The sequence below is a fragment of the Filicampus tigris genome, chromosome 21, assembly GCF_054856515.1.
Source record: "Filicampus tigris isolate MCC_2025a chromosome 21, RoL_Ftig_1.0, whole genome shotgun sequence".
Taxonomy (NCBI): Eukaryota; Metazoa; Chordata; class Actinopteri; order Syngnathiformes; family Syngnathidae; genus Filicampus; species Filicampus tigris.
Genome location: NC_141237.1, coordinates 2,132,154 through 2,204,242, shown reverse-complemented (window position 1 = coordinate 2,204,242; position 72,089 = coordinate 2,132,154). Strand labels below are relative to the sequence as shown.

At 42.1% G+C, this 72,089-nt stretch overlaps 1 protein-coding gene across 1 annotated transcript; it reads right to left on the bottom strand.

Annotated features, from left to right (window-relative positions):
• Positions 1 to 31,547: 31,547 nt before the first annotated feature.
• LOC147127118 (cadherin-10-like) lies at positions 31,548 to 54,993 on the bottom strand. The gene is made up of 12 exons (XM_086021017.1): positions 54,841 to 54,993; positions 48,713 to 49,057; positions 40,807 to 41,101; positions 39,143 to 39,262; positions 38,697 to 38,864; positions 38,145 to 38,326; positions 36,828 to 37,081; positions 36,173 to 36,309; positions 35,966 to 36,087; positions 35,396 to 35,504; positions 34,975 to 35,226; positions 31,548 to 32,723 (listed from the first exon to the last, which is right to left on the bottom strand). The coding sequence occupies exons 2-12, from the start codon at positions 48,914 to 48,916 to the stop codon at positions 32,233 to 32,235; spliced, it is 2,334 nt and encodes a 777-aa protein (XP_085877143.1). The 5' UTR covers positions 48,917 to 49,057; positions 54,841 to 54,993; the 3' UTR covers positions 31,548 to 32,232.
• Between the last annotated feature and the right edge of the window lie 17,096 nt (positions 54,994 to 72,089).

Genomic DNA, 72,089 nt, shown 5'->3' with positions numbered 1-72,089 from the left:
TTATACGTAGTATGGTGACGTTGGAGTATATCTTTGAATGCAAGTGTGCTTACTTGAAAGGTAGAAGTTACTTTCCAGTTTCCATGCATGGTAGCATAGAAGGTCACTGCATATTATTCAGAGCTGTTCCCAATATTTTGACCGTGTAGCTAAAATCATGCACACAGTATATGAGAGGCAGCTCTCATTACGACGCGTTGCAACACCAGCGCAAAAATAAACATGCACAAAAAGAGAAGAACAAAGCTTGACTCTTCCCAATTTATTTCCACAGCAGAGCAGGAAAAGCAAACACATGCAAATAAGAGCGGCCCTTTGTCGGAACATTTTCAATTTGAGTTGACTCGAAATGAATGGCGAGTAGGACCTGTGGCGTTAACTTTGCAGCATCCTTAAGGGACGTATTAAAGTCTAAGAACACTTCAATGCCGTCACTTTAAAATAATGCGAATGCCAACATGGAGATGGCAAAAATGCCGAAGAGCACCTTCCTTTGGATGGCAGCCACTTTCCGATAAGAATAAACAAGGCTTATTAGCAGGCATCTAATTAGAGCTCTACCACAACTCCGTAATTATTTGGGGATAAAAAAAAAAGCTTTCTCACATCTCTCGAGTAACATCAAACGGGTTTTGCGATTAAAATTCAGCGTTAATGCGTCACCTTTGTTTGGAACGCGTTTGACAGCTGCCTTCTTCCGAGTCGGATGACAGACTTGCAAATCACACAATTGTAAATATTCAAATTAGCTTGGTGACACGTCTGTTAACTCTCTCAGGAACTTGAACGGTTTGACAGGTTTGGTCAAATCGGCTTGTTTATCACTCAGTGTGGTCTTTGCAGCATTATGTCTCCTCAAAATTGGATGCTCTTTGTTAGAAAGATAGTTTAGAAGAAGCCTGTTTTGTTAAAAATGGATCGCTGTAATGTTTCGGTACAGAAGGAACACATCGGCCGTGACGTTACGTTTTTTTTTTTTTTTGTGCAGATTCATTTTTGCCTATTTGACCGCCCACTCAACTTTTTTATTTTATTTCTTGTCGCACGCATGGAACTAAGACCATTGAGGAAAAAGTTTTCATTTTATATTTGTTTATATTTCAACTACATACAGCACTGACCAATCTTTTTATTTAGATGGCACGCCACTGCTGATAGTTAATACTGTTAGTGTGCCCTTCATTTATGCATTGATATTTGTGTAGTTCTTGGTACATGCAATGCTGCTGACTATTCTTGCTGCTGTTCATATTCACTTCTCTATCTATGTATTCATATGCTTCAGCACATTATGTTATCGCCACTTAAACTACTGTGGTCCATCGTGCTCAAACCCTTCGACTCATGTTTTGTTTGGGTCTGTACAACTGATAAACCACCAACTGTGGGGGAAGCCGGATGTGCGTTAAACCTTTATTATTTTTCCTGAAAAATCATGTACGTTTCAATAATATATAAGCTTATAATTCAGACACATTTATTTATTTATTCTTTTTAAATCCATCCATCAAATCCATCAGCGCCATCAGAAATGTGCTCCAAAACGTGATGATGTTAAACCCAGCATGCTTACAAAGCGTCACTGGAGTGTAGGAAAGACTTTAATCCATCTTCGCAGAAAGGAATGGCGACGCAAGCATGAGGCAAATAAGCAATGAATAAATAAATAAAACTGTTTTCCCACTCCCTTTTCCGCTTTGTGCCACTGCTGGTTTTGATCTTTGATTGTCATGTGAGACAAAAAAGGAAAAAAAAAAAGGGTGAGCGAGACTCTCTATTAATGGAGAATTATTCTGTCACTCAAGTTGGGCTCAGATCAGACATGTCATGGCCGTCAGATGCTGCTTGGGAGTTGTGGGACGCCCACAAAGAGATTTGTTGCCAAAGGCTATTTAAATATGTAGTGTAAGGCAATATTTCATAAGAGTGGAGGCTGCTATCACTTCTTTGACGAGTGGTCACTTAATCCCCCCTGCTGTCGCCGTGGACTTTTTAGCCATGACGGATTTCATGGACGCACTTGGCCTTGTCCCCACCGACGGCTCCTCTTGACCTCGGCACCGCGAGCCATTCCCCTTACGTGGCCAATATGTGGTGATTGGTCAGCCGCTTCTTGTCAGCTGCCAGCGAGGGGGTTCACCGGCGGGGCATCGCATGTTGGAGGCACAGTACCCCCAGGCGACGCCCCACCCGACCACATGACCGCCTTGGAACATGTGCGCATTCTTGTATTTTTAGATGTTTTTTTTTTTTTTTTTTTTTCTAAGCAGATATCTTGTGTTGTGTCTCACTGGACTACAGGAATGTCCAGTTAAACGTTGGTTATGTTCATATTTTGTTTTACTGAGTGAAGTTCATATGCCGGGCACCACGGTGGACTAGCAGTTAGCACGATGGCCTCACACTCAGGGGATCTGGGGTTGAACCGTGAGTTAGGATACGTTCGAGTCACAGCAGTTCAATCCATTTTCATTAGCACGACCACCAGGCCACTTAAGACTGCGCACTTCTTAATCAAACGTATGTAAAAAATGCCATTTTTAATATGGACAAAATATCTGCATAAGTATGGTGTTTTTTGTTTTTTTTAATTATTATTGAATCAATATACATCAAGTATCTTAATATATTTCATGCTCAAATTAATGTATAAAATATATATTATTCAACAACAAAGGATTGAAAGCAAATCACATTTTTATTCCACTAGATAAAAAGTACCATTCAAAGATGGCACAGCAAATCAACATTAAGGGCAATAACTAATTTTGTGCTTTTGTGCAAAAATCAAGTCACGCAAACATTTCAATTATGCTTGTCCAGCATGTCATTCAATATTCCCAAATGAATATTGCTTCACCAATACATCTGATTATGTGTAGGAGCTAGTTCTGGGTAGGTTCTGTTGCATACAATACAACCTTTGGGGCTTGTAATGACTGTTGGTGTCAACTGTGGACACAGGTGGTCATTTAATAAGAGAGAGCAGGCTAAAAAAAACCTACAACACAACCAAATACAGGTTACTCACAGTTTTTTTTTTTCTAATAAAACGCAAAGCACAGGAATTCACTTTTGAGTCACTTTCTACTGTTTTGGAGCAGAAACCTAAAGACAGCACATTACAACCAAACTTAAAGGCAAGCTACAGTGCTGAGTTGTTGTTTTGACTTTTAAATTCAGTGGCTTGCCCAAATGTTCCATAAAACAAAATAAAACAAAACAAAATCTAAAATGTCGCATCAAGCTTTTGCTTGCTGTGGAAAGGACACCACGGAAAAGTTTCTAGTCTTAAGTCATTTGATGATCTTTTTAAATGTGGAAAGTGTCACTAGTGTTGGTAGTTCTCCTAATTGATTTTGCATTTTAGAGCCGCTCCTGTACGACCGTTGCCCCTTCCTCCGGAGACGATGGGTGAATTAAACGTATTTGGCCAAGACGACGCGGACCTCTGGTGATATTACTTTTCACTTGAAGTCTTTGGGATAATGGGCTTAGGTTTCGGAGCGCCGAGCTTAGTGGCGGGCGGGTCGGGCACTAGCGGAGGAAACAAGAGGACCTCCCGAGATACGACTTCTTAACTCCTCAGCCCTTTTATGTCATAAGTTTTCTCGCACTTGGAAGTGCGCACAAGGATGGAACAGTCAACGTTTTAAATGGAACATAAGCAATTTATCACACTTCCCTGTCGAGCGCCTTGCACTTTTAAATAGAAAGTGACAGCCGGTCTCAAAGGGACCTCATTGCAATACTTATTTTAGGATCCGACTCGACAATATGTGTGAAAACTTTCTCCATCCACAGAAGTCTACAAATGTAATAGCTATTTCACTTTAAATGCATTCATTTAAATTCTAATGTTGGCAGGTGCAAACTAAACTTGGTGGAATGATGGTAACGATGACAATTTAGTCAGATGCATTGCTGCGGCTCTTCAGGCTCCTCCTTGTGGAATAATAAGTCACCCCAGTCCACAGAAAAAGCAAAGTACAGGCTATATTGACTAAATTGTTAAAGTGGATCAGTTCAATGGAAAAAACAGAGGAACCAGAGTCTAAAAAATGAACCGGTACTTTGAAACCATAAATCTGTCTCAACACCCTAAACCTGTTTATTTTAAAATCCTAACCCTAGCGTGGGATTGTACTTCCTAAGCTTAGGCTACAAACCCTACACCTTTTTTGAAACCTTAGCCTAGTATTCTTGAACCAACCTGGTTTTGAAGTCTAATTTGAAGCCCAAACTCGAGGACCAGACTTGGGCAGCCCTGTTTATACCGTAATACAGACTTGCAATCCTACTCTGTATACTTAAACCAGGTTAGAAACCTAATACTGACTTGAAACCCAACTTTGTAGCCCTAACCCACGTTCTAAAGCCTTATTTGCATTCCTACCCAGTGGACAACTGCCTTGTCTCATCTATAACCTACTTTACACAAACACACTGTATGGTAATTTTCTTAAAATTATGCAGTCTCGCTCTTGTTTGAGTTGATTTTATTTGACTGCATCAAGACACATTGCAAGGACCTTGCTGCACGTTTCTTTTTGCGGCTGGCTTTTCATCATTTTTATTGCAAGACAAACCCATTTAAAACGCTTCGTCGTCTTACTCGTCAGTGTGTGAGCGTCACGCGAAAATGGGTCATAACTGTCTCAATGACGGAGCTCCGGTAGGAGTAAATATTTGCTATTTTCTAGTAGCTGCCTGCGCGGTAATGATGCCTTCATTAACATGCACACATTGTTCGTCTTGGTGCCTTCATTGGGACGGACTGCAGCACATTTCCATTTTTGGGAAGCCGGCAAATTTGTGGAAAGTGGAAGGAGAGTGCTGCCTCCAAATTAGAGGTCAATTGCTGGGTATCATCTATTGAAACCCAACCATCAATTTAGAAGACAATTACACAACAAATGACGTGACAAAAGGGTCCAAACACTATACTGAAAATGCACCACGCATTTTGATGCAATAGGCAATGTAGGCTACTGAAAATAAATGCATGAACAAGTTGAGACAATAGTAACGTTTTGACGTGGTTTTTAAATCATGTAGGGTGAGGGAGCATTTATCATTCACCCAAAAATGTTCACCATATATATTTCGTAATTGAGAAATACCACTGCTTTACTCTTTTTAGGAAATGCTTTCCTTGCCGCGACCAGCCACATACTGTAGACGCTCGAGGGAAATACCCCACTGAAAGTCTTTTACTGAGTATTTATGGCGGCAAAATGGTCTCCACCTCCCTCGGGCCTGGTGGGAGAAACAAAACAATTTGATTTGCGAGTGAATCAGAGGATGATGAAAGCTGCTATGATGAGTCGTAAAGTTTGTGAGGGCATCTGTCTCATTTCATAAACAGATGTTTCCTCTAATCCATCTCTCATCTGCTTTGCTGAACTCCTTCCCCCCTGGTGCTTTTTTTTCTCTCAGCCTTGCGCATTTGTGTGGACGACTCAGCAACTTGCACAGAAACCAAGCAAAAGTGTTGTTTAGCTTTTATACTTCTTTTCCCATAAATGTGTAGTGCCGGAATTTATTGATTTATATTTATTGTGCGTGTGGGAAGTGAGTGTATTAGTCTTCAAACCTGAGTTGCTAGGTTCCCATTATACACATTATACAGAGTACAAATCCAGTCTGTCTTTACAGCTGGTTTAAAAAAATTAAATAAAAACAAGTGGCCTAGAAATGTCACAGACCAAAAGGCCAACAAGTGGTCCCATTGCTGGTAAGATGAAACCTCAAACACGAGTACACACTCGCACAAATCCTGTCTGTGGGTATGTGGTACACAAAGACAATTCCAAAATAATTATCAAGTCTGCAGTTCAGCGACAAAGACAGTGGTAGAGCATAAAGGAGCGCTGTAGTGACTCACATTAAATCACAGCCAACCAGCTCTAAAGGCAAAAGAGTCGTTTTTAAAACCCTGTGGTGATAACGAGTGCAGCTGGTGGCGTTCCTGGGATCCATTTGGTGATCAGACTTCTTTCCTTGGCACTGAATCAGGCAGGAGCAGTTGGGGATTGTCAGCAAACCACTAGCACACACAGATTAAACACACAAACACAATAGTGATGCAGTTTGACAGCCAGAAAATACTACCGGCTGTAACAAGAGGACATTTGCAAGCTCTCTACATTAAGATGTTGGGAGTCACGCTGCATCACAATAGCAGTGAACTTCAGAATAGGAAAGAGCAGACAATATTTCTTGGAACATTTTCATAATTCAGCACTCCCTTGTACATGCACAGAAAAAGCAGCAACATGGTGTGAATTGTAATATTTTCACAGTCCAACATTCAAAACTCATTATTTACATTTGTAGTTTGGGGTATGTTGCTTATTGTAAACATGACAAAAGAAAGTGACCTTTCACAGGAGCCTTGAGAACAACAAATGTAACGTAGGTACAGTATGGGAGTTATTGGAAGAGTGTTTTTCCAGTCCAAAGCATACAAATCTCCCTTTGGGAAACAGAGCGATAAAAGCACACAGATTTCCATTTTGTTCATTCAGTGCATCACCATCATCTTCCTTAAAAAATAAAAATGAAAATACGGTGCAGAAACAGCTTCAACAAGAACCCTACCTATGTTAATGAAGGAATTTTAAAATGTGATGTTTTTGCTACAGAGACCACCAATGAGATGCAGATTGAGACAGCGGGTTGTGTGTTTGAAATGTTAATTAAATATACGAGTACGGTTGCATGTCGGTCACATGGCAATTGCAAGACTTAAAAAAAAGAAAATCAATCACAGGAGAGCAGCAGAAACCACACCCTCTTCATCGAGCTCATGAATAATGCAACAGGAAGGTCACATCCGCGTCAGATAAGATGTCATTTCTGCAATAGCAGGCCCCAATTTGAAATTTTATTTAAGTAGTTATGGAGAGGCCACAGAAATGATGATGAAAAACATTTTTTTTCATTTATGAGAAACCTTGATTAAACATGTTATTAAAACCAAATGACACGAGTTGACTTAAGTCATACAAATCGTGTGAGCTCTGTGCTGCTTGAGCACAAAGTGTGTTTACGAAAGTAGAATACATGTCAGACTTAGTCACCCATCAAATCTGAAATGCTGCATTCCAAGCCACTGAACTTTTTCTTATGAACACCACTAATAAGACTTGACTGTCATTGTTTCCTTGTATATGTACTGTATGACATCCTAGACAAGGGGTGTTCAACTTCGGAAGAATACAGCATGTATATCTTGGCTTTGAGTTACAGGCAAAACAAGTAGTCCGGAGAATTTATTCTGAGTTATTTTTATCCCCCAAAAAACAACTTGCCTCCCAGACTGATCTTTGGAAACCCCTGGTCTAGATGCTACATCTTGCTAACAGATGAGATAATCCAGTTGGAAGGTTTGCAGCAGCCCAGCGTAGTACATGGACTGTCAAACCAGCAGCAACCCTCCTTCTTAAGCCTTTGAGAAACTGCAGCCTCATGACAATAACAAGACCTGAAACAGATCAACCGTCTCGGGTTCCCCTATGAGGCAAACATAACAAATTCCCCCACTGAAAACATGGTAGCGCTGTTTAAGGTGAACCGCAAGCTTGTTTCGGGCGGAATAATGAATGTAGTTCGGCCATATGGATTGAGCACGCACTCCAGATCACTTCACGGGAGAAGTCTATTTACTACACGGCCACAGCGGCCTTGGCTCAGTAACACGCACAATTGTTTGCCAGCAAGCTTTTCATTTCAGTGCATTCAATGCAGCTGAGCGGCAGAGGTCAAGCAATCTGTGTGCTGCCATCAGCGCCTCCCCAGTAAGACATGAATTAGCCTCCTAATTGGTCTGTAGAGATGTTCTCTCCTCCGTGAACGCACGAGGCGAGGGCGTAGCTACAGTAAGTCTTGGGAATTTCCTAGTTTGAAGAACACAGTCGAGCGGGGTCATCGAGAGGTTTAATGATGCCTGAGGTGTCACCGTATAAAGAAAAAAAAAAGGTCCTCCAAGTGCAGCTCTGTCAAGCAGAACATCATTTACCGTTTCCGGGGCTAGGCTTTTCTATTGATTCCGCTCGCCTTTGACAGTGCGTTCGCACAACATGGCGCATCGTGTCAATGCAGACGCGATGGCAGGTTATGATGACTGACACGGGCACCTTGTCAAATAATCCTGCCATCTCCTCTGCAGCGGATGAGTCTACATTGGGAAAAAAGCTCTCAATGGCCATTAATACGCTTTCATCAACATGATGATGTTAATACTGAATCAATGGATGCTTACATGTGAAAGGGCTTGGTGCTGCGGATGAACCCAATGATAATTATCATCAAATCTGCAGTCAGCCTCATCCATGCTCATGCCTTATCCGTCTTATGTATATTTTTGTCACAAAACGCTGTGGTCTTTAACTGCGGCAGGAAGTTCTTTTCGGCAGGAAAAGCACATGTGCGCTACCTTCCCAGATGGCATAAAGACTTGGAACATAAATGCGGCATTTAGCAGCAAAGGCAGATATTTACCGGGTCCTTAGAAGCCAAGGTTGCTGTAGCTAAAACAACCAGTGAATGTGGGCTGCTCTTGTAAAAAAGCATAAAATGACCTTGAAAGTTTGTTTGCAAAGATCTGGAAAGTCACTGATGTGTACTGCACGACTGTCAAACTCATTTTTATTGCGGTTCACATCGTAGTTATGGTTTTCCACAATGGGTTAAAGTTCATAGTGTCCGAGTTCAGTAATGTCACACATCAATGGGACGGTTAACTTGAAGTGGGTTATGTGACAATAAACGTCTAACTCTGTAAACTCCTGAACACCTCCTGATATCCGAGCACAAACTCTCAAACTGCACATTAAATTAGCAGGAAATGACTTTTTCGTTTTGGGAATAAACACAGTGGAGTCCTCCAGAAGTGCTTTTTTGTCTTCCCCGGAGATGGCGGGATTGGCTGCAGCTCATGACAGCATCATCCCATCGCGGTTGTAGTAACGAGATGAAGCAGGCACCTGTCTGTGTAATTGCACGTCTCACTTCAGCCTAATCGCAGGCGACAAGGTGGCCCTGCGGACGAGTGAGTTGCTCGAGTGGAAGGACGCAGTGGGTCATTTATTCTTCCTTGATTCTTTGGCATCAGGAGCCTGGGTAACGTGGGAGAAAACTGCTATCAATCATCTTATGCTTGATATAACAACAGGAAGTTTTTAAAGCACTCATTCTATGAATTTCGAATTCTGAAAGCACTGTGGACAAGTGGATCTGAGGAATGGGGTTCAAATTTTCACCTCCGGTCTTCTTGAATTATGTTTCACAGGAATAAATGTGTCCAATGCAGTAGTTTCCACTTCAAAGTTGAACATGTTCACATTTCATGTTTTTCTAGCTGTGGTTAGCATGTCAACCTCAGAGTCAGGCAATCTGGGTTTGAATATCTGATGGCCCACATGCGCTTGGGTTTTTGCCAGGCACTCCGGATTCCTCCGATTTTCCAAAAGCATGTAAGTTAGTATCATTGAAGACTTTAAATTGTCCACAGTTGTGCATATGAGTTTGAATGCTTGTTTATCTGCATGTCAGTCAGCTAATTCTGGCTCCAGCTCACCTGTGACCCAAATGAGGATAAGCAATGATGAAAATCGATGGCTGGACTTAATAGTGGAATATACACGACTGGAATATTTGTGGAAATAATGGTTAAGCACATTAATTACGCTTAAGCATCCTTTCATGGATTTGCATTCGCTTTAGTTTCTAACGAAGCTCCAGTCCTTTCCTTTGCAGAGATAAAAATTTCCATAGTATCCCCAAAGTCTGTAAGCAATAGTTTTTCATTCAATTATGCTTGAAATGATTTTCCCCTCAAATAAAATCAATCTCTCGCCACCACCTGGCCGAGGCGTCATTAAAAAACAGAAAGAAAAGCGCTCCTCAATCGATGGTTTCTGACATCTCTGTCTTATTGAGTGCCGCTCGATGCATTAATGGAGTTTGTTTGCCTCGCGGCGCTTTTCATTCCGCGGCAGTGATTGTCGCACGCAGGCGTGATGTGCTGATAGGACAGATGAGAGCGCGATATCTCCTCAGAGGTGGACCAATCCCCCCAACACACTCAACCCCCAGGAGCCATCTTTGCAACATAATCCTTACGGGGGCCAGCATGTGTACGCACACATATTGCAACAATGTTAACAATAACGAAACATGTTTAGGTTGACCCAATAACTCCTTTTCTTGTTTACGCTGAGGTTGTTAATTAGTCGGGCAAGCCAAGGTCACACTAAGCTGCTGCTCAGTGGCGATTACATGAGATTTCCGTTAATTATGTAGACAACTGAACACGGATGGAATTGGCACATCTAACCCTCGATGAAGTTGTTGGAATAGTTGACGAAAAAAATACGGCCGAGCATTCTGATAGTTTGAGGAACTTTTCCGCCTACACGTTGTCAAGCGTTTTTATTATGTGCAGATGACTGACTCATATATAATCAGAGCATTATTGTCTTGAATGTGAATAGCGAATCATTCTCATTTCAACAGGACACTTATTACTTGCTTGGATGGCAATTTTCTCGAATGACAGCACACAGGTGAATCAAGAAGTCCTGTTGTGAGAACAATTTAGACATCAAATCTTCTGAGAACACAAGGTGTGAACAATTACTGTATGGAAAAACTGTTTCATTACATTACATTCTTTTTACAGGAGGCTCGCCAAACTGCTCCTACAATGTTGGAATTGTCCAAAACCCCAGATAGCGTCATTCATTACCGAAAGGCTGTGTCCCAATGATTACTGTCCTGCTAGATCATTGAGGCGAAGACATTTGCATCCTTGCAAGTGTCTGTATGGTGCTGGTGACTACACAGTGTATCCGATTTGATTACAGGCCTTATGTCATGGAGTGGAAATGGCAGCAGGGACACCAGGGCACGATGTCGCCAGGCCAACTTGTCACACTGCTCTTAACCGGCGAAGCAGAGGGCAACCTGGGTGATATGTGCCACTTTCTGTTCTGGGAGTAGAGCGTCAGCTGCTACATTTTTTTATTTATTTATTTATTTTTTTCTCACTAGGTCGTTTTTGGGTCCAGTTTGCAAATAAAGTAAACGCGAGCTCAGACTGATAAGCAGCAGGAACACAGGACTTTGCAAACAGATGTTGAGTTTCATAACCCATTTAAACTGTATCGGTATTCTTGCAGCCACTGGTTCAAATTGTGACACGTTTCAAGTTTCGAAGTTGATTTTGAGGCCTATTCAAACATACATTCAGGCTAATTTATGTATTGGTTACTCATTTTCAGTTGGCCTGCTCATCTACGACTGTTGGAATTTTTTTTACTGCCTAACAATCAAATGGTTAGATCACCATGGAGTTATACAAAGAGTTAAGTCTCAACTTCTGTGACAAAAGTGAAAAGAGATGTTTGACTTTCCTAAGTGCAGATAAGTGTACCTCTTGTGAGCCCCACTGCCATAATTATATGTTTAAGCCAACTGTGAAATGATTTTGCTTGGTTATTGTAAAATAATGACATGGCTCAGAGACATTCAGGACATTCCGCCACCATTTCAGAGGTTAGGAAAAAGACAGCATAGTATTTTCAATGAAAAGCAATAATAAAGCAAAGAGTCCAACTCAGATCTTTATGTAAGGACCTGTGTGGCAGCTCGTGTCCGTCAAAGAGATAAAAGCACTTGGCTGATTGTGATTGCTTGTGCAACAATTTGCCGAGTGGCCTTGCATGAAATGAGATCCCACTCAAGCCCTAACATGCCATTATTACATTTTACGCGTGCCACCGATCCGTGATTGCAGCCAGATGTGAGCGGGATGTAAGCGATAGCAGCAAATTAACAAATGCAATAATCAGATCGTGTTTAAATGTGAGCATGGGGCGGTGGCGGTGCGGACGCCGCCTTCGCTGTGACTCTTCCGTTCTCATGCCTTCGCTTGTTAGCGGTGCATCAGTATGCCGCGTCACGCACCTCCGGCCCTCTTCACCATCTGCCGTAACGTTATCATCTCGTACTGGATGAGCAGAGAAGTCCTATTTGTCCTTGCAATTGGTCACTTTTTTGTCGAGAGGCAGGCGGGCTAAGTGTTGCGAGGCAGGCCGTGTTAATGAGCGTAGATTGATGTGTGATGGCTGTCTGTATTATGTTAATAAGCGCCGCAGCCCCTTTTGTATGTTCCTCGGAATGAGTTGTGGTTGCGGCTAATGGCTAAATTTGACAAAGGCAAACCGGAACATCCAAATGGGTCATCTCGCAGTGGCGACTGAGCCATGTCAGGCCAATTACGATCTGTATTACAGTCCGAGTGTGACAATTCCTCCATTTGGAAATCTGTTGTGTTCGCTGCGAGCAAATGATGTTTCAGAATGTTTGCCGCTGATCGCCGTGACAAATTCCTTTTGCTGAGACCTTTGTAAAAAGGGTGCGAGCATTAAATCACCAAATGGCCTTCAGCAAAACACTGACGTTGGCATTTTTTCAGTTCTGCGGTGTCATTAGTGGATTCATTAGCTGCGGGGCCGTCAGTCAGCTCATTATTGCTCCTGCAAACAACAGACTACGTTGGATTTGGCTTTGGCCTCCCCAGTGCCTGTAGCCAATTCCTGTCAGCGCTCCACCGCTGGAAGTTTTCAACCATGGCAAAGAGCACAACAGATTTCGAAGCATCTCTAAATCAGATGATTAAATCAAATGTCAAAAAAGTAGCTTCATTACACACTTTGTTCACCCTTTTTAACTAATTGACTTCAGATTTCCTTTTATTTGTCACTAAGAACCTTTTTTCTTGTATCCAGTGGAAAATGAATGGGGTGCTTTTGTTCAAATGAATACAACTTTATTTTCATCAGCCTAGCTTTCACAGTTTCCAAGCATTAATGACAGTTTTAGTGATCATTATACGTTTGGAAGAACCCCACTGTCTTCGAATAATATCCTATGGTAGACACTTGTGGTCGATGGAGAAAAAGGGGTGGGATTGCATATCAGTGCTCTTCCTGTTTTCTCTAATCTAATACCAAACATGCCCCTTCTTTACACAATAATTTGATTGTCATGAAAAAAAACATCACACAGTGTGGAGCCCTATGCCTGACAGCACAATCCCAACTGTCGATACACAAAACCCAATCGTAGCCCTAACCCTTAATCCTAATTCCAATCTAGCACAACATCATATTTCAGAGCGGCCTTTTATTGTGGGCAGCCTAAGGCACACCTGTGTAATAATCATGCTGTCTAATGAGCATTTTGATATGCCAAACCTGTCTGGCGAATACATGATTTTGGAGAAATGCTCACCGATTCAAATTTAAAAAGATTTTTGAACAATATTTGACAGAAACAGGCATTTCGTTCACATAAGCAAGGTCTTAGCTCGTTGAGTTTGGCTCATGAAAAATGGGAGCAAAAACAAATGTATTGCCATTATAGTTTTAGTTCAGTGTATGCATGTGATCTTATTTTCTTTTGAACATTTTATATCATTAATTTATCGATTTCTTTATCATGTTTTATAAACAACAAAAGAACCCAGCCGGAACCTGCTGACGGGCGAGTGACTCCTACACAGATCATTGAATTTAATCAATTCTAATTTCCTTCTGAGCTATTGATTCCACATTTTTCTTTATATATATATATATATATATATATATATATATATATATATATATATATATATATATATATATATATATTATATATATATATATATTTTTTTTTTATTAAATTACATTTGATTTTAGCATGGGCATGACAACGCAAACGTGATTACTAATCAAGCCTTTAACTGTGTGCATTTTTAGTATTGGTGGACTTTATATAATGATTTGTCTAATAACACTAATTTTGTTTGGAACACTTGTTTGTAAAGCACTTATTTTACTAAGAATAAATGTGTCTCTCTGTTTAATGTTCAAGAATTTAATTGAATTTATATAGCTCTTATAATTTTAAATAAAGTGGAGACAAACATAGACAAAGTCTACAGAACCCTGTTTCCTAACTGCCACTGCTCACCTCATTCCACTGACTTTTTATCATTTTTTTTTACCAAAATGTTTTTTATTGTTAAATCACCTTTGCCAGTTCAATCCCTTTTTAAAGACAAAAATAGGAATTCTTCTGATTATTCAATTTACTACCACACGTTTTCTCCTAACCTAACTCTAACCGCTATGCCCTAAACCCAGTCCTAATTATAGCTGCTGGATCCTTACAATCCCGATCAAAACCCCTAATTTAAAGATTCGGGTATAAACCTAACCCAAGGGGCCTTAAACCCACGTTCAACCCTAATTGCTGTATCCGCAACCTAGACTTTTCCTATAATTCTAACCAACAGTTGTCATCCATCCTAATTAGTGAAAACTTGCACCATCCATGATGTGAATCATAATCTCAACATCTTCGCACTTCACACCCCGTGCATTTGATTCTCAGCTGCCCTCTCGCCCGGGGAACTTCCAATGACTCCATGGCAACAGATTCTGGCCCGTATACAAGTGCGCGGCATATTTGCCTTCCTGTGATTGAAGTCATGAGGGCGCGGGCCGACAGCTTTAAAGCCCGTAGGGTTCATCAATCTTTCCGTTATCGTGGGACTCTTTTCCGTGCTGCTTGGCTTGTTTGGCTGCGAGGAACATGCTATCACTCCAGTCTCGCCCCTCCATCTCCTCGTATATCTCAGCGTTATTAATATATGCATGAAGCCTGGATGTGAGAGTTTAGTGAATGAAGCAAATAACGCCGCGCCGGAGGGCTTTTTCACGCTTGCGCTTGTATGCGTGATTGTGTACTCAGATGCATGTCTGATAAGCAAACTTCTTCAAGGTTGATCTTCATTTTCTTTGCCTGTGTTTAAAAAGGCGCATTTGCTGCTTCCTGACAACAAAAGTCAAGACATTTAATTCTGGCATCTTGTAATTCCCCGAGAGACGCTTACATCTGCTGCCTTGCACTACTTTTATATTGCAGCCAGCATCTTTGCCGGATGCTCCTCCCGTCAGAGCTCGATGTCTTTCCAGTTGACATTCAGCACCGCGTTGGCGTCCAACGTTCTACTCGGAATGTTAAGCAGATATGACACGGCGCTTTGATTGTAAATAATTTGCCTCAAGGTTTGGAGGGTCACCCAAGCGAGGAGCTTGTACTTTCTCCTCAGACTGAGGCCGTCTGTTCCCGCAGCTGCCAGTCGGCGAGCCGCTCAGACAGGTGTCATGCTAGCAACGCGGAAAAAACACCACAGCGCTTGATGCAATTACGCCCCTCGGCTCGGGTAACTTAACCTACAACACGGCCGGGAGCCTTCCAGCCTCTTCCAGGAATGTCGACTGCCCTCATCGGAACACTTTGACATGAGTGATCATCTCCGTGAGATGAGTTGACCCTCCGCCACGCCGAAAGGTGTAGCGCTGACGGGATAAATCGATGGATTTCTCGCTTCTCTTTACAGGAGTGGTTTGCAGTCGGGAGAGAGGAGCAACGCACTAAGGAGATTATCTTTCCCATTCACGTTTTGCAACTAAATTTTTCATAGGATTTTTTTTTTTTTTAATTGACTTAAAGTCCTGGCAATGAGAAATCTAACATTGTTGTAGATATAACAGCTAGAGGCTAAGTTTTAAAAAGACAATCCCTACTCGCAAATGTATTCATCCGTCATGTATCAAAATATAAAAAAGCTGTTTCCACCTGATAAAAGTTCATACTTATTTCCATTTTTGTAGGTGTATGCTGTGCTTGGTTTAGGAAAAAAATGTAACTAAATGAAGTAGGTGAGTCAGTTCAGGGCATGAAGTAGAGAGGTAAAAGTCTGTCCAATTAATGTTTAAGACGCAATGCTTCCGAACTATTGACTGAATTTTGGGTCATTCGTGTTTTCAAAGAGAAACAAATGGACCCTCAAAACAATCAATACTGTGCTGAAAAATGTCTCTCACTGACATTTTCTCAGCTTTGATTATTTGGTGAAAATTGCAAAAATGGAGAAAGCAACTCATGAAGCCATAGAGTAAAGTTTTGTGTTACAAAACCTTCCAAAAATATCACTGGTAGTCTCACAAAAGCAAATACTATGATGATGAATGCCAAGCACTGCAGCTCGGTCCGATCGTCACTCCTGTGCCGTAGGACAGGCGCAAGAACGTGTTTTTTTTTTTTTTTTTTGCTGTTTAATTAAAAGCTGCTCCGGCTACATGTTGCATGATGAATTACATCGTGGCTTGCAGTTGTCCGCAAACATTGACGGTACGGCGCTTTTATGTCACAGACGCGACCAGCGCCATTCATCACCTCAGCGTAAGGTCAAGCTCGCAGCTACATTGCCGGTCTGTAATTACACGTCCCCACATCGTTCCACCGTGTCCCCTTCTTGCCTGAGATTTTGAAAAATACATTTGTGTCCATTGTTTCCTGTTTGGAGGTTGATTTGTGTTCCCATAAAGAATTAGAGCAATGTTAGCACCCACTTTGCATGTAGGAGTCAGTTGAACCAAATCCTGATGCTGGTAGTGCCACAAAAACTGAAGACGCCAGGAGACAAATCCGTCTTTCAAGGTTAAAAGAAAATATTAGGATTCCGCAGTGAGGTTGATATTCCAGAGATAACTGGGGCATCCTTTTTTCTCACTCGGCACTGTGGGAATGGCACAAAAGAGCTCTTAGGTTAGGGAGAATGCCACCAAGCAAGAGTGCATCTCCTGACACCTTGACTTAATGATCAGCCAGCCACATTGTATTTGCAGCCAGCAGCCAAGCATGACAATAACCTTTAACATTATCATTTGCGCACATATTACACGGCGGGACAGATTGTCTATAGGCCCGCTTCGCTGCCATCACTCACCGATATCCCTCCTCTCGTTTTTTTCCTCAGTATTCAACGCTGAGCTGGTTTGCCGGCCCAAATCGTCCATCTTGTGAAATTTCATTTTCCTCCGCTTGATGACGCCTCTCTCAAGGTGAAATATGGTGCTCGCACCGCAGGCATAATGTTCCCAGATTAAAACGAAAGAGGGAAGGGGGAGGTGGTGAATCAGGAGAATGAAATAAAGTGAATCTTATCGCGCAGCTTGTCAAACATCATTAGCTAATGCAGAGGTTTGAATTACTGCTCGGATGTGGTTTTAAGGCCGTGTCTTTTCCACTCCTGCTGCCAATGTGAGGATGACACATCAGATGGGAAACACGAACTGACACCCAACCAGCGACGGGATGAAAATATTTGCAGCAACGGTCACACTGAAGACTTCACACGACCGTAAATATTAAAAGCTGTCTGATGAGGTTTTTTTCTGTTTTATACATTTGTGTACATAATGGAAATTTACTGGCGCAGACTGCTACGTGTGATGTTTTTCTACGGTCTTGGTGAAGCAGCATTTGTCTCATTAGCCAAGCACTCTCTGTTCCAAGTTATTGTGTCAAGTATCATCAGGTTGGGATCACGATGCAGCTTGTTGTTTCATTTTAAAAGTGACCTTGAAGGAAATCCACTAGAGCAGCCTGCTGTTTGTGAACGGATAAAAAACGATTTGTCTTTAGACTCTGTGAAAAAGCAGGTGGCTCATTACAGTCCCCGTTCCAAGTAAATGTCAACAATTGTATGTTTGCAATCACGCGGCGCTTTGGTGTTTAGTAGATGCGAGACAGCAGCTGTCATGTCAGTCAGAAGACCGTGTATACCACCGTCCTACTCTGTACAAGTGCTCCTTGGAATTTTCTTTTGCGCTTGTCCACATTTTGGTGAGAGAAATACAGAGTACCAACTTTTTGTTAAGTACATTGGTGAACTGACGGGTCTGTTTACCCACTAAACAAATATTCACCGCACACCCCAGTCTACTTTTATTGAAAAGTAAAACCAAGAGCAGTTCTTGCCTGCTCGGTGTCAACCAAGTGGTGTGGCCCTCTCGGGTGCCCCGTCACAAATAATCATTGGCTGCTGCCGCACTCGACTCTGCCGCTTGTAGAGGTGCTTAATTAATCCTTCACTATCCAGCAATGAGCTGAGGGTCCTGGGAGCTTTATTTGGAGCACAATTAAAGTTGCCCTTCTCTCCGCTGCAATCAATAGCAGCGCAGGACGAGGCAACCAAAGTTGCTGCAACATTGGACGGGCCACCGGGAAGGATGTGCAGGAAAAAGTTTGGGATCACTTCGTCACCTTTTGAGGCTTGTCGTGCTTGCTTGTTTGAAAAGAAATAAAGTTGTATTGTATAGTTTATTTCATTCTTATACATAAGATGACATAATAGTTGTTTGTGAACTGTTTGCTTGTGTATTGTGTTTTTCTATATTATTGATGGTTTCTACTTATTGCTAAGTCCTGACTGTAGACTTTTTTATGTTACAATGCAGTTCAAATTTCAAGTCTACAGTTCCAGCAGTAAACTGGATGACATTAGCATCGCCGCTCACGTCGACCGGCCGGCGTGAGTGGCGATGCTCTGTCTCCCCCAGAGAACAAATTAAAGTAGCCGATCAACTCGGCGAGAGCAGCGGAGATCACCTTCACATAAACAGCTAATTAATTACTATCACGAGCAATCATAATGTGGTTCATGCCGCAGGCTGCATACTCATCACACGCTGTCACACGACCAAAAGAAAAAGGATGGGCGCTTAATGGCTGGGATATCTGGTGTGATTCTTGAAGATTCTGTCAAATACATGTTCAAATTTCTTTCAATTGTAGACCCCAAACTTAACACTAAACCAACACCTTAATCAACCGTACTCTAACCGTAAATGCAACTTATACTTTGGCCTCCCTATTCAATGTATTTTGTATGCAACAATATTTTAACCCCTAATTCCAAATTTACTTTATCGAGACATAAAGATAAGCTCCAGCCTAGTCCTAAACCTAAACCTTTTATATCATAAGAACCCTAATCAAAACCCTAACCCAACCACTACCCAAGCCCCCCCTTTTTTTCTATCCACCTTCACTTTTTCTTTCCTATTCCCATCTCCTTCCTTTTCACTAATTTTTCCAAACGTTAACCTTTTTTTCCCTTCCCCTGCCCTCATTGTTGCCAGTCAGAAGTAATTCTTGGATTTGCATGATAAAAACAACAGTGACAAGAAAAAGACTTGTTTGCCAGTGATGTACCTGAAATTTCAGTTTAAAATGCAACTTGTGCAAGATGGATGTGTTCAAGCCTTACATTTAAAAAGATAAATAAATATTTGCAAAGTAGACCTCCTGCACCCAGCATTGCAACTTAAGATGAATATTTTAATATTTGGGATGTTTTTTAATGAGGTGGAACAAGACGTTGCATTTCTAAGGATCCTAATGAGCTAATTTCCAGCCTGAACCACACAAGGCAGAAATTATGCTATTTATTAATGTATAATTGCCTCCCCTAGCACGTCTTTAAAAAAATAAAATAAAATAATTCAGGGGGGGGTAGTATATTTACATATATGCAATTGCATGGGGAATATGGAATTGCCAAGCATGTTCTTGTGTCCTAGAATTGAGCTCGAATGCGATCAAAGAGGCAGTCGAATGCTTGGAGAGACACATTGTAATGAGTCCACTCCCACTCCCACTGCTGGTCTGACTGGAAAGTTTGCAGGAAGAGAAAGTGCTCGTCTGGATCAGGCGAGCGCGCACACACTGCTCACCGCTCATTGACGTGTTGGCCATAAAGTGTCTGCCTGCGGACCCGTAAAGCAGAGGCATAAAGGGAGCGGCGAGCCTTTAGTGGACCCTTAAGGCCTCCCATCAAATAAACACAGCCTCCTCCTGTGACTCACCCCCACCCGCCCGGCATCTGTATACGTGCACGTGAGGCCTTTAATTATTCCGACTCTCACGTTTGGTTTTCTCCATTTGAAAAAACAAAAAGTGAATCACAGGCCAATAACATGAAAGTATTTTTACGTGACATTTTAACAAGGGGGATGTTCTTGCCTCTAAGACGTTTTCAGTGCTTTGTTAGTAATTGATGGAAAATGTATACAATCATATATTTCTCTGTATATTTTTATGTAACTGCATTGCTAAAACTAAAATAGCCTTGACGACTGCAGGCAACTATGGTTGTAATTTGGAGAATGTAGTTTTATTGTATGTATGGGAACATTTTGGATTAATATCATTTTGGCTCAGTGGCAAAGTGATATTCAGTGATATTCTGAAATCTAATCGGCCAATCAAAAGAAAACTTGCCTTTGTTAAATTAAAATGTCTTTTCCCTGCCATTAGCAGAACGTCTGTGGAAAGACGTTCAAATGCTTGTTAGAGCAGAGGAACCTCCAACAAAATGCTTTTTTTCTGTTCTGAAGTCTTTTCATATGGTCTGTTTTCATCTTATTAGGACAAAATATTCTTGTCGACACATCTGTTGATTTGGTCCAACACAGCAAAAGTTTGAGGTTCAGGATTTAAAAAGTGCATTTTTAAGATGAATGAATAATACAGTAGAATAGATGGTAAGTCTGCATGCTGTCATATTTTGTTTCACTGAACATTTGTCGGGACTTTTAAAAGCACATCCCACAGTGATTGCACCAACAGACCAAAAAAAAAATAAAAACCCTTTGTCTCCGGAGGCCAGTAATTCAATCTAGTGCAGCATTGTGTCACTGAAGACGAACCCTTTTCTCCTTGAAAGGATGGCCTAATTAACAGCAGGCCTAATTAACACAGTCCCATTTCATTGGCCGAGAAGTGCAAGGCGGCGCCACCATTATCCCGATGATAACTCAAGTGTCCTTCCTTTCATCTGCACTCTTAATGCTGTAAAATAGCAACGCTGATTGTCCAATTTGCAAGAGTGCTCCGGGACCTCAAGGAGGGCTGGGTGTTGCGAGGGGGAGGTGCAATCAGAGAAAAAAAATCTACTTTTTTGCAAAGTTACGGCATATGCTGCAGGATGCTGATATCTGATCACACTTAATGAGGAAAAAGTGGACTCGCTGCCGCGATGAACAAATGGAACACGTCCACTGTCGGACATGGATGTGGACGACAGCCACCAGAATGGATATCTGTCAGAAAATGGGTTCTGATTTGAGTCACCTGAATTGGGATCCCTCCCAGCGATAGGCGCTCCATATGGTATACAGCCAAATGGGATCCTGACTCCTGACTTTACAAAGATAAAAAGGCTCACTTTTGATTGAGACTCTTTGAATGGAGAGGGAAGATTGCACAGAGTAAAACATGGAAAGCTGTGATTTACAGGCAACCAGAACATTGTGTACTCTCTCTAATAAGGAAGTGGTGCGGAAAATGTATGGCTGTAATAAACACTTCAGAACACCCAGGTTGTCTTTTTAGAGAGAGCTGATGTAAATAATACTCGGTTGGTTGTATGTGCACTGCATCTGACTGGCGACTCTCACCTAAAAATTCCAAATTCTGCATTTGCAACCCGAATTTGAAACTGTTTTAAAACTCAATATCATACGTTCTTACATTTGAATTTTTACTTGAATTTCATAACCACTCTTACAAATCTGTTGTAGGAGCTAGCTAATGCTAAGCTAACATATAAGGGTTTGTCTGGTCCAGTGTCCAAGTTTGCAAACTTGCTTCTCTGTTGATATACTGCCTAGATGGACTTTTGTGTCTGACTGCTTAAAAATTAAATGCAATGCTCAGTAGCCTGCTAAACATTCCCAAACACGTGCAAACACTTCCAGGTGGCTCTGGCAAAAAGTAAGTATTTGTTAAGCTCTCCTGACACACAAACACTGAGCCACCTACAGGTCACAATGAGCCACATGCTGCTTCAGTGAGCCATTATTGTCTGATCACATGTAGCAGCCTGCCCTGGTAAATGTCCATCAAAATGGCTTTTAAAATGGAGCCTGGCGACAAAGCTTCCAGCATGTGAGGTGACGACGCGCGTGTGAAGTCATTTGTAATAAAGAGACACGGTGAGCCCAAATAAACCTTCTGCCCGTGTTAATGAAACAGCTCTGACAGTTGTGCCTTTATTTTCTTTTGGGGTTTGCAAGGAATCAACACAGCTGCCGTGAAGGTGGCGCTATAGCCAGCTGCTCTTATTGGTTTTATTGCAGCGCGCTGAGAGGGTTTGTGTTGTTTTTGTGTGATTTTTTTTTCTTTTTGGTGGCCAGAGGCATCTCTATGCACACATGCCTTACTGCTGAATCACATTTCTTTACATCTTTTTGCACCAAGCAATTTGTCCCAATGTGTGATATATTGACTCTTTCCCTTAATTATTCATGGAGAAGGGTTGAGGGCTGCTTTGAACGGGGCCGAGTAACAAACACAAACTATTTTGACCACCGCTTTATCGTTTCAGGCGGTTGTTAAAACGTCAAGAAAGACCCATTTCCCGAGCTTGATGGCAGCGAGACGTGTTGGTGCACATTTGCAGTAAAATTTGGACTTCAGGTTGGAATTCAAATGGTTAAAATATAAGTGAGGTTTTAAATCAGGTTTGAGGTTTCCAAGACAAATTGAAAGTAGGGTTTGAAGTCCAGGTTAGGATCTCCAGTTTGTGTTTTCTAAGGGATTTTAGGAACTCAAGAAAAGGGTTGGGATTTCAAAGTGGGGTTGCAAGCCAGAGATAGGGTTTCAAACAGCGTTAAGGTTTCAAATTAGGGTTTATTGCCAAGTTAGGCGTTAGGCTAGGGTCTCAATTTAGTGTTTTAAGACAAGGTTTGGTTCTCAAGTTGGGGTTTACATGCCAGCCTTTGGGTTACAAAGTAGGGTTTCAAGCCAGGATTGGGCCTCAGTTAGGGTTTCAAGTCATTTATAGCGACCCAAGCAAGCCTTCCAAGACAGGGTATGGGTTTCAAATGAGGCTTTCTAGCCAGTGTTACGGTTTCAAACTAGATGGAAATTGCTAATCAGCAGGCCTGCCTATGCCGTGAGTGCATTTGCATTAGCGCTGTGTCTTGGCGTCACTTTTCCTTAAAATGAATGCATTTGAACGCAGCATGTGGACGTTTCATCTCTGCGAATACAATAGGTGACGACGGCGCTCGCCTCCTGATCCCGGCGGGAGATAACACGGCGCATCCTAAAAACCCCGCCAAGGTCAAAATTACAATATCCGCGCTCCTCCCAAATCGGCCGCCGCTTTCCCCAGATAAGGACGACATGATGTAGAGCACACGGTGGTACCTCAATAAATCTCGTATTGACACGTTCTTATCGTCTGTCGCTAACAGACAAACAGGCGGTCCGAGAGGGAGGATGGGTCATCTAAAGTGTTGATCCAGATGTTCTATTGACAGGTCTTCAGATGTGACACTTGAAGGTTATTTTCCTTGGCTAGAACCTCCCCCGGCTGCGCTAAACACGCCGGCCATTAAACATTCATGAAGCTTTAATGTTAAACAAAGGACAGAGGCTCCAAACAGCTTTGGGTCAATCTGTTGACGTGTTTACCGAAAGGACTCGGCCCAGTGGAGGTGAAGGCTGGCGTAGGAGCCCCATGTTTGGCTGAGGCCCTTTCAGCTCTCGGGGCTTTATGCTGGTCGTTTGTGTCTACTTCGCTTTCTTTTTGAAAACTATTTTATCTGAAACTTCCCAATAGTGGGGCTTTTTTCCAGATTTTTACATTTCCAACTTCTGCTCCTGCTACTATTTAAAAAAAATAGATAAACTGTTTTCATTCAATTGTACCTTCTGACTCTATCATGCTCACGTTTGACCAGTTGACGTCAATGTTATTCTGGGTCATGAAAATTGACAAAATTACTAAATGCACTTTCAACCGTTTATTTATCACCAAACACGGATACAAAATGAAAACATTTGCAAGGAGCATGTCACATAGTTAATAAGTTGGTTTGAATGAAGTGAAGTCAATCAGCCATTTATTGAACAGGACAAAACTGTCAAAACAAATACAAAATGAAGACACTCACAAGCAGTGTGCACCCGAGGTAACTGCCTCATCTTCTAATCTGTCTCCTTTAAAAGGTGGATGGGCATCATCTGGATTCACTGTACTGTCTTTGGCGGCATAAATAGTGCATGGCGGACGGGTGGGCGCTTATGAATGTGAAACATGCGAAGCGTACTGACGAGGAGCGGCCATGCTGGGGCACCTGTCAGCAGCTCACGAGCGCAAGTCCGTCCTTTAGGTTTTGGAGGTCACGTGACGGTGAAAGCAGATATCCTTAATATATCTTTCAAATTTGTCGTGAAATATGGAGAAGTCTGCTTTTCAACCACGAGTTGACCTAAAAATCACTTGTGCTGTTCAAATGAACTGCGTCAGAAAATAAATCAACAAACAAACAAAAAAAATTAAGGTTTTAAGCCAGTGATATGGTTACCAGGTAGTGTTTCAAAATAAGGTTTCAAGTCTGGGTTAGGGTTGCAAGGCAGGAATAGGGTTTCCAGACAGGGTTTAAAGCCACAGTTAGGTTCTCCAATTAAGGTTCCAAATTGAGGTTCAAGTCTGCGTTAGTGTTTCAAATGAGTTGAGATTAGGGTTTCAAACGAGGGATTCAATTTGGTGTTTCAAGGCTCTGTAAGAGTTTGAATTGAGGCTTTGGAGCCAACGGGTAGGGTTGCATATTGCAATGTAAAATCTCAATTTAAACAGACTGCTTCAATTTTATAATCATTAAGCTAATTTTGCTCTTGAAGAGTTAACATTGAAGCCAACACTGGTAGCATGTACTCTTGAGCAAAAACTAAAAATTTTGCATTGATCACCAATGCAGTTGCTGTAATCAGAGTAATATTTCATTGTACAGGGTTTATTCAGCAGTTTTTTAAAATCTGACAAAGAATAAATAAAATTTAAAAAAATCAACAAAATTGTTGATGCCTAAATTCCATCCTGGATGTCTAAGAACCATCCTGAGCGTCACAATAGCAAGACCTGAATCGACTGTTGCATTGTGGGATGTGTGCATGGCATCACAGGAGAACCGCTGAGCTTTTTATCAGCGCTTTCAACCTGGCCTGATGGCGGCCTCTTGGTATTGCGTCCTTTTGCAAATGACTCTAAAGATATTTGGCTCACTGCGCGGCGCCCAATCGCCCTTTTTATTCCCCCCTTTACATCCCTCAACATATTGCACTTGCTGGCCTCTTGCCTGAGGACAACTGCGGTCTTTTGTGCGTCCTTATCCGGGCCTCACGATAGATGCGTAATTACACGAGCTGCTCTTGTCCATCAGCGACAGATCAGCTGTGACTTACTGAGGCGCTGGCGCAATTCAATGGTCGCTGTGGCCTTGGGTGCCACGTGTACAACAGCTTATCTCGCACCACTTTGACTGCCTGTCAACTGGATGGCGTGCCCATAGAGGCGCCTCACTGACATTGTGAGGAAATGTCCTGTGTCTAATTGAACATGGAATTACCCTATTTGGACACAGTTAGTGGAATGGTGCTTAACTGAGGCACTGGATTGGAGATGAGCCCGCCACTGACCTCTGGAAGATACCCGAAAAACTCCCCGACCAGAGGACACGTGTGTCAACAAAAAATATTGTCTTTTCATTTTGAAAAGAAGTTGGACTGAGCAGACGGGGATTGGGAAATTGACACCCCCAACATCAAAAAAATATATATATTGTAATTGCCAGTTAACACAAGATGACAGTCAATCTGTTTTTTTTTCTATTAGACAAGGCTAAATGAAGCTTCTCCCCTTACTCGACTTAGGACTCACAATACCACAAGATGGAACCAAAGCAATATTTTGATGTTGAACACGGTTTTGGTGTGAACACCAATTCTTGAGTGTCGGACTGCTAAACTATGGGTGATAATTGTATGACATTTCTAGCAAACATACTGGGTGTGCTTGCGTACAGGACAATATGGACAGAGTTGTTGTTATACGATCTTGAATGGGTTGCAAGCTTCTTTCAAGTGCACCTAAACTCCAACTAAGACAGCCAATTCATCTGTGGGGATTTTTTTTTTGGTGGTACTTCTTTGGTGAGCAAAGGTGGACCCAAAGCAGTTAAGCAGGGAGACAAAGCTGGCTGGGTCTAGAAAAAAAGAGCTTTATTTACACAAAACAAAAAGACAACTGAGGTAGTTGGAAAAATCCAAATATCAAAGTATCACAATTCCCTCCTCCCCCACTAAAAAAGCAAGTTGCAAACAAAAGACTGACACCAACACACTTGACATAACGTGAAGCAACAGCAACATCAGCCAACAAACCCAACACACACTAAGGGAATCAAACACAAGCCAACCCACGAGACAATGAGCGTCAACTGGACACGACGCATGTGCCTCGAGGGACCTGATTGGTTGACACAAGGAAACAGGTGCAGACGATAACCAAATGAGCAGAACAAAGATGAACTTTGGACAAAACATGAACATGAAACAAAACTAAATCAAACCAAAGTCAACAATAACTCACAGAACACGACAGTATTTGATTTTTGAAAAAAACAAAAAACAAATACAATTGTTAATTATTCATTTTTGTTTTCAAAAATTGATTTAGTTGCACTTTATTAAACTTATATATGCAAAACCTGATGAAGTCATTATTACGCAATTTAAAAAAGAATCCTGATATTTGAGTACGCGTTAATGTTCAAGCTATGTCCTCCAATAATATTAGATATACTGTACTTTTATTTAACACTTGGGCCCACTAATGCTGTGGAACTTTGATCGCCAAGTAATTTTTGAGGTGGTGTAAAAAGCTTGACAACCACTTTTTTCCCCCTACACCAACAAATGGCCTAACCTCTTGACTGCTTATCTTCAATACAACTCTAATCCATCCTGTTAGTCTCAGTCCAATTCGTGTCCAAGGTTTTCCTCCTTCCACATCTTTCCACCAGCCTGTTAGTCTTCTCATTTGTGCTTATTGTAATTCTTTCTAAGGTGCTCCTTGCTGCCGTTGTGAAAACACTTCCCCGGCCACTCAAGGTCATGCTATTTGGGCTGTGTGGGCCCGTTGCTCTTCCAAAGTTCTTTTCACCTTCCTCATGAGATGAGATAATCTCCAGTCGTATGAGTTGTAAATCTGGCACAGGAAAAACAGACTATTTTTTTTCTTGTAAAGGGTGACTTTATCATTTCAAACCTTTAAAGTCAATGCTGCATAATGGAGGACGCAGAGCGGTTTTTACTGTCATCATGATATTACTGATGAAGACAAAGCCAAATGAGCATCGACGTGAAGATAGAAAGAGTTCATGTGCGTGCTTGCTGTCCACGAGAAGTTACAAAATGTCTAAAGAGCTTTGCTTCCCTCTGCTGGTGAATGTCAAACTGTTACCACGGTGAAAAATACTCAACAGGGGGTCCATGTTAGGGCTTCAAATTATTTGTATAAATTATTAGAAATAAAAATGCAAATACATTTTTGAAAGGAGTTCAATACTTCCCTTAAGACAAATGACATATGCACTATAATAATAAAAGAAAAGAGACTTGAAAAGACCTCATATAAGGTTTCTATTTTGTGATGGTTATTTAAATTAGCTGTTCAAGCCTCGGTTTGCCTTTGAAATTAGGGTTTCAGGTCAAGCTTCTGTTTTGAAATGGTTTTAAGTCTTTCAAGTTTAGATAACTTTTATATGAAAGGTTTCAATCCGGGCGGCACGGCGGTCAACTGGTTAACACATCCGCCTCACAGTTCAGAAGTCGTGGGTTCGATCCCGGCTCCGGCCTCCCTGTGTGGAGTTTGCATGTTCTCCCCGTGCCTGCGCGGGTTTTCTCCGGGTACTTCGGTTTCCTCCCACATTCCAAAAACATGCATGGTAAGTTGATTGGACTCTCTAAATTGCCCCTAGGTGTGATTGTGAGTGCGGATGTTTGTCTCTGTGTGCCCTGCGATTGGCTGGCAACCAATTCAGGATGTCCCCCGCCTACTGCCCGAAGACAGCTGGGATAGGCCCCAGCACGCCCCACAACCCTTGTGAGGATAAGCGGTATCGATAACGGATGGATGGAAGGTTTCAATCCTCTCTGAGGTTTTCAAATATTTTTTTCCCCAAGTTAGGACTTGAAATAAAGTTTCAATTCTGTGTTATGTTTTTAAATGAGTGTTTTCAAGCCTTGCTTTGGGTGTCAAGTCTGGGATAGGGTTTCACCATGGGTACAGTTTCAAATGAGTGTTTCAAGCCAGGGAACCTGTTGTGATTTTAATCTTACAGGAGATGGAGCCAGATAGTCAGTGGAGAAATGAGCTGGCGTTGAGGACGTTTCATACACTCGACCATACATTGCAAGGTCCTGAAGGCTTACACGTACAAGAAGAGCAAAAATGCTCTCTCAGTCTGAGCTTTTATTGTCCATTAGACCATAATGCGGGTGTACGTTACCTGGATCTGATTCAATCTGACAGAATAATAGCCAAGCACGGGCAAGGGAGCAGCAATACGCATCCAATGTTGTTGTTTTTTTGTCCATTTCATCTCAGCACTTACATTTCCCCACAGAATCAGGTCCAGAAGGGCCGCAAACGTGCAAAACAATTTGTTTGCTCGTTAACATGCCGATTCACAATTGCTTTTGCTTCCAATTATAAGGAACTAGGCGCCATTGATGCATTCCCTTTGTGCTTCCCAAGTCATTTGACTTGCCTGAAGGGAACAGGCTGCCTTGTCTTTCTCATTTTTTAATGTTCATGCCACGTCTGCTCACTGAAATTGCTTGAAAGCCGAAAGCAAGGCGGCAAGAAACATGAAGGCTCGCAAAATAGAAGTTGCGGCGTGGTGATCTTCCTGGCACGGGTGGATTTTCGCTGACCAAAACCACGGACAGGTTGCTCTTCATGCCATTTTAAGTCACACCCTGCAGGGCCATCTGGAGCATTTGGATTTACTCCCTTGCGCGCCGTTCTGCTGACCCAATGGGGAGGCTGTGCTCTCCACCTGTGTGTTCACGAACATGCATGCGAATATATCATGTGGACAAGAGTGTCTTGGCACAAACCCATCCGGAAGCCTGCCACCGCTATTTAACGAGCAAAAATTCACTCGAGATCGTTTGCTCAGTAGGCACCTCGCTTTGTGCGGGTAGTTTTTGGTGAACTTCATGAGGCGAACATTTCAATGGCTGCTGGTTCTCGGCCATGTTTTTGAATTTGGAAGATTTCATGTCTTATCAGAAGGAATCATCTGGCCACATAGCAAACAATTTATCCTGTATAACATAGTCATTGACCACCATTTTGAAATCATGTGAATGGGGGATGTGTTTTGATGAGCCACCTTTAACACTCTGGTAACTCAAGTAGTGTGCACTGTGTTTTGAAACATATATTGTATAGTAGACATGTTAGATATCCATCTCAACACCTTGCGAGGCAGAAAACATACTAGCACTATGCACATTCAGTAAGCTATCTTCTGAGCAAACAGTCTCAAATGACTTTGAGCTCAGCAGACACAGTAGCTCCAGTCTGTGGTAGGCCTCACAGATGGGAATAAAAACTTGCGAGTTAATCCCAGAACTGTTACCACTCATTTGGGATGACTCACTACAAGGGTGTTTAGACTGTTGCAATGTTTCTCTAGATGAACAGGTGTTTGATAGGCTCCTTGCACACTAAACTCATCCAAGTAGGCCTTTATGGACCTCACTTTGTGCACTGGGACTTGATCTAGAGTATTCCCTAACTGGTACCACAAAGTAGTACTGTACTTTGTACATTTGTGTTCATGTCCATAATCTATATTTAGTTACGGTGTCCAGTTTTGCCATAGTACAAGACTGACTCCACCCAAAATCCTGGTGTCTTGCCTCACAAGGTTAGTTTTCTACATTTAGGCACTACTGTGACATTAACATCGATTGTGACGTCCAAACCACAACATTATTATTTTGGTCAACAGGAAAATTTGCTTCTTGTATTGCTATCCTCAAAAATGTGTTTCTTTGAATTCATACTCAAAGATACAGGCGAGATGTGAGTATCTGAGGTGCAGTAAGGATCACTTACACCTCGACACTCCAGGATTCCACTAAGCCTCACAGTCACAGCTTCTGTCCATGGTCCCTCACTGCAACAGTTGCTCATACAGAGTACAAGATGGCCGATCTGAGAAGTGCAAGCCTTTTCAAGATGACACACAGCTAGAAATTAAACAACGAACACATGCATGATTGGCTTCCTTTGCTGGTACAAATAATCAGGAGCCAGCAGGAAGTCCTAAACCAAAGTGTGAACACATGGCTGATGGGGCTTCGGTATTGCATGTGCAGGTGTGAAAGCAAATGCCGTCTGCTACCGTGCCGCATGGGACTCAGACCTCCTGAAAACCTTGGCGCTGCTCTGAGGTGTCAGAACACTTGGTGACTCACAGATGGAGCAAATGCCCACGGACCCACAAACCAAAAGACCTGAACCACTGACTAAAGGATCTGCCGAATTAGTTGCCATTTGTTGTCGCTTGGGTCACTTGGAAAAGACTGACATTAGGTTACAATGGAATTCTCAGAGAACTTTCAATGTTCTTCAGTAGAATCTTGGATGGACTTTGGGATCTGACCACCAATTTTGCTGATCCGTATCCTGCCCATCAAATCATTCTAATGTCTTGAAGGCCGTGGGTTGAAGACAAAGGTAAAGTGAAGTTAGTTCTCTGCATTTAACCCATCACTGAGGTGCAATGGGCAACAACCAAGAATCAAGAGTACAAATCTTGTGAACCTTAGTGAAGAAACTGACAGGGTTGGAAGAGAAGATAATTTATTTTTGTCTTCATACACAAGAAGATTGGAAAGGATTTTGATTGAACTGGAAAAAAAATCATCCAGGCATGATGCCAAACAGGTAACCAGAAACTTGGGAAACCAGGAACCTGATGTGTGGCAAGTTCACTTTTTGAGGATCAACCTTTCAACTTGCAAATACAGCTTTCATACACTTGCAGACCTCAAGATGATTCCAATTTTACATCAGATGAAAGCTTCTGGGGAAATGTTGTCTTGCTCTTTTAAAATAGCTGAGGTATAAGACATGAAGAAGCACTGCAGGTGGTCCGCATAGTGACATTTCACTTTGCATATTTTAGTACCGTGAAACGAGTACCAAATAACCAACCTAAAGCTTGTTTCCGGTGAGTCTGCAGGGGGCATAAAAACATTTTACATTTCGAAGCAGGTGCTCCGGCTATGATACGACAGCAATTGAAATGTTCGCTAGGCTGAAGCTGAACCTTTGAGGCCTCTTGCATAAGCAAATGTAAATGTCTTAAGGTAGGTTATAGATGGTTAAAGAAGATTCTTGATCTCATCAAGTAAAGTTAGGACTAATGTGGGCCAGCACCGCTGCTCCGACATCCCTTAGCTGCTTCGCCGCTGGGGGTCATGTGTCATGTTTTATTCCATGTGACATGCAAATGCCTCTCTTACATCAAACGCGACATGTTCTGCTTAATCATGCACTCATATGGTGCGTCCAGATAGAAACCCAGAGGAGAGGTAGCCGCCTTTTTCCCTTCTCTTTTTAAAGCTCAGCGTTGGCCACTGAGGTCCAATTAGTTGGAACATTTGTTGGACCTTATTAATGGCACTTGTATCAATCTTCCTTCTCACAGTTAATGATTTAGTTCTTAGACTTAAAATCACAGAAATAAACAGCCCTCAGAACCATATAAAGCAACTTTTTCTTTGTTTTTATTATAAAAATAAGTAGAAAAATATAAATATAAAACAATATGACTCGGCATTCAATGAATCCAGTGTTTCCCTACAACTGACACTTTTCTGGTTACATATTACGCCTACATAATGAAATGACTCCAGTTTGACAAAGTAACTGCACCAACCGTTCACATGGACATTGCTTGTCAAACAAATAATAGCAAAGATTATATTGAATGTTTAAAAACACTTTGTACATGTACAGTTTTCCATGGAGGGACTGAGTTTCCAAACACAATCTGGTGCCATTAAACAGTGAGAGTACACAATACTGCTATCGCTCTGCTCAATTACAAAACACATTTCCACGCCATGTTCACAAAAAAAGTCCTAAAATTCAAAAGGCATTTTTACTTATTATGACCAAATACAGTAAAATTTGGAGAACTGGACTGTCACAGTCAAGTTCTTATCCCCATTGGCCTTCAGCGCACGTGTGTGCAAGTACGTGCACGTGTGAGAGCCAAACAGACAACTAGTGGACTAGCGCACTAGCTAGTGTATCAGACATGAACAGATAATTAGCTTGATACATAGGTAGGCTGACGGCAGACTTGCTAGCTCACAGGCTAGCAGGACAAAGTTTCTGTTTCTGGCTAGTTTGCCAACAAACAAACCAGATGAGTTGGGCTCCTTCTAGGTCTCTCGATCCGGGCTTCTCCCGATGTACATTTCTGCCAGCTTCTTGAACTGCGGCCCCCAGCTGCTGAGGTAATCGTATTCCTGGTCCCCCTCGGTGGCTGCGGACTCCAGCGAGCTGAGCGATTCAGCCAGCGAGCCGCTGCCTTCGTAAGCGTACGTGGCCAGTGAGTCATAAGGGGGTGCGGTCGGGTCGGAATCATTCTCTTGAAGTCTCCCATTAATGAAGTCTCTGACATCCGTGTTATCATTTATGGGTGATGTCCTCCGAAAGGAAAACAGCATTTCCGGGATGATGTCCCTGCGGAGCTTGTGAGCATCCATCACCTCGGGGTTGCGGAGCGTTCCGATGTCAAAGGCCTGCGTGTCCTCCTCGCCACCACCCTCGTCATTGTAGCTGACTACGTTATCCCGGACATCATCTTTGGAGATGATCAGAGGCTCTTTCTTCCTTTGCCTCTTCAGCGCGGCGAAGAGAACCACAATCACTGCACACAAACAATGGGAATGCAAAGGCTAAATGGTCACAAAAATTCCAATCGAAAGGCCAAATAAAGTTAAACTCAAAAATGGCCATTATTATATTGCCTATAGATGCCACAAGATGGCAGAAGAGCACTTTTTTCTCTTAAACAAGTCTATGGCCTGACTAAATGAAGCTCTTTCCATCACATAGTTATGTAAGGTGCGCATAAATGTTCAAATAAATAAATAAAGTAGAGAAAGGTTAAGTCCTAACATGCTAACATGGTTCAGGCATTAGCGAGCGCCAGTGAACCTAAGTGCAGAGTGGAAAATACATTTACTGCCATTGATGAATCCTCAGCACTGCCTCAGGCATTTGCCTCTTATTATTAAGATTCAGTGAGAAAGCTTTTTCTTTCTTTTCCCTTGAAAAGGCTGTATATGATGCACGTCACTTGGAGGATACTTTCAACGCTGGTCTGCACACAACCTCTCAAATCTCTTTTCATTCTTTTGGCAGCAGCAACGCAGTCAGCGGTTACCGAGTGAGAGTGGAAAACAATCTCTGAATTTTTGACGAGCACAAGTCCTTCACCTTTTCTGTCCTCACTGCGGGTGGCGTGGTTGTCCAGTAGCCTCCCGCCCAAGTGCTAATTACAATGCGGCACACATGGGATCGGACGGGGGTGCAAGGTGGCTGTTTGAGTGGCGCCTTGTGATTATTTCTGATGGCTTGGCCGCCGTGCTCTCAGATGTGACAGAGGGGTCATAATGAGGAGGACACAAAAAATGCTCATATCTGACTAGTGGACCCAAGATGAGGACAGTGTGATATTTTGTTAAGTGTGATACTCATTAGATGGCGAGCAGATTAATGTCGTGTCGGTTCACTGGAGAGGAGAGCGACTGTGTTGAACTGTCTGTACACCAAAGACCCTGCTTGGCAAAAGGTCTGAACAATTCAAAATCAAACAACTCAATCGAGGTACCTTGGATGACCCTGAATAACTAACCTAACTCATAAATTCTCGTTGAAAGTTCTCCCAGATGCGTGGAACATCTAAATCTGGATATTGGTATGCAAACAGACACATTTGGAAACAAAGTAAAGAAAAGTTAGCTCGCATAAGTTAGACGTCCTAACAACTCAAACCCAACATGGAAAAACATAACTCATAGTTATGGCCCCCAAGAATCTTGTAGGAATCGACTCTATCCAACCTTCTCCAATTCCGCAACAAATTCGTCATTCAGCCATCATCCACATTAAAATAGAACTTTTCAAGATGCAAAATTCAACAATGAATCAATCAGGGAATGCCCTAAATCCCTTAGATGACCTGAATCTTCAATATCTTCCTACCCTAACCGCGAGATTGTCATGAACAGCTCTCCCAGGAGCTCCGATGTTGGATTGGTGTAACTCTTATCAGTTAGCGCATGTAGGTTGGAGACATCTCCCTTAACAACAACTCCATTCACTATTCTCTTAAATCCATCAGAAAGTTACCCTTCTTCCTTAAAAACAATCCCAGACTCAGCCCATTACTTTCTCAAAGATCCTCATTCACGCTCTGATAACAAATCTTCGAGACAACTGCAATCAGGTCCTGTATCTGGGGTCTTGCAAGTCGATGGGCAGGTTCCAGTACAGTATGTCTAGAACTCTGTTGCCAGAATTATCACCCGCTCAAAGCCTTGGCAGCACATTACCCCCACCCACTTGCACATTTATTGGCTCCCAATCAAGTTTTGTGTACTCTGATCCTAATTACCAGTAAATTCCTCCATGCTTTTGGCCAAACAAACAGTGCATCCAGAAACGATTCATAACACTACTTCTTTTTTCATTATGTCATAGAGACGTATTCCAACTTTGATTGAATGCACCCCCCATCCTTAAACAGCACCTTCTAACTACAACATGAAAAATGTTTATTTAAGAAACCACATCAGTATTCACAGTGTTTGCCATGACGCTCAAAATTGAGCTCAGGCCCATCTGGTTTCCACTGATCATCCTTGTGACATTTATACAACTTAATAGAAGCCCACTATGATTTGAAAAGGCACACATCTGCCGACACAAGATGGCATTGCTAATACAGTTTTAGATACATTGGCTAGCAATACTAATTCTGAAGGCCCTGGGCCGATTTCATTGGCAAGGCAGTATATAGATGCTGGCCTGTCAAACTCGGTATGTTTGGTGACAGAGCTTTTTACAGTTCAAATCTTAACCACATTATCATGGCCTTGCATAGCAGAACTCACTGAGCAGAATGATGACGCAGAGCAATATAGCCACCAGGGCGCCGGTGGTGAGCCCGTCGGAAAAGGGCAGCACCTCAGGGTTGCACGACTGCATGTTGCCACGGCTGTCGCAGGCGCAAACGCGCACGATCAGCGTGCTGGTGCTGCTCTGGATGGGGTAGTCATTGTCCGAGATTACCACGGGCAGAATATAGACGCTCATCTCGCGCCGGCTGAAGCCTCCCCGTCGGGTCAGGATATTGGCGGTGTTATCTGCAGGAAGAGGGTGGAGAGCACTGAATGATTACTTGATTTGATAACCTCATCGTCAGAAGTTTCAGCAAAGCTGGATTGCTAATATTTTTGTAAAAGTCACCACATGACTAGAGTTTTAATGACACCTGGTACAGCATCCCGAGAAAAAGTAACAAAAGTTTCAAACCTTCCTGGTCACTTATGGTGAAGTTCTGATTGTCTGCCTTTATACTGAAGATAAACTTGTGTCCGACCAGGGGCTCGTCTGTATCCACAGCACTGATGGTCTGAATCAACTGAAACAAAAAAAGTCTTATCAATGTGAGGCATTAAGGAATTTGAGGAATTAAAATGATCAAAAGATGACAGGAAGCACATTGATCTGCAAACGAGCTAATTAAAAAATTACCTGCCTCTCGCTTGGCTCCGCTGTGAACAACAACAACTCACGGATGGCGACACGGACGTGTGACTGTGCACCGCTAACGTGCTAACAACAACCTTCTTCCTCTCTCAATGTCAGCGAGCGGGCGGTTTCGCTGCCAACTTGTTTGGTGCTTTGCCCAATGACAGTTACGACTGGTGTTTGTTTTCTCAACTTTACTTTGCGAGTTGTGTATTCACTGTGCAATATTATAATAGATTACTGCCTTTGAGCTGTTAAAATGCTGAATGTTGAGTGCTTGGTTACTGTCGACATGTTTCACTTTGTCATTGATATTAAATGTCACTGATTAGCTTAATATTAGCTACATACCTGTCCTGCTTTGACATTCTCGCAGACAAAGGTGTCATAGGACATGGCAAACTCAGGGGCGTTGTCGTTTACATCCAGCACTTTGATGAATACTGGCACCCGGGCAACCTGGCGTGGGTTGTCTACCAACAAACAAAGGGGTTCAGATGGTCAGAGTTCGTTAGTAGTACACAGAGAGAACCAATAGGCTAAAGTTAAAAGATGTACTCATTTCCGCAGCCATCACAGAGATATTATGCCATTTGGAAATTTCTCTGTCCAAAGCTTTCCGGGTTGTAATGGTGCCGTTCGATGAATCGATGTTGAAGAGCCTCTCGAGGTCAGTGTGACGATCAATGGAGTATCTGCGCCAAGTCACCCAAAAATCTCATCAGTGCCACCAAACTGTCTACCAGTAATACATGCTAGATCGTGCGCATCCAAGGCTATCCAGGCCCAAAGACTTTGTCATTGTATGCTGCAAGCATCTGCACATAATCTACTGCCAATGGTTTTGTGTAATGTTGCCAAACAGGAAACAGCCGCAGGGCTACGATCCTTGGTTTGTCACTCAGCTTTACATTTCTGCTGCTTTTGTAAAGTATTGTCTTCCATTCTTTTTCTGTCTTTTACTGTTCAGATCATGCAGGTTGAGCAGACTGTGGCACACAACATTTGCTGAGCTGAGTTGAGTTAATCAATACCACTAATTAGACCTGTTCACTCTGCATGCCTGACCACAGAAGACTCGCAACCTTCTGGGACATAAACTCTGTCAGTCAGTCAGTCTCAATGCACCACAGTAAATCAAATAAACCTGCCATTTACATCCTACCACTGTTTAATGATGCTTAGTTTTAGAGTGTCAATGATTGCCACATACTTGACCATGTTGTTGTCGGCGTCGGGGTCCCGGGCCGACACCACGCCCACAAAGCTGCCGGCGGCTGTGTCCTCATGCACCTCGATGATGTAAGGGTTGCGGGTGAAAATGGGGGGCTCATCCACATCTTCCACCGTGACTTTGATGGTGGCGAAGTCCTTGAACTTCTGACCCTGGATGTACCTGGCATCCAGGTACGTGTTCCTCACCTCGACCTTAAACTCGTAGTCTCGTTTGCTTTCGTAATCGAGTGCCTGCAGATGAGAGGGATCAGCGTCAAGACTCTCGCCGCAGGACTGTAATAAGCACTTCAGCGTTTCCATTTGTCGGCCTTTATCTCAGCTGCATTCTCAATTGGAAGTTACAAGTCAGAGTGAGGAATGCAGATCGGGAAGATCTTGGGGAAAACGATGAGTTTCAATCAAAAGACTCCTTTTATATTATTTGTTTCAAAGACCCAGGATATAGCTGGTTTTATACGTCACTTTCCAAAGCAAATTCTGTCATTTATCCTTTGTCATGTGTTCAGCACTCTCTAATCCAAAACGCTGCGATTGTGTGTTGGAAGTTACTTACTATGAGACGTGAACGCTGATAAAGGTTTTGTTAAATGAAAGCACACAGGCAATACGCTCAGTTTCATCTCATCCACGAACTTAAGTGACAAGGTAATATTGCAGCGAGAAAGCGTGATAACGCTAGCAAATTTTGAAAAGTCGGGCAGTGGTTCAGGATTCATTCGGGGAAAAAATGTGAATTAAGCAGATCTTCTTGTGGGGTTTAAAGCATCTCAAGCACATTAATCTCCTGGGTGCTGCTTGACGTGTCGTGCCAGACTTTCCTTGCCGATGCAAAGCGAGCTCAGTACGGATCATAGCAGCTATCAAGTGGCATAAAACAGGCGTGTCAAACAATATTTCATTGCGGGCCTCATCACAGTTACCACAGAAGATTTTTATGACTGACTATTATAAATGTATAGTCACTTCATCATATAACTTCGTATGCACAACTGCCGATGCATTTACAGTTATGTAGATGTTTAGCAACAAACTGAGTTAGAAAGAAGTCATGGAAAATGATGATTACTAAACATAAATATTGGTGTTCAATTTATGTTAATAAAGGATTTGGGTGGAAAAAACGGTTGTAATAAATAGCTATAATAAAGTGAAGAAAAACAAAAAGAACATTTCAATTTACCAATATGAATTAGGGGCACTTGATTTGCTTTGGCGGGCTGCAAAAACAGGGATGGTCGGCTGGATCTGGGCCCGAGCCTCCATTCAGAAATGTGCCATAAAAACATATAATCACCCTTTTGATTATGATGATGCCCTCTTGAGTGGTCTTGTCCGTGACGATGTTGAAGTTGTCATGGTCTCCCACCATGCTGTACTCCATTTCAGCATTGCGGCCCACGTCGCGGTCATCGGCTTTGATGCGGCCGATGGCACCGCCAATCTCTGTGGATTCCGTGGCGGTGATGCGGAAGGAGTCTGAAACGGGTTCAGGTCATTGCAGTGGGTCATGTGATTAACATGAGCTCATCCTTAACCTTTCCATATTGTTAGGGTCATTCCCGCAGGAACATTAACTTGTTGATGTTTGAAGGGGAATGATGGAATCTCGAAAGAGTAAAACAGCAAAAAATGATCGACTAAACATGAGGAACAGACGCTACACTGAGGTCAGAGGGTTCCTTGATACAGGCGCTAGATCTGCACCCGTAAAAACATGCAGTGTTTGTACCCGCAATGTTTTCTCTAAAACACTGATTACGGATGAATAATTGATTAAAGTCGTACAAAGTATTAATACATTTTGGAGAGATCTGTAATATTAACGGCTTCAAAAGAAGATGCTTACGGTTGGCAAAGCGGGGTGGACTGTCATTGACGTCGGAAAGGGTAATGCTGACCGTGGTGGTCCCCGAGAGGCCCCCCATCTGTCCAGCCATGTCCTTAGCCTGGATCACCACCTGGTAATTCTCCTTGACCTCCCGGTCCATGCTAGGCAGTGCTGTCTTGATGGTGCCTGAGAAGAAGAATTAAAAAAAAAAACTCGTCTCTCCACCACATTCTCTTCTCTGCTTTAAATCGTCTTTCTCCTAATTAGCTTAGTGTTTTAAGAGACGGATTTGCAGGGTTAGTGCCGTTAAACGTGTCTTTAGCGGTGCTTAAGAATGGGAGAAAGAAATCCTCATTATGCGGTATGCTGTTTAATGTTCCATTAGACTCTAACGAAACCTTTTTATAGACTGCATACAAGCAGGGGGCTCAAGGGCAAGGCAGGGGTTGCGTTGCTCGACATACCGTTCTCGGAATCCACCGAGAAGTAAGGCTGGCCCTGCAGAATGCTGTAGACCAGCTTGGCGCTGTTGCCGTACGTTTGGTCGTCGGCGTCCGTCGCCGTCACAGTGGCTACAGAAGTACCTGCAAAAGAATAGAAGCAGTGTGGTGTATTACAGAAGCCTTACTGTACTCGTTTTGTACAGGTAGTACTTCCTCAATTTTCACCCCAAACACTAACCCATATTTAATAACCACTAGGAACTGCCACGAGTTTTATTTCGAGTTTATTTTTAACTAGAAAGAAGGGAGATAAACGGACTTGAATGAGCGCTGTGATTGAATGGCAACCAGTCCAGGTTGCACCCCACTCAACTCAATGATTACTTGCACCCTGCAGTGTACATTTGAGACACAAGAGGGTGCCTGATGTTTGTTTCGTGACATGTTAAAAGTGCAACACCTAAAAAAAGTGCTCCTTAAATCAGGCAGACTTCCCCTTGACATATGTTGTCCTTAAATAACCTCGTTAACAGGCCATTAAATGTCGGCTATGCATAACATTGCGGTTTAATGATAATGTTATTTTATTGGGCTTATTGCGGTGAAATGTCACGGTCGGAGCAGTAATGAAGGCTGTCTATTGTGGAGAGAAAAAAAATATATAAATAAAAAGAGAGAGGTGTCCTTTTGTGGTTCCATATCCTGCACAAGGCCGCGTCGCTAATGCTGTCCTTGGCATTCCAGAGACCTCCGCTGCTGCGTACCGTTCGGGTCGCCGAGTCTCGCTGCATACTAATGAAGCCTTGAACATCTGTCCCACTTAGTGCCAGAACTGATGGCTGCTGCCTCTTCATGGCCGGCTGACTTGATGAAGCGCCGTGTTCAATCCAAACTGTTTATTAGTGGGCCCGATGACTAACGGCGACCCTGACCCATCTTTACCCAACATCAAGAATCGCCCAAATAAGGCTTTTGGTTATTTGCTAAACAGATAATTGTCTTTTGATTGACCACCTGATTGCTCAATTGTATTCATTTGCAGCCGCATAATTGTATTTATTTTTTTTTCATCTGTTTTTGGATTATGCTTTGCAGGCATACCGCTTTACATTCAGGCCACTTGGTTCATTTATACTCGGAACGGAATGATATAAGTGCGACCAAGCAAATCCTTAATTGGAAAGAGTGACAATCAGAACATAAAGCGCGTGGCGCGCCTATTAAAAAAATGGAAAATGACAGGACTTGTTGTGAATGTTTAATGACGCTGACCAAACACAAATAACTTGAATATAACATCAAATAACGACTAAGCGAGCACCACCGCTGCCACTTTGTGGTCTATTTATCGTCGCAATTTAATGAATGAACACAGATGTATGTGCCGCCGCTCATCCTCTAATTCACTGCGAAGTACTTTAAATTTTTTATTTATTTGTATTTCAGACACTTTTTTCAGAAAGTTTTACAGAACAAACAATAGAAGCGCAGAGCAACTGCTGTGTCTATGAGACTTTGATTACGTCTCACTTATATTTTTGGTCAAAACAATGCTGGTTCTCAACTGCTACTCTACTTCATTGATGTTGTCTAAGTTCAGTAGCATCTAACATTTTTGGTCCAACTCAATGTCGGTTCTTTCATACAAAACATTTGCACATTGTCCAAAGTCAACATCCACTCACCGACGTCCGACATCTCTGGGACGTGGGCGAAGTAGATGTCGCGCTCAAACTTGGGCGCATTGTCATTGATGTCGTGGATCTTGATGTTGAACTCGGTGTCGGGCTCCAACTCTTCGTTGGTATTGCGATCCAGTACTTTGGCATGGAGAGTGTACATGGACCTCTCCTCGCGGTCCAGACTCTCAGTGGCGTGGATGTCGCCTGACTTTTCGTCGATCAGAAACAGCGTGCCGGCGCCGTCTCCCGTAAGGACGTACTTGACGGTGCCGTCGTCTTTGTCCATGTTGGAGTGCAGCTGGGAATTACACAGAGAGGACTTTTGATATAGACAGAGATATAAAGATTGTAGCCTTGGCCTGGTTTTTTTTATCCTGTTGGGAGAAAGATGCTCTTTGTGTGATGATTTCACGTCAGCAGTCAGGCTACAGAACACAACTTGCACTCAAAAGTGTTTTTAAGTGTATTTCTTCTCACTAATTTGCAGCACTCGACCATTCAATGCATTCATCCTTTTGTATCGGGAGACCACATCGGACCCAATCGATGCAGTAGCGATTTGGGGGCAGCGGCGGCGCCACTTTAAGCGCACATTGTGTCCCATAAAATCCCACAGAAGAGCTTTTTATGCTCCACTTCTCCTTTCTTCTTTTTGAGTAGGAGCAATGCTCAAAAGCATCTCCCTATTTTGTCACATTACCGCATCTTGCTCAAGGACATGGAACACTACTTCTCGGGGCTTGTTTATGACTGAAGTCGGGGCGATGAAGTATTGTAGTATGGGGCATTTGTAACACTTTTTCCACATAGATCACTTGAAAATGAAGAAGAGTCTTTCCTTCATGTGTGATGTGGCATATTACCAATACAGCAGCTCTTGTATGCTAAACCCCTACCATCTCTTTAAACTCCAGTTTTAAAGCCTCAACCTCTTAAACAGGTATTGACAATTTATGTACAAATTAGGTGTACGTCGCCACTGTAAATGAACTCCTTCATAAACCGAGGACCCCCTATACACTGGTTCTAAATTCTTTCAGAAATTTGGGCGAATTCCTTAGGTTGAGTTTGTTATAGTAAAGACCCTGGAATCCACCCAAAATGTTTGCTTCGAATTAGATTTGGCCGGCTTCCTGTTCAGTTTCGGGCATTTGTCATTTTTACTTTTTTGTGTGTCTCTGCTCCCCGACTGACAACCTTGATATTTGACAAGCCCCAAACTCATTTTTTTCCCTCAGATCAGAACATTCACACATACTTGTGTCTTTCAATGCTGATTTATTGTCGACTTTTTTTTTTTTTTGGTCACCAATATGTATCTTAGTTGCATTGCATATAATGTATGCACGTGCACCTTGTCATAACAGAAACACCCCCACCAAATCCTATGACATAGGATCAGTGTTGGATTTGTCTTCCGAATTGCGTGGTTGAGCAACATCATTCATCGGAACGGCATATCTACTATTCTTCTTTACTGACTAGGATATAGTTTAGTATTTTTGGTCCAAACCAATGGTGATGAAATTGAAGTGATTCATTTAGCTTGTATTAATTCTTGTATCAAGAATTCATTCTTGTACCTTAGTTTGATTGCATCTAGTTCTCATTTATCAACTTTCATTTTTTTTCTTCCCCAAAACAGACGAGACACGCTAAAATGTCCCGCCAGCTCCTGTGACATATTTCCCAAATCACAGCATTGGATTTATCTTCCGAATTGCGCTGTTGAGGAACGACTAGAAGCTGACCTGCGGCTGCAGCGGTGGCTAAAATTAGTCACCTCTGACCTATCCGTCACCTTTCTAAGAGGGGGTGGCAGATGTGAGATTCAAGCTCATTATTACTTGCGGTTCTGTTCGCAGCTATTTTTAGAGAGCTCGTCTATTGCGTTTAATGACATGTCGTTGTACGTCACAATACGCCTTGTTAATATTAATGTTGTCAAACTGTAAGGAAGCTGATTATTGATTAGCTGGTGAGAAGATTGACATCAACAGCTCATGTTGGGTTTGGATGTGCGGAGTGTATTTGTAAGCTTCATAGGGAAACAAAGATTCTCTTACTGGGCAGTGAAAATGGGTTTAAAAATATTGTCGTTGCCAGCTGCAACTTTCACTTGCCTTATTTGCGAGCGTGGAAGGACGTCGGATTTACGAGGCCTTGGAGATGCGAAGGTGGGGCCTGTGAGTGACAGCTTTACACCGGCGAGCTGTTTGCAGGAATTTGTTTGCATCTAAATGGGCTTCCACGTTGGCGCTCACCCTGAACCGCCCGCACCTTGTTACGACCTGCATGGTGCCGCGCAAAAATCAACTCCCAGGACAACATTTTTATCGTTATTGTCGACAGGAGCTCGTAGCATTTCCCATCAGCTGTCATCGGCTTATTTCCATAATGGCAAGCTATGTCGCCAGGGTGTTTACAGCCTAATGTGCTGTATCTTTACCAACATGGAATTTGGTAGGCAGACAAAACTAAATAAATCTCAAGAAGACGACATTCCTGAAAAGAAGGAAGGAATATTTTGTTCCTAGTTGGTCATTTTCAGGCTTGTAGCAGACCAACAAAAAATATGAAGAAGACATGCCCGAAAAGACACGGGAAGTCTGCCACTTTTGGTTTGAACAGGCGTCATCATCCTAGATGTGTTGTCCGATTGCTACCAAATTTGAACCATGTCTTATTAGACAAATGCTAAAAATGTAAGATGCTAATTTGCAAAACATTAAAGTTCCCATTATTGCACGTGGTTGGAGCGCGGGCTTAACCAAATCAACTTTTTGAAAATTCAGTCCCCAAAACATTGTGTAGCAATGTCTATGAGCATATAGCATACGTGTGGAAAAGTCTCAAGAAAGTATGACCGGAAATGACGCAGGAAGTCTTTACGATTACTTTGGCAATTTTCAAGTGTCCTTCAAAGAAATACATTTCAGATCGTTGATGCTAAATAGTGATGCTTTTAAGTTTCCATAGTTGCATGTAAGCACAAGTGGAAACTCATAAGTGGAAACTCTACAAGATCAAAGCTTGTGCGATGAAGAACCTGCAGCCCTTGCCTAAATTCGAAATGATCTTCCGATGCTCCGATTTCCTTCGAGCTCTGTAACCTTTTACTGAGGTCCTAATCTTTGACATCTGAGCTTATTACTTAACGTCTATCTCCAAAACCAAACATTTTTTTATCCTCGGGTGGCTGTGCAGATTCTGCAAACAAGGAGTGTGACAAGAAATGAAAAAGTAATTGTGCTAATGCTACATCAGTAAGGCTCAGTTGCACGTCTCAAGCCGGCAGCAGGAGGGAAGAAATCTTTGAGTGCAAGAAACATGTTGCATCCTCTTACAAATGCGTACATGAAGCGGCTCCACGCCGCTTTAGCAAAATCAAATGGTAAGCGCAGTAGCAGTACATTTCGTGGCTGCGCTTAAAACGTGAAAAAAGAAAAAAAACACCTTTTCATGGCCATACAACACATGCACAGAGGAGAGCCTTGATGAGTGAAATTGCCTCGCACAAACACTGAGGAATTGTCTGCAAAGCAAGGAAATCATTGGCAATTCTTGTCAGCCCTCCACTCCATGTCGCTCGCTGCTGCACGGAGGAGATAGTGAAACAGAATGGAGACAGAATAATTACTCTCCCGCCTGCTCTCGCTGTCTTTACCGTTAAAACAGTGTGGCGTCTAGTGCGCTTTCTGCAGGTCTGACTTGGACCTTGCTGTAGCTGTAGGCTGCTTTCTTTATATTATATTTCTTTCAAGTGGTGAGTGAGGCCAACGCTACATCTCAAGGCTTGCAAAAAATATGAACACAGCTAAAATGAAATAGTAATAATTCTTATGAAGGCAAGGGTTTTATGAGGCAGGGCACAATGGAAGGTGCCAGCGCCTTAATGGGATTTTGCTCCCCGCTCGCCCCCGCTCGCGTGAAGTTTGTGGATGTATTGCTCAGCATTGCAAGTGTTCGTCGGCTTTAGAAGTGGGCTGCTGCAGCTGCACACAGTCAGCCATCGCACTTATTAGCCGCCCAGTGAAAGTCACTTCAAATGGGATTGGATGGGTTTACGCTTTCCATCCGTGCGCTGCTGCCGCATCGCTGCCGGGGTACTTGCCAGGCAGTGCTGGGGCGTGACCAAGTACAAGTACTTTGTTACTCTATTCAACTAATTCAGTGTCATAGAGGGTTATATTCATCAACGGGAACCCAACCGTTTATACTGCCACGAACCTTATACACTCATAGATTTTGAATAGGGAGCTGTGAAAGATGGTCTCGCTCAGCTTTGTAAACCTTTGCAATGGTAACTAGAAGGTAAGGATGGGGTTGCGTTGATTTTGAGGGAGGGAAATACCACAATGTTTGAAGTCGGACAAGATTAGGTACACTCACACTCGCATACAGTAGGGATCTCAAATTCAACTTATGTCAGGGCTGCTGGAATTGGAGTTTTCCACAAAAATGGGGTTCACATACAACTAATCCAATTTTCTCAAGCATACTTAAAACAATTCAGAACATTAATGGTTCTTCAGAACATGAAGAGGTATTGGTGACCCGGTCCTCTCTCTCATCTCCCTGCTACTTTGCATCCTCCTCAGCATGTTGAGTTGATTAATGACATCTGATTTCTTGAGCACCGCAACTTTTGCTGTGCATTCAAGACATGTCAGGGTGCCCCTGTGCTCAACAACAACAACAAAGTCCATCTCCTGTTTTGCTTGAAATTGGCTGTTCTTGTCACCAGCCTCTCTTTCCATGGCAGAATTTGAAAAAGATATGAGCGGAACTGTGTGACGGGATATATTTTGCTTTTGCCTGGTGTCACTTCAGAAATATGTTTCGCCAAAGCTGTCATGAGCCTGGACTGTGCTAGCCCATAAATGATAAAAAAAAAAAAAAAAAAAAAACTAAAAATACACACACAAAATGCAGAGGACAATGACATGGCAAAAATGGGGGCCAACACAAGCCCTACTGCAAATTACAAAAAAAAAAAAAAAAAAAAAACAGTACATGATTTTATAGAGTACAGTACACAGGGACATTGTACATTAATCAATAGTTCTGGAAATGTGCCAGTTTTAGCTAAAAAAGCCAGTTTTCAACTGTAGTCCCTGTGCAGATAGAGTATACGTGGTGGTATCTTGTTTTTGGGAGCTGGATCGGATTAATGAGAATTCCATTCATTTTTTGGGGGAAATGGATCTAAGATTCTATATGCCAAAGGTAAACCATTAAATAACAATATATATTGGTTTCTTGTGTATCACTTTTTTTATTTTTTATAGCTGCTACATTTTCCCACCTCTGGTGCCCGGGAGCTGAGACCTAGCACATTCCCATTCTCAAAACAAGTTGCTTTGTTAATGCCTCTTCTTTGCGTGGCATTTGATTGCCGCAATCAAGAAATCAACCTTTAAAACGAGCATGTGGGGGCCGAGTCACAGGGTTTGATTGAACATGAAACAAACAAGGCCTCCCGTCGCCAATGCCAAGAAATGATCTTTACGAGTTAGACCATCAAGAAGGCGCCATTAAGTGCTTACTGTGTGCCTTTTCGCCTCGGCCACAAAGAGATGAAATTAGTGATACATGTGCATCCACCTCTATACACCCCCCTCCCCCCTCGCCTCGCTCTCAGCCTTCCTCACCAATTCATTACAACCCCGTGTTTTTTCTGACAGCGGAATAATGAAGGATATTGGACAGCAGAAATGAAGCCCGTGCTGTCATGCAGCTAGGGGGAACATCAAGGCGAGGCGCGTGGCAGCCGACGCATCAACAGATAACCCGCCTCACACTTGGCATTTACTTTGCCGCCGCATCACATAACACAACAAGGCGCATTTCATCCGCCTGCCTGATTGATACGCTTTCTTCTTCCTCCTCCCCTGCCAATCCATTTGTGTGTGTGCTTCCAGTGTGATAGCTGCAGCAAAGAAGTTGTCAGAGCCCCCCCGCGGCTCACCCTGGCACACTTGTTTACCGCCGACGATGAGGTGTGTGATGAAAGGCAGCCTCCTCTGAGAAAATTGGCTGTCGACAGTCACTACATTTGCCTCGCCGGAGTTGATAAGTGTAGCGTTTCCTTCCTCATCACACCTGTCTTTATTGCGCCAGCTCCGGCCCGGCTGACAGCAACCCCCTCTCTGATCCGGCAGGAGCACACATGTCCCACAGCTCATCATTTTTTGTGGGGGGTGATGCTGGTGGGAAATGTGCCGAGCTGCAGTTTACGAAGCGCAGAGACTCGTCTTACTCATATTTCCACATGGAGCTGCAAGCTGCTGGGTGGAATCAATCTTGGGATCTTTAAGACCAGCCAATTGGCCCAAGACCTTGCTGTGTTGAATGCTCAGCCCGCCTCGCTAACAAACTCTGAAAATCAAATGTGAGCTGCCCTCAACGAGGTCTCCTCTGGCCAGAGGAGCTTTCTAAGCCTCGGCAGACAAGTCTTATTTTGACCAAATCAATAGGTCACAAGTGATTGATTAGCTGCTCTGTTGTTGCACTTTCTCTTATCCATGTTCAGCATAACACTTCCACTCAGCATCTGTGAATTACCAAGTCACCTTACAAATTTGTAAAGATCATCAAAATGGAAAAGATGTTTTAATTATTCTACATTATTGTAACAACCTACAAGTAGAAATACTTTCAGTTAATACTGTACCTACCAGATGGCTTTGTTGCAAATTTGAAAGTCACTGGGCAGACTTTTATCATACAGAACGGGCTTGATCCACATCCGTCCTTCTGGACCCGAAGCATAAGATTCTCTGTCCGCATTCTATGGCGTGGCCTAGGAAGCATGTCGTCCTGCTTCTCATTTTGGCAAATACGTTACGGGGAATTGTTTAAAGTCATGACACCTAGAATGGCCACTTTAGAACCAAAATGGACAACTCCCTGTTTAATTCTGTGCTTGGGTTCTCAGACTTCATTATTTGGGTTTTCATGACAGATGTGCCCACCAGATTCAGTGTTGATCGCTGTAACTGGTCTGGGATATTTCTTAAGTGGAAGCACCAATTAGTCAACGTGGTGCTTCAAATATAAACCAGTTTGACTTCATAAGGAAACAATGATTCTTTGCACCAAAAATATCATGAAAATGTAAAAACAATGATAGAGTGGGATTTCAGACATTTTCCACAACTTGTTATCGGGGCAAGGAACAGAACCGCTGTTTGGATTTACTTTTGATATCTTGACTGTGTTTGTTATTGGTTTGGCTCTTCTCTCATAGTGGATATATCTGAGATTATTTATTTGAATTGGCCTTGGCTTTACAAATAAAATAACTACTAGCTAAATGAAGCTAGTTCCTGTCGCAAGAGCAATTAACATTTGATGTCTTTACCAGGTTTGTCTTCTTTCTCTTCTGGGGCCCCTTCAGGGTTGCCAAGGATCAGGTTGGATATTGATTTGAGAGCTGATTTACTTTTTGTTGAACCAGGTTTCAAACGAAAAAATGCTACTAGTAAAATGTATCCTGGTTCGTGTCTCATGAGAGACAGGGTAACTAGATGTCTTCACTGGATTTGTCTTTGGTTTGGCTCTTCTCTCAGGATGGCTTTCAATCTGATTGCTGAATTATTACGTTTTTGACCGTGCTTATACGAATATGGCCCATGTCACACAAGAACTTGGTAACTTGTCAGAAGCAACAACATATTCATCGTCACTATGTTCGGGACACCAGCCCACTTGATCTCAATGAGTCGATCAGTTAAAAGCTTGATATTTTTTGGCTCCGCAGTAAATGAGCCCAACAACACTTTTACTTGTAAACAATCCCAACCTGATGAAAATGCTCAATAGTCTTCAGAGAGACTTCTTTTGCCACTGACAGTGTCGTCAGCTTCAGTAATTGTGTTGCACTCAGTCTATTCAGACACATTACCTTGCCGACATACTGATGGTCATTTCCTGTGTATTCCTCCATCAGAAAGAACTGATTCCACATCCATCCTCGCTTGGAGCGCTGCAGAATCCTGCCGTCGCTCTCTTGCATTCCAAACACATTCCCCATATTCCCAGGCGCGAGAGGCAGGGAAGTGACGGGCCACAGGATGCACAGCATCAGGGCCACGTGGCCGACGAGCATGGTATCCGAGTCAGCGGGGGGACACTTCTGGAATGACGGCTTGGGAATTACGGAGAGGAGCTAGGGACTTGATGGCGGCTGCAAGGTAGTGTGAGCACAACACATATTGTATTCCTCACGGTGATCCCAAACAACAGATGCCTGCGGGAAAAACGAGAAATTTTACTTACAAATGCATGTAGATATTATCGAGCAGAAGAAAATACACGATTCAAGGTTAGGGACAGCTATGAACTTCGTAATAAGATAGCATCATACACTTACTGTTTTTCATTTGAATGTTGGATATTCATGGCCTAGGTGTTTATCACAAAGATATACTGTCATTTTGACTATAGCACTGCATCACTTTGGGTCAGTGTGTAGTTAGACTACTGCATTTTCCAGAAAACGTGGGTTGTATGGCCCGTTGATCGTGGGAGTTTTCTAAGATAGAAAGACGATATTAAAAAAAAAAACATTTGTTCTGATCTCCAACACGCTTTAAACAAACAAATGTAAATATCATTTTAAATACATTGTAAATACTGTATATTTGGACACACTATCCAGATAACTGGAAATGCACTTTTTTCAGGCAGCTATTGAGATATTCATTAATCAAAATATGTTTTATTGTGATCAGTCCGGGCACTTGAAATAGTCTGCCCTGTGTCTGCCTGGCAACTAGTCTAAGGTGTAAACCGCCTCTCTCCCAAAGTCAGCTGAGAAAGACTCCAGCTCACTCATGACTGTAAGGATGAGCGCTATATAAAAAATGGATGGATACATTTATTGTTGTGATTATAGTTTGCACTGCATTTTAACAAGAGCTAATATGTACCAAACATTTTTAGTTGTAGGTACCTACAGTTAATGAGCTGTTATTGTTGAATTGCAAATATCATTAAGCGTGACAGAGAAACTAATTTCCATGTAAAATAATGTCTTATTAATGCAGCAATTTCCCGTCTTGTGTAAATTCATCACCAAGGTTAATTATGTGTTGCTGTGGCTTGCAGAATACAACACAGCCCAAAAGTGTTCTTTCCCATCAATACCTCGCATGCAAACGGCGTTGAGTCAGACACATTCATCAGACAGGATGGTTGTATTCACTTAGCAAAGTAAACCACGCTCGTCTAATGCGTCCCCAGATGCAAAGCGGGCCTGCGAGCAGATGAGTGACGGGCCTAATTCATCCGTCTGTGAGTTTAGTTTGGTTCATGGCCTCAAACTATCCCACCGCAGCTCCTCTGTCAGCAACTCTGAGATTAATCGTGTCGCTCAGTGGTGGAATTTTAGAGCTAATTTGGTCTTGCGTTCATTACTTTCAGTCAATCCCTTCGATTCCTTTTTTTGCTCCTTTGACGCAACGATGCAATCCAAGACAAATCACCCTGTCCGATTTATGAAAAGTATTTCCTAATATTGGCACTCTTCTTCCTCTCTGAATCCCCACCAGGACTTTGACTTGATAGGTAATTTGGCCGCACTTGAATAATTGATGGTCTTTTAGGAAGTTAATTGTAATAAATCTCTCTTTCTTAAAGAGCCCGTTAAGTATGTCGCCACGATCTCCAGGCCAGAGTACTCGAGGAGTGTTCACTAGTCTGTGACTTAAGCTCTTCAGCGAGGACTCAAAGGTCAATTGACCACTTGGAACTGATGGCCCACAATTTGAATACCAGCAATAGTTTTTAGGACCGCAGTCCCTTTCACAAAGAATCTTTGTAGAGACATAACAGGAAAATGAACAGTAATAAATCAAGGACTAATAGCACTGATACCTGACAACATTATCAGACAGTGACAATAGCGTTCAACACAGGGAAGAGTCTTCATGCATGATGACTCTTTCTAGTATAATAAGGGAGCAGTGGTAGTGTTGTGGTGCACGAAATTGACTCCTGGCCTGTGAGTGGGTTTGGGTTAGACTGCAAGCAGTCTTTTGGAATAAGACAACCATTGCAGAATAAACGCAATAGAAATAATAGATGACCGAATATTCAGAAGCAATCCGTGAGAAAGAAACAGAATTTTAAGGGGTGGAATTTTACATGACTGTGTGGAAGAACCATGCCAAACATGAATGCTGAAAGCCTCCAATAACTTCCTGGAGTTGAACTTTGAAGAATCTAGAAGTAGCACACATACGTGTTTATGTGTTTAAGTCACTGAGGAGTCTCGATTAGATGGATGGCGATTAAGGTTTTTGAAGGTAAACACGTTGCACGCCGAGAGATGACATTATCTGCGTGTTGTGACTTTATGATCCTGTCTCCATTTCTAATTTTATTTTCTCCATTATGTGGACGCGAGTGTGACGCACGCCTTCTCCAGATCAGGAAAACGCCGCCTGGCAATTAATCTGGGCTGACGCTTGTTATTGCATTTTCTAATTAACATTCCCGCCCGTCCTTGGGCTTTAATAGCATTCTGGATATGAATCCTTGATGGGGATGCGCCTATCACGCGTCGGGATTCTTCCAAACACTCTATTAAAGGATGAGCGAGCATGCGGAAGCCTTGCCAGATCCTATAGACTCAAGCTGCATTAACTTATTCAGCCTATTAAAATCAGCGGGAGTATTAAAAAGTTGTTTACGACTAGATTAAGTCAAAGGCAGAAAAAGAAAAACTTGGGATGTGAAGGGACCAAATGAGAGCTAGTGCACTTTTAAAGTGGCGTCCCGCGCTTGTTATCCTTAATCTTGTGCTAAGACGCATCCTGGCAGGCGCTCGGCTCCGCTCCATTTGTGTAATCTGCAGAATTATACATTCTTGTTTTGCTGAATAAGAAGCTCTTTGATCAGACGTAAACTAGCTGCTCATCACGACCGAGAGAGAGAGAGAGAAAGACGCCTTGCCGGGCATTTGTATGCTTCCCGTAATTGAACATGCTCGCTTGCAGCCGCAACGCCAAACTTTAAGACACTAAGCACTTTTAGAAACGTCACTCAGCACTGTAGGGCGGGGAATTATGCCACTCGCCAGCCACAACATTCGGTGCACCACAATCTGCTGCATCCGAATTCTGACATTAAAAAATGGCAATGCTGACTTTTAATTATCACTGCTGGATTTCTGAATATGTTGATTACATGAATAACATACATGCAACATGTTATAAAATAAATGTGCTTTTTGAGCTCAATAGATTGGACAGGTGTACACAACATCATTGCCAGAGGGTATTTAATGAATAATGACCGAATCAAAAAGTATGGAAAAAGTACAGAAATGTATCCTTATCCTCATGTATATTTCCAGAACCACTTTAAAACCATGTTTACACCTACACTAGGTCCCATGACCAATAGCCCAATTGCACTATTTTTATACCATCATAAGCAAATAACATATATGTGAAGTATGACAGATTAATATCACTGCTAACTCCTCTGGATATGCATATAACCGCTTAATAAACGATTAACAATCCAGCATAATTAGCTATTATAGTGGAGAACAGCCTCATTAAGCAGTAATTAGCCCTAAAAACAGCACCGTGTTCTTCCCCGTGATCATTACCAGGAAGTCTTTGAGTTAAATATTCCAAATTATGGACTCTGCGTTGCATCTGAGGCTTTAACATGTGAGTAACTCAGAGAAAGACGCCCTTTAAAGGGCTGCCAGTGCGCGGTTTAATTGATTATGCCATGAAAGTTAAGTGTGCACTTTATGGTTTATGAATGCTAATAAATTGTCCAGAGTGTGTTAGTGTGTGAGTGGACGCTTCACTCCGTGAACACCATATGTAGGTAAAAAAAATGATACATAATACTGGATGCCATGTGTTTATATTATATTATTATACATGAAAGCTGTAATTAATTCACTGAGGATCTTGGAATTAACGTTCATCTTGCTTGATGTTTCATATTCTCCAATACATCTAGCAGACCTTCGCCGAGGCCCCCAAAATCCTTTACTCGCATAGATTTTTCCATTGGTCCAGGGCAAAAAATACATAAACAAGACATTTTTGTGTCTCGCATACAAATAATAAAGAAAGTAATTGAAACGCACCATATAAAAAATAGCAAAGATCATACGCAAGGCTACAAATGTGAGCGAGAATTAAAACCTCATCTCTCACACTGGCCAGCGTTCGTCCTTAGATATAACGTACCAGTGTAACACAAATGATAAAAGCTAATCAAGCAGCATTAACATGTTTGCTCATGGTTACATGTACATGGTACATGTAATACTACATAGTGAGCGTAAGAAAAACAACTTTCTCGTGTCTGACATCGGCTAAATACATCCAAAATATAAAATATAAATAGTAGCAAACAACCAATATGATCATGTCATAAACAAGCATGTTTGTAAAACCACATTATTGGCAGAAACTCAGTATTCTTGTTTCTCACAATGGCAAATTTTGTCCTAAAATAAAGCACAGCATTGTGACACAATGGTTGAAGACAATCAATTGACCTTAACACAGTTGATCATGTCAGAAACAAGAATGCTCACTTGCACGTAGGCTATGTCTCACATTAGCTAACTTTGGCCCCCAAGTTTAAAATGGCACCCCAACATGACCAGCAATCAAGTCAAGTTAGCACGTATAATCATGCCTTAAAGAGTTGTCTCTCTCACTGGCTTTGTCCTAAAATCTAAGGTAGTAATGTATCATGTCAGTCAATTCAACTCAATCATGTCATAAGATAGCATGCAACACATGAAAACAACATGTTAGTTGGTCAAAGAGCATCTTAGGTAATCTTTACGAGTCATTAAAGATATAGCACGATTAATAAATGAGTGGCATGTTTTTTTGTGATTAGTGCAGTCACTGCATGCAAGGTCTTGGTGAAGACCACCTAAGTGGAAACCCAGCATCATGGGGGAGGATGCAGCTTCTCTTCCCCACTTGGTGGAGCCCTCGACCTTCAGGAATCTTCCTCTAATTTTCTCTGTCGGGCTGCAAAGGCAGCAAGGCTGCTTGGCCAACTGCCGCCTCCGCTGGAGCTCGCTGAGCCGTGCTCGTGTTTCCAAAGCGATATTGTGACACCAAGCACGCTTCCTTGTTGAGACACACCAAAAAATATACTACACTTATTAAAAGAACAGCCTGAACCGTAGCACACTTGTTCCTTCTGGAGTGATGCATCATACTTTTCCGTTCTCCATCCCTCCTCAAGGCAGGTAATTTTCATGAAAGATGAGTGAGTGACAGCCTCATTGTGGGAGATATTCACATGCATGCCACTGTTAGCTGTTTTATCGCGCCTCATGTGAGTCATTTGTGGAGGTGAGGGGGGGGGGGGATTTGGTAGAGCTACAATCACGTCATCAAAGAGAAACAACCGTACAAACTGAGCCATTATACCAGTCGAGCATGCAAAATTAGTTAAAGAGGAACTGATGCAGTCATCCAGAGTCCGTCCCAGATGATTTCAAGCGGAAATAGACTGGACTACAACCTGGACTGAACACTTGTCAATCTGAGGGCATGTATAGAGACAAGAGGACCATTCTGCAAACTGAGCCCATGCTGCCTGCAAGCCAAGGAAGCTGAGTGTACCATTACACCATCAGTGCCTCTAGTCCGAGACTATCCATCTTCTCTATTCTGGGTCGCAGGGAACTAGATCCTATCCCAGCTGACTTTGGATGGAAGTCAGGCTACACCCCGGACTGGCCGCCAGTCAATCACAAGGCACATAAAGAGGAAGACAAACATTCACAATCACAGCCTCACTGAGTGGGAACTGAACCCACGCTCCCTGCACCAAAGTCAAGCAAGCGTACGACTACACCACCAGTGAGTAGTCCAACACCATTAGTTCAGAATGAGCATTTTAAATTCAATGTTACTTCAAATTTCTGGTGTCCGAGCTCTTTTGAAGTTGCTGCAATGATGCAAGGGAGGAAAAGAGTCAGCGTCACAAAAAAGCGAAAACAACCAAAACAAGTAGAGGTCTTACTCGCGTAGCCTGCGGGATGAGACAATGCTTCCCCTGCTCCTCAGCGGTGCTTAGCAGCCAAGCATCTGACTCCCGCCGGCAGCAGCGACATTCCAAGACTGACAACGGCTCAGCTGCTGGGAGCGTGTATGCGAGAGTGTTTGTGTGTATCTATGTGTGCATAGAGAAATAGAGAGGGAGAGAGGGAGAGAGAGTTCCTTGTGCACTACTCATCCCTCCCTCACTGTGGCCTCTCCCCCTTTATCCCTCCCCTGTACTTTCTTCTCTTACCCCCTCCTTCTGTCTTTCTGTATAGCGGCGCATCACTTCTGGCTCTGGATGTCACAGAGGCTGAAGCTGAGGCGACTGCTCCTGATTGGCTGCCATTCACAAGTTGGTGATATAGAAAAATAAAAGGGGGAGGAGGGGAGGGTAGTAAAGAAAGCACAGGGAGGGAGGGAAGGAACAGTTGGAGGTGGTGAGTGTAGTGCCCTACCTGCCAGAGAGCAGGGATGGATCCTTGCATCCGTCCAGTTAGGTTTTGGATCGGCCCTTCTGCATCTAAGTGATTTCTTGCAATTGGCCAAATCAGTTGTAGCCGTGTCCATTTCTGTCACACCTGGTGCATCCTCTATCACTGCCTGAGAATCTACTTGTTTGGCCTCTAAAGACTCGCAAGAATCACTCGAAAGCCAAAACCAAACCTTCAGTTGTCTCTAACTTTGTGATGTCGGTTGGAGGTGGGTCATGACCCATTGTCCTGTGGTTGCCCGTGGGTAAAATGTAGTAGTTACTTCATCCAAGCTGCTACTCATAGGCATGACGGTTAGGGTTGGGGTTTGCCCATAGGAAATGAATGTAAATTGCACTTCACCATTATTCGACCTGCGTTTCCAAATGTTGCCCGATCTTGCCCCACAAGTTGGAATTCCAAGTTCCAGGATTCCAAATCCCAATTCATGGAGATCTGAAGGGTAGTCTCTGTTAGCCTCCCGTATACGACCATGAGCCACTATTCATGGGTATGAAGTCCCAACTCCTTTAACCCATTAAGACCTAAAGCGCCTGGCTCAACAGCACCCCAAAACCTAAGGTCATTTTTGGAATTACCCTTGAAAACATGAAGTTTTCCCAGAAATTCAATACCTACAAAATAATTAATATCTCAGCCCCTCTAGCAGACAGAAACATAATTCCAAAAGAATTTGAGAGTTTAGACATGTGGCTTCCACACATACTTGAGTTTATTCATCTTTACTGTTTCAATCCAAGAGGTAAACATAAAGTGTCAGTGCAAGAGGAGCACCACGTTTAATTAAAAAAAAATAGTGGTAATTACCATCCTGTTTTCTGTTACAAAGACGTCGATATTGTCATTATCTACAAACTCACACAATCACATTTGACTGGTTCTACTGGTTCAAAGTCCACAATCGCGTTGTCTCTATCACTGCCGTTATTCATTTCAGAGCTCCTGCGATCGACGGCATCCGCCATTACTATTAAAAAATCCCGGATATCCTCCGACGACTCTCGACACCGTCATATGTCTATTCTGATGCATTTCATTGGTTAAGAGACCGAAAATTCAATAATAAATAGAAAATGATGTATACGCTCTCCCGGCTTTAAGGGTAGAAAGACGCAACAGCGTTACCGGCTCTAGTGGTAGAAGTGCGGTTTTGCGCTCCCTTAATGGGTTCCTCCCTGATCTCTAGAAGTGCCTCAAAGTAGTCTACAAGAGCACCTCAGTCTGGATGTCTGGATTCTTTCAACAACATGTTAAGTTCAGAAAGTCTCAGATAAAGCTAACGTAAAACGAACAAGTCTTTCAACGTGGTGGACTGGATAACGTCAGCCACCTTGTTCAAGTTACGCTTTCAAGCCTTGGTTAGGGTTTCAAGTTAGGGTTTCAGCAGCGGTGGATGCTTGCATTGATAGAATGGGCTGACAGTCTGAGCATGCAAAGTCAGGCTCTCTATTTAGGGTTAGGGTTTCAATTTTTAAATTCTACGGTAGGCGCAGATCATTCAACACTCTCCCCGTCCCTCAGGACGTTTTGCCCTGGTCGTTGAGATGAGCGTTTTGGTGCTCCCAACATACGTCATTACCAGCGGTACAAGAAGGGTCCGTTGATTGCGGAGCAATATTTACATTTTGAAATGTGCCACTGACCTTAGCCTTTACCTTCCAAATGAAGTTGTCCAGGTACTGGAAGTACAGCAGCGGTTTTGTGGGGAGCTTTTGAAAAAGCTATACCTTGCCTGTGGGCAAAGTAAATGTCTGCATATCATATGAATATTTTCAGCTAATTTGCAGCCACACATCTGAAGAAAGTGTTGGGGTTTCAAATTATGGCTTCAAACCTTGGTTAGGATTATATGTTTTAAGACTGAATCTGGGGTTTCAGTTAGGTATTCAAACAAGGGTTAAGTTTTCAAGCCTTGTTTGGCATTTCAAACTAGAGTTAGGGTTTCAAGTTAGGGTTTCAAGCCTGGTATGGTCGCTTGCATCAATGGGCTGATGGCCACCACCCCCCAACTCCTCTCAACACCGTCACACCCCCTTATCTAATCTGCTTCCTGTGACTGAACGCCGCTGTGTTGGAATCAGCAATGATTGTCACACAAACACATGAACACACACCCCTACTGTCAGATCCATGTTGGATGTTTATCGGCACCACATACACAGGGCAGTGATGATTGTGCATTTTGAGCATTTTAAAGAGCCGGCACACTGTCATACATGATGGTCACATTCTTGACTGTGAGCCGACTTATGCACGAAACAAACACACGCACACACTGCATACTGTAAATATAAGTACTGTCTATACTGTACGGTATGAAGCTTAATAGATGTATTAGTCCCGCACCAGTCACCACACACAGCATCCATCATCATGAAGTGCATTAATGCGGACTGTTTCAATTTCAGTGAGGTGTTTTGCCTTGAGTCAGGTTAAGGTAAATCAAAGATGGAATGTCAACTTTCAATACCTGTGTTTGGTTTTCAAGCCAAGGTCTCATTTGGGTATTTCAAAGTAAGGTGTTGGTACCAGGATTCAGGTTCCAAGCCAGAGTAAGGTTACGAGTTAGGATGTTGGCCCATGATCAACGTTTTTCAAGCCTCAGTTAGGATTTAAAGTCAGGGTTGAACTCTAAAACTCAATTCTAAACCCTGTGAAATTAGGGTTTCTATCCTGGGTCAGGATTTCAAATTGGGGTGAGGTTTTCAAGTAAGGATTAGGATTTAATATTAGGGTTTCAAATTAGAATTTCAAGCCTGGGTTAAGGTTTTGAACTAGAGTTATGGTTTCAAGCCATCAGCCTACAAAGGAAGATTCAGAAGAGTGCAGATGATCAATAAGAGTGCATAATCATAATAATAATCATATACGCATAATTGATGGGGATTTAGAACGTGTCTGTGAAGAGTTGCAACATGAAATGGTCCACCTCAGACATACACTTTTAGGTTGGGACAAGGTGACCTGAAAGTCCGCGGGGGCGGGGGGAATGCCACTCATGGGGGTTTTGGCCGCCATGTAATTAAGCAAGGCAAGTGTCTGTTCTTCGGTCGTGATTATCAGCTGCAGCAGATAAATAAAAAATGCAAACAGGCCAAAGTAATTAACATGTGAGAAAGCAACGCCATAGTCTCCATCTGATAGCCAGCCGAGTCCTCGCACCTTCATCATTCTCTCCCTCGCACACAGATTAAGAAGGCGGGGCTGCATGACCTCACATCTTGGTGAATATGCAAAGTGGGAGGGGTTGTGGGTTGAGGGTGCTAGGATATGCTGGTAAAGGGGGTGTGCGGTGTGTTTACAGTACCTACATCAACGTGTGCATGTGAATCAGATATATTCCATGTTATCTCTTGGTGATATTACTATTAATTTACCTGCGATTGAGGCCCAGGGGACTTTAATCACGCAGAGACAAACAAACTGCAACACGCTTTGTGTTTGAGGAAATACTCTCACAAAGTCGACATAAATTCTGATCATCATCATCTGGTTTTCAATGAAGCTGAGTCCTGCTGCCTCACCACAACCTAATCCCACTGTTTCCTCCAGTGGGGACTCCATTAAAAAGACATTAAGGTTGCATGGTAGGGTGTTAAACCAGGGCTGAGGTTTCACATGTCAAATAATTGAAATTATTTAAGGAATTCAAACTAGTTTCAGTGTTTCAGGCCAGAGATAGGGCTTCACCTTGGAGTCTCAAGCCTCAGTTTGGGTTTTAAACTAAGTTTAGACTATGAAATTAGGGTTTCTAATGCTGTTTTCAAGTCAGGGATCAGGTTTCAAATTTGGGCATTGAGCCTCAGTTGGGGTTTCAAACTAGGTTCAGGCTTTCAAATTAAGGTTTGATGCCTGTGTTTGGGTTTGAAATTCAATTAGATTCTCTAATTGGCATTTGTGTGGTTTTGTGAATGTTCTCTGTGTATCTCTTGGTGGAATTAGTATGAATGTACCTGCGAGTTCAGCCCGCGGGACATTAATTGTGCTGAGACAAACAAACAGCAACACACTTTGTGTTCGAGGAAATACTCTCACAAAATGACGGTAAATTCCACTCGTCTCATCTGATTTCCAATGGAGCTCTTTCCTGCTACCCTACGGCCCCCAGCCCCTTCCCCCCCACTTTTTCGAAATAACGAGGGCCCCATTAAACAAAATCAAAGTTTTCCAGGCTGAGGAAACAGCTTCCTCAAGTGCCGCCGTCTCCTGATCCTCTCCCAATTCTGCATGTCAGCTCCCATCAGCGTCACCCGCTTTTCACCACCGCAGTCACTCCGCCCGCTGATTAGCTCCCTGATTTCCCCCTCATGGCCCCCCAAAGGGTCCCCCACACCCCGCCCTTGCGCGTGGCCAACTGCTGTTTGCCACGCCAGCACAACGGTGGCGTCGGCATTTGGGTTATTGACGTAAGGCGAGCACAGGAGTGTCTTTTATGCAGCCGGTCACGAAAGACCCGCCGGCACAACAGCTGGGAGGTAATTGATCACGTCTTGGTTTTGTTCATCTCGCACTGGCTTCATTTGCAAGGAAATCAAATTTCCGATATGAAGCTGGGTGTAAGATGCCTCTGTACCATCTAATGGTGGCTTCAGTCTGAATGAGGCCTGATTGGAAAGTAAACAGCTATGACGACATGCAGAGTTTTGAGACGGTGGACATTAATGGAATTTTAAGAACGAGGGAGCAACTATGTTTTCATGTTTAATGGCCTTAGAGAACTTTTGATTACAGTCACGTGACGATGAAGTGAACCAGATGGAACTCTGTGATATAAGGATTGTGTTGTGTTGATGTTACTCCACAATGCAATATGATAGCAATATGGTATAATAGCTATTTGAATAGTGCTTTACTTGATTTTAACATGAATAATGCATACTGTGCCATCACACAAAATCTGCTTGGGAAAACACACGTGGAAAGAAAAGAATTGATTATTTTGGACTTGTTTTTGGCAAGCTCTTGAACTTTCTTCAATTTATTAAAAAAACAAAAATCTTTGATCGAAAAAGCTGAAACAGCAGTTTTTCCTCTCTTCTGATTTTGGGTCTTATTTGTTTGAGAGCGGCGGTTCACTCGAGGAACCTCCGTCTTTGGCATCGCTCTCTTCATGATTCCGAGCAAGTCTCCCCTCTGCGTAAATTAATGATGACGCCGAGCATTTGATGGAGCTCTATCATTTCCAACATTTTTGGCAGCGCTTGAGTGCTGAGTTGTTAGAATGCAAATGCGGGCCTTTTCTGTGATACCTCGTGTGTATTTCAACTCCGAGTGTCTTCACTTAAGAACCAAAGTGTTAGCATCCTACCTAAGGAGGCCGGTGGATGCACACGTGGATTTGAAAACTTGATTCTTCTGAGTCCTTACTCTGACTCCTGTGGTCGCTTTCATCCCATTTTAGCTCAATCTGTCTTGTCCCCTCGTTTGTGACCATAACTTTTTGTTGCAGCTTAAACCAGTCATGTCGATAAAGTTATCATAAATATTGTTAATTTGTGATGGAAAAATGAAACTTCAAATTTGCTTCATCAACCAACTGAGCAAGCTTGATGTGAAATTTGTTTTGAAATAGTCAATAAATAATCAAAAAATAAGATTTCACATGGCTCGGCATATTTTGTAACCAAAATGCCTTTTGTCACAGTTTGGCCAACGATGCCGTTTGGCACAGGTTCATAAAAATTACAATTTTAGGTACTTTTTTTAAATGTACATGTTTTTTTGTTATTTGTGTCCCTAATAACCAGGAAATAAGGAGGAAGTAAGGAAACTTTCAGGTTTCAATGACAATTTGTTGGTCCGGCCATTAAAGGGTTAATGACTCAATAAGATTAAATCTTTTTTTACCCATTTGTTGAAAAAGGCTCAACATCAATGTTAATGTAAGAAAAGTGTCACTCCAAATTAAAACTAAATAGGATTATTTGCATTGGCTGGTGATCTCACAGCAAATAATTCTTCCCATTTTCGAATAAGTGGCAATTTTTTTAAAAAAAAGATCCCAAATAATTCCACTGTGTTAATCACTGATTCATAAAAATCACATAAAACAATATTCACATTTTATAGGTGTTCACCAGTACCTAAAGAATGTTAAAAAAATGATTCATTTGCTTCCGACATGATATTTAATATCCAATGTTACAAATGGATGTAATATAAAGTACCTAACTTCCTCATTTAAGAAAAAAACGCTTGAGCGATAAACAACAAGCGTGTTTCATTTTTATTTGGTAATAAACAACGAGCATTTATATATATTTATATATATAATATATATATATATATATGGGCGTAATATACTGGAGTGCGTGTTATTCATGGAAAATGATTGTGTAATTGTGAACAAAGACCCTTATTACTCAGTGTTTGTGTGGCTGGTATCGTCAGCCTTTATGAGTGCTCGATACCTTGAAAAAAGGCCTATATCAGCCTGATACTGACAACTGGCATCAGTCTATCCCTATTTATGATTGTATCTTATGCTAATGTAACATGTGGCTCAGATTGATTTCAAAGATAAAGTACAATATTGGAATTCTAAACGTCATTTGGGATATGTCAACAAAAAGAGACACAACTTCATTGTTTGTGTTTGAAGCTTCAGTCTGACACGTTTTGTCTTTTCTGCTGTTTTTTATTCATGGGCGGTATTGAGCTGCACCCCCCCAGAGCATTACATGGAAAGTGCGTTGCCATGGCAGAATTTATAGAGGTTACAGGCCATGAAATCAAATGATTATGGATTCCGCTTTCCTCTTTCTATGCTTGTTTGGGGCATTTTGTCAGAAAGTGCAAAATGCAACACACACAAACGAGTTCTAACAATCGAGTCTGCGCCAGCACACAAAAAAAAGAGGAAAATGTCCACTGAAATGTATGCTGACTATCGCATCCATGTAATAAACAATTAAATACTGTATTGATAAAATATATCAAACTACATGGCGTTGTTATTCCTGAAGGACTTACAGCAAGCAGACACAGTCAATCATTACTAAGAGGCAAACAAGTAATAGCTGGAGACTTTCCACTGATCACAACCTTTCATCCAGACACTCAACAACTCCATTCTTCTGGCACATACACACACAAGCATCCAGGAAACCAGGACAAGACGGCAAAGAAGCTTTTTTTCCAAGAGGCGGGCAGTCTTTTCATCAACAGCGAAGCTGATAAACGGCTTGACACGCTGATTGCGCTGCACCAAAAAATAAAAAATAGCCCAGCATGCTCACTTCTTGCCAAAACATTAGGTACACCTACACAATTTACCAATTCCCATGTAATGTCTAAATCACATTTTTTATAATATGTCTCATTTTATGTGACACATATCTCATGTGATTATTTACACCGATGTAACGCGTGAAACAAATTGCATGTAAACAACACGGCAGGTGTAAGGAAGTAAATAAAATAGTAATACATAAATATACAAATATCAAACATGATGTAGCATTTAGCTGGCCTGAATTGGCTCCCCTATTGATTCAAATATGGAGACCTTCCATATTACTTTGCTTGCTTAATAATTGATATCCTACTACAGCACATATTTACATCAAATTTAATGTTCTAAACACCTAATATCCTGTGGCTGACAAAAGTAAAGCTAGCAGAGAAACCAAAAGCGGAAGAGAGACGGTTGATAGAGGTTTAAAGGAGTGTTTAATGAGAAGAGAGACTGGTGACCAAGGTCGATACACCAAGTGTGGCTGGCAGCAAGAAGCGAAGTGAAGTGAAATGGCGTAGAGAGAGTTTATGGTAATCTGCAAATATTCAATGTAGGAAACTCGATTCTTCTTAGTTGTTGTTGTTTGTTTGTTTGTTTTCAAGAATCATGTGTTCCCGACACTAGTGCGTAACTCCATATGAGGAGAATGCAAAAGGGCCCAGTAAACTCTATAAGCTTTCCCAGGTCTTTGTCAGTCATCCTAATTATTAATATACCGGTATATTGTGCATGTAACACATTATAGTAGCTGTACCTTGTCCCAATAATTTTGTATAATTTTGAACCTTAGTTCTCTTCTTCCCACTCCTTTTTTGAGCAGCATTTGTAGAACGGTTGCAAATGGTGACATGGTGACCTTTTGTCTTGGTGACCTCTTGTTTTGACTATGAACTTCTTTTGTTGGCTTGCTCAAATACAAATAATTAATAAATAAAATAGAATAAATAACCTTGTTGTGCAGGTCGAGTGGCTTCTGGAGGCCAGGCATAGCGTGTGTGTGTGTGTGTGTTTCCAATACATGTGATCACACAGAAAGAATAAGAATAAGGTAGGGAACGCCTGAAATATTAAATCCTCATAATCCGACCCTCAAATATTAAATCAGTGAGGAATTATTGACCAGCCGTGTGCCGCTTCAAGACCGAACACTTTCTTCTCAGTCACGAAACACTTTTATTTTATTATAAGAAAATAAAAAAATGTCAAAGCTGACTTTTTTTATTTTCTAAGAAGGTGCTCAGCAACACGTTTTTAACTACTAGGAAAATAAAATCCAAATGCTCAGATTTAAGATGTTTTCATCACTACAAAAACAAAAAAAACAAAAATTTAAGAGCAGGTGGAATTTGCAGGCGTAAAAATCTGTAACTGGCGGCCACTCAATGGACTACAAAAACACTTTTGGATGGAGCACAAAAACTAAAGTTACACACTTGAATGCTGCTTGACAGCAAGAAGAAGAGACGGAGAAGGCCCCCAGCTAATCTCTTCATTCCCACAGGGCATAGTGAAGAAAATGTTGTTTGTATGTGTTGCTGCTCTCTGAGTTGTTTGAAGATTTAGAATTTGCCTCTCATCTATGCTAATTCCTGTTAGCCTGTCACTAGGTCTTCACATGACAAGTTAGTATTAAGCTAGTTAATTTTCATTTGACAAACATTTTGGTGTTTAACTATAGGGTCGGATTTGTTTGTTTTACTATGAACTTCAGTTAGGATTGACAAAAAAGTTTGAAGCGCACCAACGAACATGTGAGCAAGTCTTCTTTCTATCTGAGTCAAAGTCAGCAAATGCAGTCCTCAGCGCGCCAAGGATGTGTTTAGAACGTGCTCAATGAGCCACACATGATTCATTCCACCATTTTTCAAGCCTCCGCGAAAATGATCCTCAGTCGAACGTGCTCATACTGCCGGGGAGAAGCGCTCCGTGTGCTTCATTAATTCTTCCCCAATTAGCAGCGGGGCCAAACACAGCACGGTGGATGCTGGGAATGACGCGAAAAAGCCAAAGAAGAAAGACGGCGGCACAATAAGCAAGCACACTTTAAGATGACAAAGCAGCGGCGAGCGAGCAGCTGGCTTTTGTGCGTCCGTCTGACTTGAAATAAAGACGCACAATGGCTGGCTCGTCTTTCTGCGGCTTTTTAATCAGCGTTATGGATAGCTGCTCTGCTTCCTGTCCCTGCCGCACTAAGAGGGTGTTTAAGATGCTAAATTGATTTTTTTTAAATGAATCGCTGCGACTGAGGAGATAATTCTTCTTTTTTTTTTCGTTTACTCTCCTTCTGCTGCCAAGAAGACGAAGAATAGGCAGAAAAATATACATCACATACAGGACGGCTCACCGGCATGCAGCACCGACATGACTATGAAACATTTGAGCCCAAATAGGACAAGAAATGGTCTGAAGACAAACCTACTGTCTTTTACAGAGCGTGAAAATCATATTTGTCATCTTGTTGTTGGGTATGCGCGTACCGATAATCAGGCTAATTTTGAGACAGATTCATCAAGTCAGCAAAAGCCCTCTCATAAGATTTCTGTAGCTCCAACACAACCCGATAAAGGTTGGATTATCAGATTAAGTCTTAAATATATACATTACGATAATGGGGCTGATTTTAAGACCGATTCTCCCAAAGTCGGCAAAAGCCCAAAGATGAGTACAAGCATATAGATAATCAGTCCGTCTCTTTAGCTGGGTTCAAACATACCAATAATTGGCCATGTTTTGATCCCCCTCAAAAATCAGCAACAACCTGATTACCGGATGATTTTTAGGCTAGGTATACAATCAGGCCAACTAACCCTTACAACCAACATCTGAAAAGGTCATATTCTCCAATTCAACCAAATCTGGTACAAAGATACCTACCGATAGTTGGCCGACTCCCCCATACTGTCACAGTTTGAAAAGACCTGATTACAGGATGTCTCGTATACTAGGTATACACCTAGGCCGAGTAATAATCCGTCCGATGTTGAGCCAAATTACACCTTCTGATCAAAGTCATCATAGCTCAGGTTAACAGATATCTCTCAGTCCTGGTACACAAAATCCATACAGACAATCTATGTGAATGAATGTCTTAAAATAGTATTTAAAGTATTTAAATGAAATGCTTCTTTAACAAAGGTGGTGTTGATGGAGGATGTCAGATACAAATGAATACGTTTTCTGTTGGATCAGTACCAGAGATCATCATTGAGTCTTGTAAACATTGATCAGCTCCTGAATCGATCAATAAATTGTCAATAGCAACAAAACAGGAAATGATCCTAAAATGTCCACTTCAAACTAAAATAGCCACCGTCCTTTGCTTTAAACAGCAGTGGTTAATATTTAAATTTTGTGCATCCTGTCATGATGAATATGATGTTTTTTTACTTTCTTCACCTGCACTCTGAAGTCATCATCAACACTTTCATTTAAGCCAAGCGTACGCCCCCTGGAGGCCACCTTAGGCTTGTTTCCCGCCTGAATAGGGATTTGACGCTTTGCTAATCAAATTTAAGCGCTACCGGCGGTGGGCCCACACAAGCGCAGCGTCAGGTTGCATCGCATGTGCGGATAAATCTGTGAAAACATCTCCAGGTGGCGCATAAAAGCCAGGATTTACGGCCACGGGCAGACATCTTTGGGGGGAAACCTTTCCAGGAAGAGCAGGTGCAAGCGTCGCTTGTGTTTTCTCCAATAATCTAAACGTCGGCCGCCAGGGGCTAATGGATGGCATCTCATTTGCATATCAATTATTGCCAAGCCTGCAGTGATCTAAGGCGCGTTGTGATTTAGACCCGGTCGATGGCAGGGGAGGAGTCTGGAAATAAACATTCTTCTTCATCATCATTGTAGTCAATCAGATCTGAAGCTAAATTAGTTGATTTATATTGGACAAAGGGAAGCATCTATTCATGGTGGGTACCGTTTGTCATCTCATGCACATCAACTATAAATTCAGTGTACATCTATTGCATATTTACTGTAACTCTCTTGCTCATAATCTATAAAGTGATTTTTTATATATATATATATATGTATATATATATATATATATATATATATATATATATATATATATATATATATATATATATATATATATATATAAATACAGATATATACATATATGTCTGGCCTGTTGAATGACATGGATCTTAGCGATTGAGGAAATGAGGCGTCTAAAGTCTTAGCCAGTGTTTGCGCAGGGTGACGGCATCAGTAGAGGCCACCGGCAGGTCGGCTAAGAAAATGTTTACCGTTTGTTCAATAAAAAGCGTCACGGTGTTCGACTGTTTAGCGCGTCCGCCTCACAGTTCAGAGGTCGTGGGTTTGATCCCGGCCCCGGCCTCCCTGTGTGGAGTTTGCATGTTCTCCCCGTGCCTGCGTGGGCTTTCTCCGGGTACTCCGGTTTCCTCCCACATTCCAAAAACATGCATGGTAGGTTAATTGGTCACTCTAAATGGCCCCTAGGTGTGATTGTGAGTGCGGATGTTTGTTTGTCTCTGTGTGCCCTGAGATTGGCTGGCAACCAATTCAGGGTGCCCCCCCGCCTATTGCCCGAAGACAGCTGGGATAGGCTCCTGCACTCCCCGCGACCCTTGTGAGGATAAGCGGTATAGATGATGGATGGATGTTCAATAAAAAAAATGAAAGGGCATTGGATTACAATGCATTCTCACTATCGGTGCTAGGCTATATCAACACTGTTAACTTCACCATAGATACACAGTTGAACAACGTCTTTGAAGAAATGTCGAAAAATGTAAGCATTTATATTTGAAAATCATGGTTGCGAATTTGTGATGTTGACTGCAATTGGCATCACTGGAAGCTCTTATGCAAATGGTGTTTTTTTTCTTTCTTATTCCTCCAGAAAGGAACAGTAAATACTCTGTTGGCATAAATTAAAATCATTTGTTGCTTCGCATCCATTCACACGCAGCACCCTATTATTTGTTAATACTGTATAGGGCCCTATTGTGCAGGCCAATTAACTTAGAATAGAGAAGAGTAAATGACAGTTTCAGCTATAATAAGCTCAAGAAGTGTGTTCACTAGCTGGCGCCATCCATGACACTTTAGTGCCATTCATTTTGAAAAGAAATGCTATAGAAAGTTAAACACTAAATTAGAGTTGTAAATTGACTTGGGATGTTATTTATTTGCTTGTGATTTCAAAAGGGCTTAGAGTTGCACTTCCCATGGTTTTCTCTATGACCAACACCCCTGGAAATTGTTTATGAATTCTTTACGTAATATTTAACCCTTTCATGCACAGTGGTCACTACAGTGGACAGCTATTTAAAAGTTGCTTTCACCTATATTAATTAATCTACATTTAAAAAAATATTTTAACCCTTTCATGCATTAATTATGATTTGATGTAATTATTTAAAAAATATATATATGTTTTACTAAATATAGGCGAAAGCAACTTTTAAATAGCTGTCCACTGTAGTGACCACTGTGTATGAAAGGTTTACTATCGTGATATTTTTCTTCGTCAAAGCACTTGTTCCAGCAGATGAACACAATGCATAGCTCTCCATCCATTGCACTGTACTTGTTTAATACCAGGCGTTAGCTTTTTATTTTGTGCACAAAGAAGGCAAGCAAGTCATCCATCTGCGCAAATGACAGTTATGTCTGCAAAAAAATGCTGATGCGGTTGTTTTTTTGGTGGGGGGACGGCTGGGGTAGCTAATGGCCATCATCAGTGAGCTGGCTCCCTCAGGTTTTTAATGTTACGCTACATTTTTTTTAAGAGCAGCTCCCTCCATTACCTGTTTACGGGCGCTCATTTGTTTTGACGCTGTCACCGGCTCATCAGTGCCATCAATTTATGAAACATTGAATAGTGTCAAAGGGCGTAACGTTGTTTGTATGGAAATGAGCGTCTGTGCCAATAAGGTTCCACCAGGCTGCAGTTGTTGTTGTCTTCGACGCGCAGACAAAACGAATCTCTTTGTTTAAACTCCGGCTCATCATTTAACGACTATCTCCACACCATTAATTTATGCAATTAATGTTCTAATGAGTCAATTAGACTTTGATAACAAAGGCCTTGGCAAGTTGAATTAATCTATAAATGGATCATTGTGAAACTTTTCGCACTGGATGTACTCGGACGTAATGACATGAATTGGATGCGGGCGTTTTATCGTGTTGATGATGTGACTTTGAAGTTGAGGGGGAGAAACACAGCTTCACTTAGCCAGCAGTGCATTTGAGTCAGACTTTTAATGTTAGTAATCGTACTCCCATGGTGCACATGCAGCACACCCCAATGAGTGCACATGACAGTTGAGTGGCAAGGTCAATGCGGCTCCGTGTACTAAAATGACTGCTAGTTAGCGTCAACCTCTTCGAGTATAAGCAGTTTTCTTGACTGTCACCATGTATTAGCCCACTTGAAAGTGTTTCCTTGATCGTTTATATTCATTGGCCAAGAAAATCACCATGTTCAAGGCTTTCCAATTCACTGAAAAATGCCACAAATGTTTTCAAATTCAGCTCCTGAAGCCAGTTTGACTTAGCGACAGGAAATTTGGTCATCATGTCTACCATTACTAGACCCACAAAAAAGTCCCAAGAGGTCATGCCTCAGAAAAGACACAGAAAGGACACCATTTTGGTTTTAAGCAGCAATTTTAGGGTCATGTTGGGGTCACTGGGGTTATTTCCAGCTGTCCTTCAAATTTTGTGAAAATTCAGCCTCTGAAGCCAGTTAGGCTTGGCAACATGAAATTTCGTAGGAATGTCTACAATTAGTAGACCCACAAAAAAAGTCATACGACGCCATGCCTAAAAAGACACAGAAAGTCCACCATTTTGGTTGGAAATACCCATTTGCAGAAGAGCATGTCTGTAAAGGTGACAGTAGATGTCTCAGATATTGGCCACAACCCACCAAATGTTTGAAAATCCATCCCCCAAAGCGCGTTTGACTTGAAACATGACATTTAGTTGGCATGTCTATCATGTGTACACCAACAAAAATGTCTCAGAGACATGCCTGAAAAACAGATTTCTGGTTTGATATTTTTCCATTTCCAAGGATCCTTCAAAAACTGACTGGCAAAATTTGATGACTCACCATAAAGCACAAAACTCAAATACGTTCACTAAACATTTTGAAAACCAACCCAAAATAGCATGAAATTTGGTAGGCGTCTATCGCGAGTTGACTCAAAAAAAAGTCCCAAGAAGCTGTGCCTGAAAGGAAGCGTCTGCCATGTTAGCATCCATTTTGCAATTTCCAGGTGTCTGAGTTTTTTCCCACACAAGGCCAGATCTTGCTTGGTTGTCATTACTTTCAAATGGTGTGGACTAATGTATTTCTCTTTGGATTTTCATAGAAAAATGATAAATCGAACAAACTTTAAGTTACATTTTAAAGATCTCCTTCAATGAATTGAAGTGTACAATATTCAAGTGTTTTTAAGTAAAGGTGAATGTGAACTTTGTTTCCATGCATCGAAACATTTTTCCTACAGTATGGAGGCTGCGTGAGGCAAATGGCGTTTTTCAGAATGTGTTTTATTTGTGCGCCTCATCTTTTTTCCGAGCATTATCATTTTTTACATTATGTTTGCTTTCTGCTCTGACCCATTTTCAGCAAGTAGCAATTAATAGATTGTCCTATATTTAACTGAAGAGCCATGAAAAAACGCTGACATTCAGATTGTGTTCATCCAGCTTTATGACAACCAAAGACGTCATTTTTGTGGTGTGAAAAAGCCTTGGATTATTTAACCAGTTCGGTAGATGAGAAAGGCTGTGTGGTGGTTGCACACCTGTGCCGTTGCGCACACATGCGACAAGCACTTTTCCAGGTCAGACATGAATAAACCAGCAATACTGTATGTTGGCTGGGATTAGTTTTCTGCAATGGACCACTTTACTGCATTGAGATGCCAATGAACAAAGTAATCGACCTCAACCCTAACCCATAAAAAAAAAAAAAAAAATGGAAAATGGGTTGTTGATCCGTCGATCAGCATGACAATGACCCACAATATCATGCCAGGGCTTATTCAGTCTTCAGATGACACCCAATAGCGAACATTTGGAGGAAGCAGAAGCTGGGTGTTTCCAACCAGAAGCCAAGATATTGAAGGATTTAGAGAGTTTCTAATTTGCATATGTGGCTCCCACTTTTTAAAGGAACCAAAAGTAATGGGACGGTTAACTGCTCAGCTGTTCCATAGATGGGTAGGCTGCCATTAAAACCGATCCTCTTGTCTTTATTCATGATGACAAAAGCAGCAGGATGAATTTGGAAATGTTTTGGGCAATCTGATTCTCTTCTCCTATTCAACTTCAGAAATCAATTCACAGTGCAGATGGACAATAACTCCAAGCATACTATGAAAGGTAAAGAAGGGAAAGTGTCCCAAGCAACAACAAGCAGGAACTGAAGAAAGATGCATCAGAGGCCCGGCAAGGAATCACCAAAGATTAAATCCAATGTCTGGTTATATCTATATGTTCTACTCTTCAAAATGTAACTGTCTGCAAAGGATTGCACTATGCTAATAAACAAAATAAAAACATGATGATTTGACAAACCAAAAACCATTCAAATGATTTGCATGCAATCAGTCTTTGACACATTACATGTTAATTAGTGACAGACTTGACACTCCGCCGGGCCTGATGTTCACATTGCATGCGTTGCTTTTTGGATTTAGACGGCGTGACAACCCGTCTGGCCGAGGATTAGCACGCCCAAGGTCAAGCGTGATGAACCTGGTGCAACGGATTAGAAAGACGAAGAAGTCCAGTACAGTTCAGTTTGTGGGATTACAGTCACACTTCTGAAGCAGCTCGTCATGAGAAAAAAAAAGATTTATGCGCTACCCGCTGCGTTCATTAAAAAAACATCACCACCAAATATGGTTAAAGTATTTTCGAAGTGGGGAGATGACTTCACCGCCGCCGACAACTTTTATCAGGCGGATCAGAGTTTGTGTTTGAATGATGAGAAAAGTGTGCTGCCCGCCCACCTGCTGGGCATCATCCCATGTGACACATTATCAGTGCCATAGTGCAAGATTTGAAATGATGACATTTTATAAAAATATCTGACAATAACAACTTCTTTACTTTCGTGTTCTTCAAGGTTCTTCATGAAGCCAAAATCAACAAACATCTGCTTCTTTATTTGGATTGACGACACTGGCGTCACTAAAGCACTAATGTCACATCATAACATATATAAGAATCCTTAATGATATCACCCAAATAACTCAAAACCTTATTCCTTAATTTGAACATTAAATTTAACCTGAAAATGTTCCTACAACTAAACTGAAGACAAAGTTGAACCTTAATGCCAACCTTGTTTTTGTCCGTTTGAATTAAGGCTTTATTTGGGGAATGAACAACAGTCAGCATTAGGACAAAACAAAAAAAAAGTCAGGAAAGCCTACTCGAATATCTGAGCTTCATCACATTTCCATTTCACATGAGGCTGAATGTGATAGAACATAATACTTA

Coding starts and splice junctions, on each gene's coding strand:
- LOC147127118 (XM_086021017.1), bottom strand. CDS start 48,916: ATGCTCGTCGGCCACGTGGCCCTGATGCTGTGCATCCTGTGGCCCGTC. Junction 41,102..48,712: donor ACCATCAGTATGTCGGCAAG/GTAATGTGTCTG, acceptor TGTAATTCCCAG/CTGCACTCCAACATGGACAA. Junction 32,724..34,974: donor CTGCGTCATCATTCTGCTCA/GTGAGTTCTGCT, acceptor GTTTGTGTGCAG/TGATTGTGGTTCTCTTCGCC.